General features: G+C 40.8%; 2 protein-coding genes, 1 long non-coding RNA gene and 1 pseudogene across 8 annotated transcripts; 2 read left to right on the forward strand and 2 right to left on the reverse strand.

The window, feature by feature from the left end:
• The first annotated feature begins 8,050 nt into the window (after positions 1 to 8,050).
• On the forward strand, positions 8,051 to 28,800 carry UNC93A (unc-93 homolog A). 2 transcript variants are annotated; one of them, XM_084512595.1, is made up of 10 exons: positions 8,051 to 8,326; positions 8,874 to 8,933; positions 11,521 to 11,670; positions 13,683 to 13,864; positions 14,653 to 14,882; positions 17,845 to 17,970; positions 20,531 to 20,748; positions 21,890 to 22,025; positions 23,526 to 23,657; positions 28,270 to 28,800. In XM_084512595.1, the coding sequence occupies exons 3-10, from the start codon at positions 11,584 to 11,586 to the stop codon at positions 28,533 to 28,535; spliced, it is 1,377 nt and encodes a 458-aa protein (XP_084368721.1). In that variant the 5' UTR covers positions 8,051 to 8,326; positions 8,874 to 8,933; positions 11,521 to 11,583; the 3' UTR covers positions 28,536 to 28,800. The 2 variants fall into 2 exon arrangements, with proteins under 2 accessions (XP_084368721.1, XP_084368722.1); XM_084512596.1 differs by lacking the exons at positions 8,051 to 8,326; positions 8,874 to 8,933 and having other exon boundaries at positions 11,386 to 11,782.
• Positions 28,801 to 29,781: 981 nt separating this feature from the next.
• TTLL2 (tubulin tyrosine ligase like 2) lies at positions 29,782 to 35,236 on the forward strand. Of its 4 annotated transcripts, none has more exons than XM_084512272.1 (4): positions 29,782 to 29,802; positions 30,607 to 30,679; positions 31,204 to 31,248; positions 33,333 to 35,236. In XM_084512272.1, exon 4 carries the CDS (start codon positions 33,341 to 33,343, stop codon positions 34,997 to 34,999), a length of 1,659 nt encoding a protein of 552 aa, XP_084368398.1. In that variant the 5' UTR covers positions 29,782 to 29,802; positions 30,607 to 30,679; positions 31,204 to 31,248; positions 33,333 to 33,340; the 3' UTR covers positions 35,000 to 35,236. The 4 variants fall into 4 exon arrangements, with proteins under 4 accessions (XP_084368398.1, XP_084368397.1, XP_084368399.1 ...); XM_084512271.1 differs by lacking the exon at positions 29,782 to 29,802 and adding an exon at positions 29,943 to 30,023; XM_084512273.1 differs by lacking the exons at positions 29,782 to 29,802; positions 31,204 to 31,248 and adding an exon at positions 29,943 to 30,023.
• Positions 35,237 to 35,375: 139 nt separating this feature from the next.
• Positions 35,376 to 52,945, reverse strand: LOC311433301 (centrosomal P4.1-associated protein-like; annotated as a pseudogene). Its single transcript, XR_014698890.1, has 5 exons — positions 52,812 to 52,945; positions 40,481 to 40,600; positions 39,672 to 39,756; positions 39,181 to 39,301; positions 35,376 to 38,381 (listed from the first exon to the last, which is right to left on the reverse strand). The product of XR_014698890.1 is annotated as a centrosomal P4.1-associated protein-like (transcript).
• Positions 52,946 to 54,321: 1,376 nt separating this feature from the next.
• Positions 54,322 to 60,454, reverse strand: LOC311433302. Its single transcript, XR_014690651.1, has 6 exons — positions 60,046 to 60,454; positions 59,605 to 59,779; positions 58,871 to 58,951; positions 57,963 to 58,064; positions 54,493 to 54,658; positions 54,322 to 54,392 (listed from the first exon to the last, which is right to left on the reverse strand). It is a non-coding gene; the product is annotated as an uncharacterized lncRNA (long non-coding RNA).
• Between the last annotated feature and the right edge of the window lie 494 nt (positions 60,455 to 60,948).

Below are 60,948 nucleotides of genomic sequence, written 5' to 3' on the forward strand. Positions count from 1 at the left end.
GGGGAAGATGATACGATAAGCAGGATAAAAGAAAGATTAGCCATGACATAGGAAAGAATCTCAACCTCCGAATAAATATGGAAGAATCACTGAGAAAAATTAGTATGCTGAGCAAGTCCAGGGAAGTAACTGAGGCAGGAGGTCAAGTAAGTTCAATACCTGAGAATTGATCAAATGGAAATTGTTCAACCATACAGAAAGAGAGCATCAAACCTGAGCAGCAAGTTAAGAGGTGTTTCTGAATTCTTAAAGGAAGTTCATAAAATCCCATAGCATTTGGAGCAAGAAAAAAAGACAGATGCACTCGACAGGAAATGTATATAAAACCCATGACAAACTGACAATAGGCTTTTATCATAACAAATATCCTAAACCTAGATCTAAATCTGAATTTCCAGTCCTCCAAATAATGAGCTACTTAAACCCAGTGATATGCACCAGCCCATTACCTGAAAACAGACTCAAAGTATAAACTTAAAATGAAGGCTAAGGCAAGATTTGTGACTATAAGCCTAATTTTGCCCTATAATCATTTCTAAAAAGTGTTTACATTACCACCTACTTGTCATAAATTTCAAAATGGATTCTGTAGACCATCCACTCCTTTCTCTATGAAGCCAGTCTACTACTTGCTGTTAAAGGCTACGTAAGGTACCCAAGAAGCATGAGAAACAGCAAGTTTTCTTTATATGCATCTAGCAGCTGAACATGTTGTTCATGTATGTGTGTTTCTGGGAATAGCCTCAGCAACAGGGCTGCCTGCCTTAGGAGTAGGATTCATCAACAGAACCATCCACAGGAAACTCCCACTACCCAGCATTATTTCACAGGAGCTAAATATTGTAGTGTCCCTGTTATGGGAACATTAACTTCAGCCCAGGTTACATTGTTCCAGGCATCCTATCATGCTTTTTAGCTCATTTCAAAAATACTCCAAGCTGTTGCACACAATGAGCAGAAAACATCCTGACTTGACTTTACCTTAAGTAAAGTTCCAGCTGACTTCATAGACAATTATACCACCTTTAGTGATGAAATAGCATTTTGGCCAGCTGTAAGCAGCATGGTTCCTCTGGATCTCCACCTAAAAGTGCCACTGTTTCTCCATTAGCAAGGCATTTAGGGTCCCTAGCTGATTAATTGAGTTGAGTAGCTGCGGTGCCTGATATGTGACATTGAAAAGGAGCTTTCCCCTATTACTCTGAAGTTTGTGCAAGTGGGACTTTTTTCCTCCTAAGAGGAAGAATATTAGCATAAAACTGAAAATTGACAAGTAGGAAATGTGAATAATTACTTTTGCATTACAGAAAGGAAAACATTTTCCTACTGGGAGGATAGCGTTGCAAGCATTCTTTTACTCTTTACAAGTCAAGGCCCTGATATGGGCTTTTAATTAATTATGCTTTAACCAGCACAGGAACAGGTTACCAGAAAGGTTGTGTTGTCTTTGGAAATCTTTGGAAGTTTTTCAGGACTTGATCCAAACAAATTCATAGCTGATCTGACTTAGTGCTGGTGACAGCACTTCTTAGGGTGGAAGGTTGGAGCAGCTGACACCCAGTGATCCCTTCCAACAAAATTTTATGTGACTCTGGGGCTTTTGTCCAAAAGGATCAACTTTTCTTTCAGTCCTGCAACAAACATACAATATAATGTAGCTTGATTTTTGCTTTCCTCACGTATACATACATTTTCAGCAGTCTCTCAATTATAAAAGTCAATTTCACAGCCAGTAAATGGTTCATTTATTGATTCTCATCTACTAAATCCAAGCAGTTCCACAAACAACAATATACTGGTGATGTACTGAGGGCTAAGAGAAATTACTCACATTTACAGGGAGAAAAAATACAAAGCTACAAATTGACATCCTCTCTTCAGTACAAGAGCTATAATTTCAAATGTCAAAAACCTTTGACATGCTTCATAGATTACATCTTTAGGAGAGATGTACTTCTGTTTAAATGCTGAAATGAAAGGACTTTTACCCATTTCAAATTGTAATTTCAGCAAACTACTTAGGCTGCAATATTTTATCTGTTTTTCTGAGGTTTAAGTTACTCCACATGCTGCCAAGGAACTCTGTCTTAGCAAAAGTTGAAGTTCATTGGAATTCTGCACCTGCACCCTTAGCTTAAATAGAATGGCAGAAAATTTAAAAGTACAATTAATTAAAATCCCATATCAGGACCTTGACACATAAAGTATAAAAGGATATTTGTAACCCAAAACACAGGCTTAATCTCCACTCATTGCAGAACCAAGCCCTGAATGCTTTCAGCCCCTGAAGTCAATGTTCTCTTGTGGTTCTCCATGAAAAATTAGAAGGACAAAAAATAGATAAGCCTTCCTGCCTGTGTTTTTGTCTCTACAAAGGGACTCTGCACAGCTGACAGCTAAGCTACAGCCTGCACCATTACATACCAAACAGTCTCATTACAGCCCTGATTTCCTCAAAAGCTACCATGAATAACTAGATTCATATCAAAGTCCCACTCGGGAAAAAGCCTGTGCAAATTAGGCCATAGTTTAAAACAGTCTCAAGGCCCAACACAGGCTCAGCTTAAGGGAGCTGTAAGTATCTCTTCTACAGATCTTTGCCCTCTGCCCCCACGCAGCCACTATTCTTAACACTTGCACAATCCTGAGGTTTTTGTGTAAACAAATATATTCTCAGCTTCTAGTCCCACTGATAGAGGATACTTTGTAATTTATATATCTTTAAGTTATGAAATTTCTCAATGGCTGTCTAAACTCATGTATATCTAAGCCATCATGGGGAAACGCAAATACTGCTACGTGACAAATCTGGTACTGCCAGTTCCCTGCTCTCCAAATGCACAAAACTCTGCTAGCCACACCAAGCACATTCACACAGAGATTCAGTAGCAAGATCCCAGCTCCACAGTTTTCCCTGTGGCAGCCTGCTCAGTGCAACCCCTTGGCATCAAGTGCAGGAGCTTCCTGGTCCTTCCAGCACCATTCTGCACAATCAGCATAAATTGCCTGCAAGAAGAGAGTTTTAGCACTTCATGCCTCCTTTGGGAATCTCCAGGTAAAAGCTGAGCCCTTTACAGGGCCTTAGGAGCCTTCTTGTAAGTCACTTATCTAAACTGACCTCACCTTCTCGTCCTAGAAGCTGGTTCTTAGTGCTGCAACACCCTTGATACCAGCAGGACAGACAGAGACAGTCCAGCTGGGATGTCTAACCCTCCTAGGTGAGCACCAGGAAGCCTGGTGCTGCTTTGGCTGCCGCTTTCTGCAGACCCATATATACAAAAAGGGCTTAACTTGTGTTATTAACAGCATTCAGTCAGTTTGTACAGTGCTGGGGAAGATAAAAGCCAGTGGTCTTCAGTTCAGTGTATAAGAAACAGCTGCGGTTTCCAGGAGGGCTGCAGCCCCACCTTGCATCTCACAGTAAGTACCTCAGGGGACAGCAGTCCTGAGTCACGGCCAGATTTGGCCAGTGAAAAAGACAGGCCAGAGGGAAGTGGGTGTATTTACACACAAAGCCAGAATCATTTGTGCTGAAAGTCAAAATTAATTACTGTTCATTACAGGTTTTTGTAGCATGGGTTTTATGTGGTCATTGAAAACCTCGTCACGTGTGTTATGCTCCTTTAACAGACAGAGAGCTGTGCATGTCTGCCTTCTGCCTCTGATCATTAAAGGAAGATGTGGAGAGTTGGATTGTATAAGGGTCTGGTAATCAGGAGAACAGGTCACCAGTTTGTCTTCTGGTCCCTAACTGCTCCATTGAACTCCCTGGCATTCCTTCTCCATGTGATGTGGCTTTACTCCTTAATTTTCTTCTCCTGCCTTGCAGAGCAGAAATCTCACAATGAAAAGACACCAACATTTTCTGTAGTATACTCTGGATTTCTTTCTATTGGTCTAAGAAAAACACTCTCAGTCACTTAAAAAGCTACCTCTGGAAGAGGATGTTTAAGAAAAAAAACTCAATTAATTCAGTATTTAATGATGAATAATTAAAACTACCATACCTCCAGAGGGCTGTTAGGGAGGAATCCATGTTTAGCATTATTTTTATAATTACTGAGATTTAAGTATATTGAGATATCTTTGTAAAGTACCTAGACTTATTTAGTCCACTGTGGTCTGCTTGTTGGTTTTAGGGAATCCAGCAAAAAGCAAAGAAATACCTTTTCTCACAGAGAGTCTATTGAAGCTAGTAGCCTGTTAGCAACTAGATTTTTCTTCTAGATTTCCTGCCTGCTGCTCTGACAGTTTTTCCAACACATTTCTCCTGACTTGTCCTACAATGCTCGGAAGTCTTTAGCCTGCTGCTTAGACTGACATCACCAAGCTTTAACTCTCTCATGTAGGAAATCCAAGGGTATCCATCCACAGGCACACGAAGGACTGAAAGTACTGACACCAAGGTCAGCATTGGTGTGGGTCCTGGAGCAGACTCTGCTAGTGACTCCTAATAGGAAAAAAACAACAAGCATGGTTTTCCAGAGATACAATCCAGGCTGAAACTATCTGTATGCAGTGACCATTCCTGTGGTACCACTATATGATTAAGGAACTGGTGGTAGTAGGCTGACACTTTTCACCTTCAGGTCCCCATTAAGCACTCTCCATATTGTGTGGGGAGCAACTGCTAATTCCCTCCATCCACAGTCATTGAACAGCTTCTTTGAAGCAGACAGAGTGATCATGATGAGCAATCTCTGCACTTCTCTGGAGGCAGGAGAACTTCAGTGGAATATTAACAGTTCTTAAGAAATGAATATGCAATCAAGAATGCAAGTGGAATAGTAACTACTCATTTCAGATGATAAGAAAGAGGTGGAGTTGTATGTGTCCTCTCTTCCTAAATATACTTTTTGCTTCTTAGTTGAAGTCTCACATCAGTGGCTGACAAAATGAAGAGAAATTTCCAGGAAAGCATGGGATAGGAGTTCTGTAACCCTTATGGGGCTGTTTCTGGGAAGGTCTATAGAAGGTTAGAGAGACACAGAAGGCTTCCTGATCTCCATAAAAGACACAGGAGATGTGAAGCTTGTTCAGAGGATCAACCATCAAGATATTCCCAGCTGGACTCCAGTACCTGTTTCCAGAGAAGTCTGAGAAGTCTATCATAGCTTCATAATTTGAATGTACGCAGGAAGCTCTTTGAAAAGGTAATTTGATTTGATTGAACACAAGGAGCTTCAGACTAATAAGCCTGTGGTTAGAGGAACATGTGTGGGAGAAAGCAAGACTGCAGAGGGGAAGAAAAGGGTCAGGGATGGCTGGTAGAGAACAAGCCGTGCTGGATGGCTGCATAATTTGCTAATAATGGTGCAAGGGAAGGACCCTGCTGCTGAGGGCTGGGAGAGACTCTGTCACCCCAGGGGAAGGTTATGGACCTTCTCTGTGTTTTGTGTCACAGAAAAGGACAGGTACACCCTATGGCAATATCTACTGAGAAAGGGAAGAAGTTGTATCATCAAAATTTACTGCAGGAAAAAAAAAAAAAAAAAAACACACAAAATCACCTTCTGATTCTGATTAATTCTATCAGATGCGATTATTTGCCTATAACAATCCCTTTCTCTAATGCCTAACTCTACATCAGACTGTACAGAACAGCCTTTTTTTTTTTTTTTTTTTTTTTTAATGTTTCACTCTCAGGAGCCCCTGCCTGCACTTCTGCAGCTTGGTAGCTCCTGCTCTCGTGTGTGGTCATACTACATCCAGTTACAGAAAGCACAGGTGAGTGGCAGCCAAACTGCTAGAGGAAGAGACCCATGCTACTTATGCTTTTATGTGACAAAAGTATTTACATTGATGGCAAGTGGGTTGTAAATAGGTGGTACTTTATTATTATTATTATTATTATTTTTGCCAGCCATTAATGGACTTCTAATAACATGGTAGTTAGTAACATTAACAGTATGAGCGGCCACGTGAACCAAAAGGAAAGCTGAAAGTACATGCTTGGCAAATGGTCTGGGCTGCTGACAGTGTCCTGTCCTCCCAGCCTGCTCCATGGGTGTGTGCAGGGAATTTCTTATGCATGCTCCTATGAACAGCTAATGTGCAGTCGAGCACTTTCCGGTAAATGGCTCTTAAGACTTTAGAGCCGCTGCCATACAAAGGTCTATTGTTCATACGTGGGATCTGCCTCCCTACCCTTTCATTATAAAAGCACAGATCACAACAGTGGCATGTTTATCTTAGCAGGGTGTTAAGTCCTACCAACTGAGTCACGGCCACTGGTTTAGGATTAGGAACAGGTTTACCCTGGCTATTCCAAAACATTCAAAATGCAGGACAAGGCACACGTATGTTGTCAGTGCTCGGGCAACACTTCTAAGAAGGTAAAATGTGGCAGTCTGAATCAGATGAGAGCACCTTTATATATATGAGAATGAGCACTAGACGGTTGTAGTGGAGAAACACTGGCAAATGCTAGCCTGGAGAGGCTGATTTCCCTCCCTGGCTGTCCTCTGCAGAGATATTGGCTGCTGCACAGGGCAGGAGCTCAACTTCAGAATGCTTGAATCTCTCCCTGGGCTAGGACTGGTATTTGTGAACACCCTCATAGACTTGTTCATGCAGTCAAAGCTCCAGCCAAGGGGGATGAAAATCTCAGGAGGCTGGTAACATCTATAAGTTTGAAAACTTAAAGAAACTGTTTCTCCAGCTTATAAAAATGGATCGGTGAGCCTGGGCTGTCATCACATCATCCTATCCCAAACTGACTCCTGCCTATACTACAGAGACAATACTGGTGATTTTGGCAGCTGGATTCAACAGTGCAGACAAGTGTCCCATGAGGAAAGGCTCCTGAAGAGTCCTACTGACAGAAATGTTTAACAGCATTGAAGCCTATGGCCTGCACCCTCTCTGCTCTTTTTCTGTTTCTCCTCCCTATTTTATCATGAGTTAGCTCCCAGTGCTGTAGACAAGACTTATCTCCTCCTCTTCCTTGATGAAGCGATATTCAAATTGCAAAGGGTCCTAGTGAGTTATTGAGAACAGTTTTGAGGGAGGAGGGAGAGTGACCTTAAAGTCTAAAATGAGTGTAACAACCAGTAATTTTCAGGTGACTCCCTTAAGAAGCAGAAAGTCTGATGGCACTCAGGAGGTGAGGTAAGGAGGGAAAAGCAGGAACATTAAGGTGGGGAGATGGCCAGGGAACACCAAAGCACTAAAGGAGGACAGGATACATCAAGGACAGAAGGGAAGATTGAGACAGACAGTTTGCTGTCTCCAGAGAAAGACAGAGGACATCACCAGGTAGGATTCAGACAGAACAGGTACGCTGATGCCTATGCAGCCATGCATGCAGCAGGGGCTTGGGAGAACAGGTAAAAGGACACTATCTGTGGATACATTGTATGGTGGAAAAGGATCTGAAGGGAAAGAAGGAAAATGCAGGAAATTTGGACATGATGGCTGAAATCCTGGAGGAGGCTGGGGGATGTTTGGGCCTTTGGGGGAGCACAGGAGCAACTCATACTGCTGGCACCTTTGGTGCCACAAAAATCATATTCCTCTGACGTGGCGGGCAAAATGAGTTCACTGACTGGCAGCCCCTTTCAGTCCTACCTCTGGGAGAAAACAGCTCTTATGCCTTGATTTGCTCAGCTCAGTATTACGAATCTCACCTCTGAGCTGTGAGTCTCTCCCAGCATTTAACAGCCTGTGTTTTCAAAGGCCTCCGACCACCTCACCCCTTCTAGCTCCCAGCCAGCACTCACCCTCATGGTAGAGCCACACAAACACAGAGAGTGATCTTAACCCTCGGGGACGTAAACACCTAAAACCAAGACTCCTGGGCCAGAAATGGCTGGGCTTCACAAGGCATGCACCTCATGTGCAGCTGGTCCTGTCTCAGCTCCAAAATCAGCAGGACACCAAAGGAGGTGAAGGAGGAGGGGAGAACAGAGCAACATGGCTAGCCTTTCACAGCAAAAAAGGAAACACTGTGCAGGCAGCCTGGGCCAAGCAGCCCTGAATTTTAATCAGCCCCTTTTCATCTGAATGGAGAACTTGGGACATTGGTCTGGTGGGTGGGAAGACCGCAGGCATTTCAGGACAGGCTCATTTCCTGGGAGAGCAGGGTTTTGGAAAAAGGACTGGTTGCTGCAATTAGACTTGCATGGGCATCTCCTAGGAATCAGCAATGTTCTCCTACACCAGCTGCAAACTGTGAAAGATTTCTCCTACCTGGATCACTTTACGTTGCCCCATGCGTCGGCCTTATGATTCACAGGTACCCCACTCTCTGGAGGAGTAATTTCTTTCATCAAGACACTCACACTGCTACAGTCCACGAAGACCGTCCTCTGCCTGACAGCCTCAGGTGAGTGTTTGGGATGGCGGTAGCTTAGTCAAAGGAAGGACCTGACTGCCCCACAGAAGTTTCTAGGTAGAGAAGCTCTTGTGTCTACCAGACTGGATTAAACAGCAGCAGCATGGGTTCAGCCTGCTGGGAATGTTATCCAGGTAGCTCTCTGCAACCTGCCAAGTAAGACCATGCATTCTGCTGGCTGTGCCACCCAGCACAAGCCAATATACTAAGGGCTTTGCTGTAATGCTACAGCTCGAGACAACAGGCTCTGTCCTAGTGTTCCCCTCCAACACATCTGCAATGCCTTCACCATGGAAAAAAGGCAGGAATCAGCTTCCTTTCTCCAGGAGGGGATATGCAGGCTGTCTCCCCTCACCCCTCTCCCCACCCTTGTGTTTGGAGACAGCCACGGGCAAGTACTTGTCCTCGGCACCAGCTCCTTGGAGACCAGTGCCAATTATGTCCAGCTGAGAGCAGCTCTTGCAACATTTGCAAGATGTTGCAGGGGTGGCCAAACCATTGTCCAGGCAGCATAAAAAAATATTCATCCTTTCCACAGGTAGACTCAAGGGACTAGGAACTAATCAATCAACAACCTCCAAAGACAGAGATTCCTACGGTGAGTATTCTGGGTTTGGGGTTGTTGTTGTAATTAAATTAATTGCTTCAACGATATATCTAACCAGGAAAGATGAAATAGGGAAATGAAAAAATAATTATGAAGGTAAAAATGAAAATATTTATAAATTACAAAAAAGACAAAACCAACATAAAGATTACCTTCTGCTGATATGATCTTTTAAGCAAAGCCTGCCCTCATCTACACTGAGAAAATAAACACAGGAAAATAAACACGATGGGCTGTGGGACAGAGCCATGAATTTAACTAGCCTCTTCTATCTCTGTGTTTGTGATCGTGCTCTGTGGGACGTTTCAGTTTGGTGACTGCAGTCTGCCATGCAAAAGCTAAACCCAAAGTGCAGCACACAGCTCCCGAGGCTCACTTAATCTTGGTTAGACTGACAGAAAGAATGAAAGAGGTGTCAAGGGTGATGCACAGCAGGCCTGCTGGAGACACTGCTGCCTGGTACCTAAGAAGAGCTCCTCAGCCTTATCTGATTTCTGTGGTAGAGACTGCATTCCTAGGGAGAGGCTCAGGAGCAGGCAGCTGGCTAACCCAAAGCTCTGGGCAAGGGAGATGGAACAGGAATAAACGTCTTTGATCAGTTGAAAGGGGAAAAAATAAAACCCAAACCCACCATCCCCCATAAGCTCAGGAGTTCAGAATTCCTCCAGAACAGAAATGCTGATCGAATAATCTATCCACATTGCATTTTAAAAATAGTGTCAAGTTATTTTTTTATTTTTTTTTAAAGCTGTGCTGTCATTATTGCTAATGTCAAGAAAGAGCAGTGAAAATAAAGGCTTTTAGAGCTGAGTGTACTTTGCACTATCCTTGGTTCTTGTATCTGCAGGAGCAGGTGATAACTATGCTTTAGCTTAGGACAACTGTTGTTTGTGCATTTGCTCATTCACTTTTTCAGGGAATGTGACCTCAGCTCCCTAGAATTTTGCATAGTATTTCTAAGGTATCCAAAAAAGAAACAAAAAAACATGTTATCATCGGGTGTAAATTTATTATGCAGGGATCTGGTCTGGGAGATTGCTGGGGTCCATAAACCTAAAAAGATGGAAACCAGGAGGCCAAAGTAGCACCAGTTTGGTTTATAAGCTTTGTAGAGGATTAAAACCACTGCAAAACTCACATTGGACTCACATTGTGATCGAATTGAAACTGTTTGCATGCTGAGCATGGCCGTCTGTAAAATAAAAAGCCAGTATTTCACTTTCTAGACTTGCAATGTAGAAGTACCATTAACAAAAGGGAATTAAAAGATTATGTTTTCTGCATTATTTCATTCCAGAAGATTATAAGACAAAAGAAGAAAATGAAAAGGCAAATACTGGAATTTTCTCCAAAGGAGAAACTAGCTGTGACCTCTTTAATGTATTAAATGAATTAATGCATTACAACTTCCTCCCCTCACCCTCGAGTGTCCCTCTGGGAAGCAAAATTGTGCCATCTAGTGGGATTTAGACCAAGCCAGTTAAACTGTGTATTCTCACTAGACACTGTGGACCCAGGTCCTACAACCTCCACTTGAACATGTTCATGGTATGGCATGGGTCTTGGATACCATTTTGCTTCTTGGTTCAAATCCCTCCCCTGCTAAGGCTGCAGGAAGCATTTGGAGGGGGTCTACTCACCCTGCCTGGCTTAGGAGCAGGGGAACCTGTTGTGTTCAGAAAGGGAGTATCCAAAAAATGGCCAGAATATCCAGTGTGTCACTAACAAATAGAAAACAGGGAGAATAGGGAAAAACAGGGGCAAACACAGCAGGACACAGCAGAAGATGGGGGGACTTCTTGCCCCTTGAGCCAGGCAGCACTGGGAAGGTAAAATGCGTTTCCAAACTGATACTTTTTTCCAGGTGCCAGAGATGGGCAAAGTAAATGGCTTTTTAATTTATTTGCTAGGTCCATGTTTCTTCTTATTGATGGGAAAGATGAGAAAAAAAGATTTTCATTACTACAACTCGGTAAACTTAAAACGTCAAAGCCATTTGATGTGGTTCCCCTGTAGATGAAGGAGCTGCCATTTGCCAGGCAGCTAGCAATGTGTTTTGATACACTGCACAGCTATGGAGCTGCTGTATGCAGATGAGACTTTAACACAAACAATCTCATTTCCTAGTACTCTTTTGTAACCTTAGTTAAGCAATAGGTCTAATATAGATTTCTGTATGATCTTTTAATCTTTGCCCTTTATGGATTGGTGTATCATTATGCCAGACAGGCATTTAACTGCTTGCAATTTTTTTTTCTCCCATGCTAGTGATAAGGGAGAGATATATATATCATGTATGGCTGCAATATTAAAATCAGTCTGAGTATTACAAATGACTTATATACCTGAGTATCAAACAGGAATCTAATAAAACCTGATAGATGTCCCTTGGGAACACTCCTTATTGCCTCACAAGCACAACAGGTGAATGAGTAACAGCTCCATGAAGAGTTTTCAGTATCGGAAAAAGTAAAGTTCATTGGCCGATCCTCAAATAATTAACAACTCTTTCCTTCACAAATGCAGTGAGAAGTGATCTTTTCCAACAAAACATAATCTGTTTTCCTCCATCTCAAAGCATCCCCTGGAATAATTGGATCAATTCTGTGATCTGGGAGACCCTTGTCTTGCTTGAATCAACATGGAAAGGAATCTTAAGAACGTTTTGGTCATTTCTTTTGGATTTTTACTTCTTTTCACTGCTTATGGAGGGCTCCAGAGTCTGCAGGTAAGTGGAGCATCTCCCACAAGCTGGCAGGACAGCTGGCCTGGAAGTGCATCAGCTCAGCTGGTGGTGTGAAATCCCTCAGTCCATGGCTTCCATGGCTTCTGCAAGGAAGGTATGCACTTATTTTTTTTCCTAAATTACATAGGGTAGGACATCATCTTGGCACAGGTTAGTATCCCTCACCCAGTTCCATAACATCTGCTAAATAGATGATTTTAATACTTCTCAAATAGATTGAATAGTTGCATCAGAGTACTTTGTTTGATCCATATAAGCTGTTTGAATGAAAACTAAATTTCTCTGAGGTATTTCACAGAAGATATTGAAAAATTAAAAACAAATTCCTTTTCTGGAAAGGGTTTCTTCTGAATACTTCTAAATTGCTATAATTTCAATATTATTATAATACAGCAATGTTAATAATAAAAATATATGCCCACCTTATAAAATAAAGTGAACATAAAATAATATAGTTTCATGATGTAACACTGTAATAAAAAAAATTATATCAAAGGCAGCCACAGCTTGTACTGACATTAACATCCTAAAACATAGTACAGGAGTTTGTAAATGTCTTGAACACTCAGCATAGCATACCTCAGAGCTGGCTTGTTTAGCATAGTAAAGAAAAATAAAACAGTGGAGGGGATACCATTGCTTTCTATGAATACTTCAGGTTAGATAAATGCAAGAAGTTTTCCAGACTGCTGGTCTAATGATAAACAAACAGATATAAGCCATCCATGACCAAGGTTAGGCAGGATCTTAAAAGATATCCCTGAGCAATTGGGTTCTTGAAGGATTTTCCAACCAGTGTAGGAATCTCTATGCTTTAAAGGTGGAGTTTGATATGTTTATTCAGGCTTCTTTTTTTTGTGTAATATAATACAGTTTTCAGTAACAAGGAGCACAGCTCATTTCAGGAGAGGTCCCCCCTAGCTCTGAACACCTGCCTCTTCTCTCCGAGATCAGTTTATATTTGCAAAGACTCAAATTCCGAGCTCGGGGAAGATCTGCAAAAACAGTCCCAAAACGGATGGAGATGTTACGAGCCAGGCAGACTAATGAGAGGGGCAATGGTAAATCCAAGACATCACAAGTCAGCCCCACCATCTGAAGCCATGTGTGTTCAGGTGAAGTGCTGCAACATGGATGTTCCCTCACCTGCAGCACGGAGTGGTGCTGACTTACAAAGTAGCTCTCTTCCCCCTACTTTTTATCTTGGAAGTTAAAGACAACTTGTTGAGACACAATCAAAAGAAGGTTACTTTATTTTATTGTAGCCTGTGGGAGAGGTACTGAAATCAAGCACCATTTATTTCAATATTTCTCCCTCCCAAAAATAAAAACAAACCCTCTTAACAACTAAGCTAACCATATGATTTTGAAAGCCTGGCTCCTAATTTTTGGAAGTCGTAGCTGACAAAAGCAGATACTTGATGTGTTCAAAATGAAAGCTCTGTGATCAGGGAGTCGCTTTGCCTGTTGACAAAGCAACTATTCCAGTCCCCAAACACACTGACACTGCTCAACAGAGGAAATCCCCTCCTCACCTCCCTGTCCTGATGGCTGAAGAATTTAGACAGTATCAGACCTGCAGTTCGAAGTAAAGAATCTTTCACTGTTGCCAAGTCAGCCCTTGCAATACAGAGCTAAGGATATTCTTGCTTGGGGCAAAGAGAGAAGGACAAAAACAAAAAGAGATTATCCTTCATTTAGGTTGCTTTCAACAAGAAACTCAAACAATTTACGTTAAATAATCCAAGATTGTACTGACCAACGCTTTGGATCTGAGCAATCCTCATGTGGTTCAGTACTGTATATTCATAAAAGGGCTATCACTGTGAGAAAATAAGCATCAATGCACAAGCAAAATGCTCTGGGGAAAGGAGTTGGAGACTGGGGAAGCTAGGGCTGGATATTACTATTTCTGCCTGAAGCCACCCTCTGTACACCATAGCAGCATACACCTGCTGTAAAATCTGTCTCACCCGCTGTTTTTGTCCTCACAGAGCAGTCTCAACTCAGAGGAAGGCCTGGGCGTTGCTTCCCTAAGTGTTCTCTATGCTGCTCTTATCATCTCATCCATGTTTCTGCCTCCAATCCTCATCAAGAAGCTGGGCTGCAAGTGGACCATCGCAGGCTCTATGTGCTGCTACATTGCCTTCTCCTTGGGGAACTTCTATGCTAGCTGGTATGAGTGCTTAATTTAAGTACTTGAACCCTCTCTATTGTCTCTGGACTAGATAACAATTAGGGCAAAACTCTCTTTCTTCTCAACCCCTACCCTAGCTCCAAGTTGTGGATTTAAAAATTAAATGCCAAAGGTATTGTCTACAAGGAGTAGGGATAAATAAATCCAGTAGCAGCTGGAGCAGAAGTGAGAAGCTGCAAAAAGCCAGAATGAATGCATCCATGTATCCACCTGATGCTGCTTCTCTAGCTCATATATGTAGCAGAGATTTCCCTTTGAAAGGAAAAAAAAAAAAAAAAAAAAAGTTAATTGAAAATCCAAATGACTGTTTGAACTATATTTGGAAGTATCGAAGGGAAAGCTGTTTTCTAGTCAGTGTCTCTGTGAGCAGAGGACCACATGAGGATGCATGTTCCTGCCTCGCCCTCTCGGAGGTGGATGAGCAATTTGTTTCTGCTCTCTGGTGACAGGGGATGGAAATCTGCAAAGAAAAGATGTTGCAATCCATCATCTGAGGGGCAAGTGCAATATAATTCCCAATTACAACGGGATAGGGCACACACATACCTAGCCAGCCTAGCCTAGACCTAGCCCCTGGACACAGCTGGGAGTGTTCAGATCCTAAGATTCAGAAAGCTGACCCTTTCTTGGTTTCACATCATTGATTTGTTGAATCACACACAGGATAAATCTATTTCTTTGGTGTCTATTTTTGCCTCTGGAACTTTGGGCAAATGATTTGGGTGCTAATGGATGATAACCACACTAAATAAAGTGTTCTTTGGCAGGTACACACTAATCCCTACCTCTGTGATCCTGGGCTTAGGAGGAGCACCACTCTGGTCTGCCAAATGCACTTACCTCACCATTGCTGGCAATTCATACGCTGAGAAAGCAGGAAAAAATGGGAAAGACATTATCAACCAATACTTTGGGGTCTTCTTTCTGATATTTCAGTCTTCTGGAATCTGGGGAAATCTTATCTCATCCCTGATATTTAGCCAGGCTTCCAACAAAGGTAAAATAATTTAAAATGTTGGCACTTCTTTCTACTATATCCATCAGCTACTTTTAGATAGCTAAAAGGTAGAGTTCTGCAGTTGAGCTACTGACCCTCAATTCTCATCCTAGGCAGTGAAAACAAACACTTCAGATACGAATTATCTCATCTGAAGGCAGATGTCTGAAGTAGATTGGCTAAATTGCTCTCTGAAATCGCCTATTTTCTATTAGCTCTTCATCAGCTATAAACAGAGTTCAGACAACTAGATCAAAAATAGATGTCTATTGAGTTCCTTTTGAATTCCACCCGTCTTGTAAAGCACAGATCGGCTGCTGGCAGTGACAGTCTTTCGGATCTAACTTCTATTTAAAGTGGATTAAAACAAAAGGCACTGGAGCTGCCTTTTCGCAAAGCTTGTAGTATTGAATTAATTTGCTGCTAAACATTCACGGTTAGTCAAGCTGATGTTGGTGCTTACTGAAAATTAGTGCTTTTCAGAAATGTCAAGAAGAAACAGAAGTAGCTATTGGCAGGAGTTTGCATGCCAGGGCTCCTCCAGCATGTTTCAGGTTCAGGCAGCAGATGTTGATGTAGCTTGAAGAAATCACTCAACAGCACTGCCCTCATTTCCCAGGCTTGTAATTGGCATAAGCTTTAAATGGGCAGTTGTGAAGATAAATTAATACTTGGACACCACCTTAGAGATTCAAAGTGCTATGGTATATTATAATTATTGCAGTCTCCCAGGCTTTCCCTATTCTGTCAAAGTCAGAACAGGATGGACATGGAAGAAGCTTTCCATATCCACTGCTACTACGAAAAGCAAGAAGTTACCTCTCTTCCCTGGCTCAGTTAAACTGTACGTCCTCTGGGGGGATTCACATAGGGATTAGGTTAAGTGTCAGGGAGTTGGCATCAGGATTTAATCTTTGTATCCTTGGCTATATGGCAAGGTAGTTGTGACACCTGTGGAGAATCAGGCTTCCTTTAAACCCAAACACCATCAAAGCAGAATGCTGAAGGACTTTATCACTTTGAACAGAGTCTTGCTGACCTGATTACTGAGCCACACGATATCTCAGGAGGGACCATATGCTCTGATTTCATTTGCAGGCCAGAGGATTTGGTGCAGCTGTGGGGTCTGCAAAACATTTTACTCTTTGTTGTCTCACAGTACACGTCACGTTAAATGATGTTAATAAGAGGATTAAAACGCTGTCTGTCTTGTAAATCCCCTCCTAGTTTTACATGCGGGGATGTTCCTTAAAGTCCAAAGAAACTCTTAACTTTTACTTACTTTTTGTCAGCTACATGGGATTTCAGGGAAGGCTGTGCTCCTGAGAGGTGTGCAATGACCAGCACATCTCAGTGACAAGCAGCCATGCTACAAGTTATACTTCCCAACCATGCCTTGTCAGCAGGACTAGGCTTTAACCTAGAGGAAACTGCTGGCTGGGGTAAGGGTCTCCAGGCACTCAGTTCTTTGCCTCTCCTCTAACAGTGTAGCAAAGGCACATACCTATACTGCCCACTTCACATGTGCTTAAAATTTCATGGAGCAGTAAGAAAGATACAGTAGGCACCTGCAGAATCAGAATGCATTGACATATTGCCTGCATCACTGCATCTAGACTCAGCAAGGCAAGCTGCTTTGTGATGCAATGCTACATCAATGTAAGTTGCAAGAGTCATTGTCTCTCATTCATCGATATTATAGCCTTATTTCCAAAAGAACAGAGCATATCCTGCCTGGCACCTTCTATACCCCTAATTACATGTGCATCTTCAGATGATAGATGAACAGATAAAAAACTTGGTTTATGCTCTTCTATGATTTACTACTGCGAGTCACTTTTTCCATATCATAACTTGTCTGAGGATCTGTTTGTCCAAAACCACGCAGAAGTAGCCATTGGAAATAATAAAGTAATTATTTTCTTCATGTTATTAAGCTTAATCTGGTATTGAATCTAAAGCTGTTTATGAAACTGGTGAACAGCTGCTTCGCATCGCAGCAGCACTGATTGGAAGCAATGGGGAAAGGCACACTAAAAGTAGTTACTCAGTAACTCAACTGAAAAATTACAGATCAGGCCCTGTTTAAGGAACCAGCCAAGGTACACCATATTGCCCTTTATTATGCTTGGGCCAGTGACAAATTCTGCAACAAAAGTACTGAAATTATGGGGTTTTGATCATCAATTCCCACTGCACAGCTTATTTGGGATGATGCTTGGTGTCAGTATTTTGCCTTTACAGACAGGGTCCTGGAGGAAGTGGGCACAGTGTGACGGGGACACATAGGGTGTGTGAGTGTGCACACGTGTGCCGCTTTGGCACGTGCCCAGCACAAGGCTGAAGTGATTAAACAAAGCAAAGGTCTTACTCCAAACTCTGCCAAGCTGGTCTGGTTTCAAGTATGTTCTCAAATAGTAATAAAGCCCGTCACAAAGCCAAGAAAATCCGGATTCTTGGAAGATTGCATGAACGGGTGATCATAATTTGAATTAATCAAGCAGGAAGATGTCTCAAGGTGGTTTCCATTGCTATAACGTATGCAGAAATTACCTGGAGAGGGACAGTGTGTTCTGGCTGTAAGAGCTGAGGTCCAGCCATTCGATGCTATTGTGAACTGAGGGACCTTTCCGGTGGTGCATTATGATTAAGAGGTACTGATACATACTGGAACTTTAAATGTTGCAATCTGAGATGGGATTCAGACTTAAGCCTCTGGCTTTAGTCCACATCTCCATGTAACTGCCAATTCAATGCTCTGTTTTGAGCAACTGTTTCCATTAAACCAAATTTTTGTGTGTTAAGCTTGGGTTCTGAAGTTAAATGCCTCTAATTGGGGAGGATTTGAAACCATGACTAATCACCAAGTGCTGGATTCCCTTCTTATTATGTCCTTATATCCAGTGTGCACTCATCTCATGTCTTCTCTGTCCTGCCTTTCTTTTGATTCTTACTGAAATAGTGGAAATCTCAGAAGAAAGCCTAGCGTGCTGCGGAGCACATGATTGCATGAGCGAGGCCACTAACACCACTGCATCAGCAGGACCCTCTGAGTCCTTAAAATACACCCTGCTAGGGATCTACACTGGTAAGTAATCCACACAATCTTTAATGAATATCACTGATGAGGAACCCACTATTTGTGAATCCAAGCATCATTTTGCAGATTAAGTTTCCAAATTCTTTCTTCAATCCAATTTGCTAAAAAGAAGTACGATATGTTAGAGCTGTAAACAACTCCTTCCTGAAGAGTTTCACATGCTGTGTGCCAGTGCCACATCATTTTTGCCTAAAGGAGCAAGGCACTTTTCACCTGGAGTAAAGCTGAAGCCCAGTATGCTGTTCCCCATAGGACTGTACTGTAATTAGAGGTGGATCTGTACCATGGCTCCCAGAACATGCAGTCATTTAGAGGGGAGGTTTTTGGATCCCTGCTGAGATTTTACAGCTTCAGTCAATTCTCAGCTGTGATGCTTGAATTTATAATACATTTGTGCGAAAGGCGAAGATAAAAAGCAGCGCTAGGCGAATTGGCATGTCTCTCGTTTAGTAATGACAGCTCCAATAGACCTTCCTTGCATAAGGCTAGAAAGAAATCAAAGACAGGGAAGGTTGATGCCATCAAAAACTGGAATGACAAAAATAGATATATAAGGATTCATTCAGTGACATCTTGTAGCAACAAAGAAAGTTCAAAATGCATCTGGCTCAGAACAGGTTCATCTCTAGATAACGGGGAAGTATCTAGCAAGGCAATATGTCAGCATACCTCTGTTAAAATATCTTCACAGTCTCTGCACACATATATGCTCACTATTCTGGGACAGATGGATAGAATTTGTCATATGCTCATACAGAGTGTATGCAACCCAGAGCCAGCACTCACCAGACGAGTCCATCACAACAAGCCCTCTCTCTTCCCAAACCTCCATTCCTTATCGGTGAGAAAATGCAAAGAGTATTCCCCAATTTCCCTTACAGAGTGTGCTGGAGCTGATGCCTTTCTGTTAAAGGCAGGTTTGGCTTGCAAGTTCAAATTTAAATTTGACGACTAACATATACAGCACTCCCTTAGGCTTTGCTCATGCAAAATGAATGCAACCCTGCTGTCTACTGACCCTGCGTCAGTGGGGTTTCATTTTTCTTTTAAGCTTTTAATAAAAGATATGTCTTTTCCTACCTCAGGGGAAGCCATATAGCTAGATATTTCATTTACAGACATTTTTAAAACATCTCCCCTATTTGGTTGCTGAATACATGTTTTGCCAGGTTGGGTGGAGCCAATAATGGATAAGTCTCCTGTTGTTTATTTTGTGCATGTTTCTATTTATGTTCATACCAATCATTATTAAGCCATGCAGTTACTTATCTCCTGTAATCACTCTTGGTTCATTTGACATATTTGTTAGAATATTTGTTCTGTAAATGTGCACATCCTGCTCTCATCCATTTAAGTCTTGCAATCAGCCTATAGACACTAATGAACACCCTGGCAGAATATACACCTCTTAATGGTTTGCAGTCCAGCCACAGTGAAGAAACAGTACGCTGGAGAATATATTTTCATTCTAGAAGACATTGGTGAGAAATAATAAACAATTAGAAATTGAGGCAATTTAATATAAATCTGCTAATGTATTTGGACAGTAAAAGTCATCAGAAAGTAGCACAAATATAGTCATATAGGAGGACATTAAACAAGCCACATGGGTGAGAAGAGAGGCTTGGTTCTCCTCTTATTCTCTAACTCCACTTGTTTGTATGGATGGATTTCTAGGCTACATCAGTAAGAGAGGAAACACAGTCATGCCTTGTATCTGTCATAAAGCAATCAGTTGTCAGTCTGTGGCTTCGTGTATATTATTAGCTACAATTATCTTCCTGATAACATGAACAAAATCATATTGATTCACTCCACAAGCAACAAATGTAGACTCATACACACACAATCATTTTTTAATTAACTATGCTATGAATTCTTTTATATGCTGCTTCTGCTAGGAAATGATAGGTTCAAAGCTGTAACTTGTGTCTTTTTCAAGTCACCCACAGTGGTTCACTGTCAACTTTAAAACACCACATATTTTTTACTCAAAGCTCTGCTCAGTGCTGACCGAATAGATGACCAAATAAAAGGGCTACATGTACTGGGATCCAAAGCAGCGGTTCTGCTCCTAGTGCTTTATTTTTCTTTCCATGTAGTTGAAGGAAGATCTGCCCCCAACCATGAGTTCCTTGGCACTGAAAGTGAATATTCCTCACTTGGGTTGATTTAAAGCTTTTTGATAGATCCAAAGGGAGCTCTTTCTGGCCAGCTCCCCAGCCCCATGACCCCTGGCCTGCCCTGGAAGGGTGAGCCATCACCCTCGGTGGCCGTGCAGCTGGCCTGGCGGCTGTCACAACAGGCGAGTCACAGCTAAGCAGAGGGGATTTGCGAAGTGCACAGCTGTATGCTGAAGATGCAAATGTAGATCAGGCCTCCTTGTTTACACAGAAATGGCCTTTACACTGAAGCGGAATCAGATTAATCTGCCAAAACATCCCATAGAGAGCTAAGCACTAAGTCAGAACAATAACAGCAACAAGCGATTTCCCATCCTTCCAGCGTTCCTCATTTTTTTCATGAACTTTTTGTTTTGTTTTTGCAGCTAGTGGTGTGCTAGCTGTGTTGCTGATTGTTATATTTCTGGACCAGATCAAATCTGACCAAGCAGAGACTGAGAAAGAAATACAAAAGACACCATCCTTTTGGTCTACGTTCCTAGCAACTTTCCAGCACCTTAAAGATAAAAGACAATGCCTTCTAATCCCTCTGACAATGTACAGTGGGTTTGAACAGGGATTTCTTGCTGGTGACTACACAAAGGTGTGGATGACAATGCAAATCTATTTCTGTCTGATTGTTTTTTTTGTGCCTTTGTGACTTACTGTTACATCTGATCTATATTTACTTGTTAAATGAAAATGTTCTCAATGGTGATTTGTGGCTAGCTAAATTACTCCTTACTTCTACTTGAATGAACTCTGAGTGACATCTTCAAACACAATAGGCCAGCGGTAAGCATGTCCCTTGGAACAGCCTTAAAAAGAGCACAGGGGAGAGCTTAATTCATCAGTGGAGGACACAGCAGAGAGCTACATGTTCAAACTCTTCAGCTTGTTGTAAATAACAAACTGGGAGAAAAGCCAGAAGTCTGCAAAGCTTTTGTATCTTCCTTCCTTCTGGTTTCCGTAGAGTTTCTGTAAATGCAAGTCAGCACACATACCACATATTTTATTTTAAGAACCTTTACAGTAAGAGGGCAAGCCCTCAACATTGCTGGCTGAAAGCCCTCACCAGTTGCTAGCGCAGCAGGTCCAAACCCTGACACTGAAGTGATCAAAACCTCCTCTGCTCCTCCAATTCCTCTCCAAACCTGGACATGTAGCAGGTGTGCTCTCCACATATTTGTTGACAAAGCCTCCAAAGAAAGGGGGCAAACTTCCTGAGCTTCTTATTTGAAATCTAAGCTTTCAAACCTTGCATATAAGTAGACGGAAGAGTGCACCTGCTGCTGTGTTTGAAAGAATTGAGAGGGGCACTCCATGGCCACATCCAGTGGCTGCATGCTCTTGCAGGTGAGGTCCTCTTCATTTCCTGGGAGGTGCTCAGTGATAACCATAGTACCAATTGTTGATCTTCAGATCTTGAGCTACAAAGGGAAGGGCAGAAAGCTAGTGCCACTGCCAGGAGTTTTATTTGCACAGTGAGCAGTGCCCCAATGTTTTCCCCAGCTTGTTACTGCTCTGTTTGCATAGCATAGGTCTGACTGGGAACTGGGTTAGGAATATCACTGCTGAAGGCCAGCTATGTCAGTACTCCAGAGACCTGTCAGCAAACTCCGTAGCTGTGCTCCTTTGACCTTGTCTGTGCTGGCTATTTACTAAATACACAGGCTAAGACCCTTGAACCTTAGCTGCATATTTTCCCTGAAGCCAATGTGTCACCACCATCTCTTCTCTTGCAGACATATGTGACCTGTGCCCTGGGGATACACTATGTTGGTTACGTGATGATCTGCTTTTCAGCTGTGAATTCCCTCTGCTCTCTGCTCTTTGGAAAGATCTCTCAGTTCACGGGTAGAAAACTCCTTTTTGCATTAGGTATGTAAAGGTCACTTGAAGGACTGATCACCTCATGTAATATATCAAATCCAGTGCTCCCCCTTTTGTGTGCACTACAAAAGGAGAGCTCCCTGTCAGCTCTCAATTAAAACCAAAGTCAATTGGGGGGCAAACTTAACTCATGAGAAGAGAGGCAGCACAGACAACCACTGTGTTCAAGTCACTGCCTTACACCACTTTGCTAGTGTAGTTAACCCTGCTTTTGTCTACTCAGAAAGCGTCCTACAGCTTTGATGCTTTATAGCTCTAATGCAAACAGTGATAAATAATCTTACAATGCAGATACTGAGGTCTACACTGTACCTGAGAAGGACTTCTCCATTCGGGTGAAACTTCCTCACCTTTACGGAGTGAAAGGCAGTGAGAATCTAGTAAGATACACTGCTGGTTTGAGTCTCAGGGGGTGGTGAGCCAAGAACTGTCAATAACCAATCTAGGAATTTTAGGAAAAATTTAAAAGGTTGGCCTAGTGTCCTTTTCACTGCTTGTTCTAAAGGGTGAAAAATAAAGTAAAGGGTCATATGCTAATGTGTCAGGCTAAAATAACTTGACCGCCTGTATATGGAACAGCAATGTTCAGATTGCCATGGGAAGAGATTTGTATATTTAATAACCTCTCCCTCTCCAGAGAATGCTCTTACAGGAAGTAATGGAGGCAGAAGAACACCAAGAAATGTTTAATTTCTCTCCTAGTATCCACGGACGTATCTATGCTGAGGTGTAGTGATACTTCCATTACACAGACCTCTATTATTAGAGACCTCCAGCAGAATTTTTAAACCTGGGCAAGGAAGAAGAAATTTAGTGTCCTTTATATTACTGTCACTATTCAGTGATTGTTCTACATGCATTGCATTCTGTAAAACTAATTTTAGATGTAAAAAAAGCCAGCAAATTAAAATCCCCCCCCAAAAAATAGCATTACTAATGCAAGACCTCTAACCTCTCAGTTCTGTTTAATAGTCTTTGTATTCAGACTCTAAAGGTGTGCCCGTGACAGAGAAGAGCCAGTTACTCATTTACATACTGCTTTTAAACAGAAAGACAGCAGTCACTCTAGACATCCTTAATTGCCTCCTTTAGCCCTGAAACAAAATCTGTGTTTAAGGGCTACCTAAGGAGAGGTGACCAGTGCTTCCTCTCCCTTGCCACATGCCTCGCATTCGGATTGTAGGGCTTTCAGCAGCCCCTTCTGCTGCCGAGTGGCAGTTCTCCTCCTCTGGGATATAAGCCACACCAGCTTCCAGGATCTCTCAGTTTAGGACACTGCTCAGAATGATTAACTGAAGACTGCAAAGGGATTACATTGTCTTGTATTTCATGTGATATCAACCCAGTCAGCACAAATCTCAATGAACCAGAAAGATTTTAAGATTACTTTGTGCTTTAGTTGGGGGAAGAATTTTAAAGTGCATCTACTACTATGTGTCCTGTTTATACTAACATTTTTATTTCTCTTCTTTCTTTCTAAATTGACAGCCACAGTTACAAACACTGCCTGCATAATAGCACTACTGCTGTGGAAACCTCATCCTAACCAGCTTGTTGTATTCTTCATATTCCCTGCTCTTTGGGGCATATCTGATGCCATTTGGCAGACACAAACTAATGGTAAGTCCTGGTGACAATGAAATGAATTCTCCTGAGATATAAAAATTCGCATTTGTATTTATAAACAATCTGGTTTAGAACGTGCATAATAACTATGATGAGTTTAAGACAGCATCTGAAAGAAATATGTTAGCTCTTTGGAGACCTGAAGAAATAAGAACAAGTTAGGAATAAGAAAGTAGAATACTCAATAAACCTTTTTTTTTTTTTTTTTTTTTTTTTTTACCAAAATGAAGAGCAGAACATTGCAGAAGATAATAGCAGATATTTAGAATAAATATTCTGGAGGAATATTTGTGCAAGTATTTCACAGAAAATTAGAAAATTCTGAAAAATGATATATTTTGTCTGTTGTAATAAAGGAGAGCACTGAAAAAAGGATCAACTCAAAGATCAGCAACAAAAGAAGCAGCAAATTGGCTGTTAGGAGTTATTAGACAAAAACCAAGGGAGAAAACCACAGAGAGCAATATTATGCAACCATGTAAACTCATCATTCATGCAGTTCTGATTTGTTCCATTTAAAAATCATAATCAAATGTGATAAGGTACAAGAAGGCAATAAAAAGGAGCAGAGCCTTGAGACACTTCCATGTGAAGGAAGACTAACAAATTAGAATGCTTCATCCCAGACAAGTGATAAGTATGGAAAACAACCAGTGAGATTATGAATAGTATCAAAAAGGTGGTTAGAAAAATGGTTTATTCAGTATTTCACTCAATAAGAGTAAGTGTTAACAAATTAAGTTATCCCATAGCAGCCCTCATAAAAAATTAATGAAACGCTTTTATTCACACATCACATACTTGAACTATGGTATTCACTGACAAAGGATTTACAAAAGTCCCAAAACATAAACAGTTTTAGGCTGGAATTACATCATTTCAGGGGAAAATGCTCTTGGGGGTTACTAAGCCTGGTGATCCAGAGGAAACCTCCAACACAGAAAGTCCCTTTGCCTTTGATTGCCAGAGTCAGAAGACCATCAGAGGGGAAAGATCACTCTGTACTTTCCTCATTTCTTACCCTAGGAGTCTGTTACTGGAAGGCTATGGTTGGACTTCCTGTCTGATGCATAGCAGTTGTCCTTATAATCTTTGTGTTCTTCCGCTTTGTGTCCTTGGCACAAATTGAGTGAAATTATTATACACCGACAGCTTAGATACTGAACTGATACAAACTGATTTCCATAAGGATCCTTGAAATTCATCCCTCACCAAAACTAGAGGAAGTGCTCTTCTAGAGACTGAAGAAAGACTACAAAATGCTGGAGGGGGCAAGAAAGAGCCATAGTCTCTGATGTCTTGAAGTACAGCCTGCTAATGTCTGTCAGTCGCAGTCTTTTTAAGCCAACACCATAGCCTGTGTCCGCAAGATACAGTTAAATCCTCTCCCACCTGCTCCCATATTTTGATTCTTTATTCATATTATTTTCCTCCACCTCAGATTCATACTTGGCAGATACTGTAGGAATACACATGTGACAGAACTAGCTCGCTTGGCCCACATCAGCACGTGTGTCTGGGCCTCCCTCCCTCTGGTTGCTTCAGTAGATGATGATTTGATTTTGCTCACTGGACAAATCAGTATGTTCCTCCTACAGAGCCAGAGGGAAATCACCACAGCCCTTTGCCTGGCACTTACAGCAATCGCCTTCCCAGTGTGTGTAGCAAACAAAGAACTGACCAGTCTGACTTCTTCCTTGTCCTTCCAGTTGCTCCAGGTCATATTCCATGGAGCAGAGCTGGTACATGAATCAAGTGACACCCTCTCAGCTTCTCTCATCTCAACCCACAGCCTTGTGCCTTTGACTTTGGCACAGTTTTAAATCAGTGCTCTCATTATTCAGGATCACAAAAGGAGAGCATCAGTGATAATCCACCCTCTCTGAAGAAAAGCTGTTCATTCATTTCCTGCTGCTTCTGCCCACAGTCTCCCTGGCTGTTCATCTATCTCCTTCCCAACACTCTTGAGAAACAGGATTTTAAATCTTCCACTGTGATACAGGACCTTCCCAGTAAGCCTTGCCCTCAGACATTTCACTCCCTTGAGGACACCTCAGTAAGGTCTTTATGCCTGAAGAAGGGGCACCTGGTGCCCTCACTAGGAAAAGCGATAGTGCAGAGGACCTCAGTGTCGGAGACCAAGGCTGGGAGGTGGCTGCAGTTCCCAACCCTCAGACAAGGCACAAATGGTGGATGACTCTTCATTGCTAGTGAGCCCTGCAGTGATGAGACAAGTCTGACCCCTATTACAGCACTGTGATAGGTCATCTACATTCCCAGATTCCTGCTGGATACTTACAATAATTTCACATTTGTTGCTAACTGGGAAAAAATAACACACAAATGTTCTAATGTTTGTACAGTATCTGTTTCTTTTGCTTATCTGCAGCTTCTAGTAATAAAAGTGCACAAGGTTTGCACTGTCACAGTGATGACAGCAGACTGTGCAGTGACATGACTGCATTATGCTGCAACCCGGAACAGGATCTGCAGTTTGACATGCCCATTTAGGACAAAATCTCTTCACCCCTCCATTAGTTTTATACAGGGCAAACAGCATTAACATCATATGAGAAATTTGTGACTCCAAAGGCTATGAGGTGAGACTAAGACCTCTAAAATAGCATTAGGGACTAAGATCTGTGGTGCTTCCTCAGGCAAGATCCCATGAATGCCCCTTCCGTCTCAGTAGATTAACCACTGAATACATAGAAAGGCGTTGTGCTGCATACCTCAGGCATTTTATGGTAATGAGAGATGGTTTACTTTGGCCTGCTGTGGATAGTTAATGCTGGAGTTCCCCCTAGAGGATATATAGGCAAACAATAGATGAGTCACTTCATCTTGTAAAGGTTTCCTAATATGTTTGTGTACGTGTGAGTACTCATTTATTTCCAGTGAAAGCTGCTTCGTTGCAGAGTGTGTAGTGCCCTCTCTTATCTAAACTGAACACAGCTGCTATTATCACCTTCCTGGCAATAACTGCACTGCGGGCACAAACAACTGTGCAGCGCAGAGCTATCAGGTAGACCACAGAAAAATAAAGCTCCAGCCTGATGTGTGCCTCTAGAAAGGATGTGAATCAGTCTGGAAAGTTTATAAACCTGGATTCAAATGATTTCCAGCAGTCCTCTTACATATCCATGCCTAACAGTACCAGAGAAAGGGGAAGAGATTGTAGGAGTGGGTAAGCAGGCAGTGGCAAGCAGAATGGATATTTCCATGAAAATGGGGGCTTGTGGCTGCCAGCAAGAATTCAGACCTAGTGGCCTCTGCACTCAGCCAGCGCAGCTTCAGCCAGGCAACTCATGCCATGCTGCCCTCAGCAGTGTTTGTGATACTGACAAATGTTTAAGTTCAAGAAAAAACTTGTGCTCCTTGATAACTGCTAGCTGATAGCTTATATGCATCCAGGAAACTAGAACCTCCCTGCCAAGTTGACACTTCCCACAGTTGAACTTCAGACTATAGCTTCCCACTCAATTCTCTCATTGCTTTGATCCAAAATGAAGGCTTCATAAGAAGGGAAAAGAGGTGCCAGCTGAAACCCAGAACCTTTACATGTAGAAATGTCATGGCACTAGAAACTGTCCTATATTAAACCCTTCCCACTAATGTGCCGTTTGCCATGCTGTTTGCCGTATGCCATATATATCTGCTGTTTGCCATGTATACATAAATCCCGCTTCAGAAGAAAACACAGGACATATTCGCAAAGTCTTTGTTACATGAACAACTTGTACTCGCTCATTTATTAGGTAAAACTATGAAGGATTATCAAATAAATTCAGACAGTTTAATGAACTAAGTACCTCTTACAATGCACTTATCCAACTTTTCCATCACATATAAATTGAAACAATCAGTTAATGTCATCTTGTAGCCATCAGGAAGCAGTGAGTTTTTACATGCAGATGATGTCTCCCCCAGGGTAACAAAGCTGAAAGGTTAGTTGAACCTATCCAGAATTCTAGAGAACTTTGTACTCTTTGTCTTTTGGCTGAATGTCCATATTCCAAACATATGTGTTCTTAGATACAGAAGTGGATGAGAAGAGTCAAGGTTCATCATATTCCTTCCTGCTCACCACAGCTGACTCAGTGGAAATGCTTGATTCTTTATCACCACTGATGCTAGCTCAGCACCCAGAGGAAAACAAGTCCTCTCCTCTTCCCTGGGTGCCTGACCAGTCAGAGCTGGAGGCAGAAATCCCTGCCTGAATCCCAGCTGTGGGTGTGCAGCCGACCAAGCTCAGTGGGAGCTTTCCAGGGAATATGAAAGCATTTAAGGACTTGGTCTACAAACTGTCCCTTTTCTGGCTATCATTTGAAAAACAAACTTCCTGCTACCTCACTTCAATAACACACATCCTTTCTTCCTTCCTCTCATTTTCTTTCCCCTTTTTCTCTGATTTTTGCTACGTTGTCATTTTTGCTCTTTCACTTCTTATTATATTTCATATGAGTAAAAAAATGTTCCAAGACAAAGCCTCAATTTTCCTTCTTCTGACATTTCTTTATTTTCCCTCTCATGGCCTATTTATCCCTGTTGCAGAAAATATTTGTTTCAAATTTAACCTTCACAAGCTTCATCTCCTTGATTTCAGGACTCTATGGTGTTTTATTTGAGAAACACACGGAGGCTGCCTTTGCAAATTACCGTCTGTGGGAATCGTGTGGATTTGTTATTGCCTTTGGTTACAGCACCACATTGCAAGTCTACATCAAACTATACATTTTACTGGCTGTGCTTGTGTTGTCTATGGTCACGTATGGAGTGGTAGAATACCTGGAAACTAAGAGCTCCCCTGGGACACCTACTGCTACAAAAAAGGAAAATGTAGGACCTCACACCCAGGAAACAAAGATGTAACCCAACAGCATCACAGTAATCGAGGTCATCTCCGCCATGTCTCCATGGGTGTTCCAACAGGTACTGTTGGAAAGAGGATAAAGGCATAGATGTCAAAGCCACTATACTACAAATGTCTTGGATTTATTTTTTTTTTTTTTATTTTTTTTTGACATTTCAGCCTTATAAAGGAAGATTATCTGACTTCACCCTTTCAGGTGACCAACTAATTTTCTTTTTTTTTTTTTTTTTTTAATTAATAAAGTCTTAATAAATGTAAACAAGACTCTTGAAGTTTTCATGTATTTGTATTTGTGGATTAGACCTGATACTACAGGTTTGTAAACAAACCTGCAAATCCTACATGCAGTGTCTGAAGATGACAGCACCTGGAGTTGCTCAGCTGATTGCAAAGAACATATATAATATAATAATATCTATGATCATGGAACCACTATTTATAAAGATGTGTATTGTTCTCACCCTGTGTTTTGTAAACACTTGCTGTAAATAGCATTATGGTATAAGCTGGATATATATATAGTTTTTATCTGAACACCACAAAATGCACCAAGTCCGTCAACTTGTCTTTGGTCAGCAGACAGCTGTGTCTGCAGTAAAAGTTTAGCAATGGTATCACAGAAAAAACGTGCCACAGGGATTTTGCTGGATAGTGTTCCAAACCAACCTTAGTTCATCTAGGAACACCTCGACACTGAAACGCCAGAAACAAAACGATGGTTGAGGCCTCTGCCTTCTTGGCTCAGGGGGACTGCCTGGGCCCCCAGTAGGGCACCGGTGGATTCACCCTTCTTTACCCCATGTTGCACTACCACACAGGCTCTGATCTCTCCCACAGCCACAACCATGTTCAGCCTGTAATGAAGCAATAGCTTTTAACTGTCTGCCTTTGACTATGTGAGGCTCGTGGCAGCAGGTGTAGCCAACTCAGTGGACACAGGCATTGGGGTTTGAACCTGCTCCAGGATGGGTCCCTCCCTAGCCATGTGGCTGAGACCTTCAGGAGCTCTACAGCTGGCAAGGGGTGACGAAGGCTGGTGATGGCAATCTCCTGAACGTGCTCCCCGGTGCCCTCAGTCTGAACTGTGGTTCCCTAGAGGTGTAGGAGGAGGGTCAATGGGACAATGAGGACATGGAGTGAGCCTGGCCATTCTTCCCAGAGAGCTCACAGCCTGAGGCTGCCACACCCAGACCTCTGCTGAGGAGGCAGGTGTTGGGCAGCCCATGCCTTACGGCACCACCTGACACCTAAGACAGTCAGATTCAAGTAATTAATATTGATACAGTAATTGTAATCCGGTCGCGGCGGGACAAAAGCCAGGGGCGGGAGGACACGGCTGCGCCAGGACCCCGACATGGCGGCGGGGAGGCCGCCCGCCCTTCCCCATTGCCAAGCAACGGCGGCGGCCGCCCGCCGGCCCTTCCTGCCCCGGCCCCGGCCCCGCCGCCATGGAGCGGCCGGGAGGCAGGGAGCGGCCCCGGGGTGAGGTGGGTGAGCAGCTCCGGGCGGGGAGCCCCGCGGGGAGAGGCGAGGCGAGGCTGGCAGGGAGCGCTGCCGCACCCCGGGCGGTCAGCAGAGCCCACGGGTTGAAATGCTGTAGCGATGTAGCCAGGCGTGGTGCGTGCCCCTCTGTCGTGTCCCCGTGCACCGATGGTGGGATCACCGCTGGCAGATTTTGTGCCAGCAGGGTGCCTGGGTGTAGGGAATGTGACCTTGTCAGTCCAGCACTTGCGGTCTGTAAAGGGATGAGATGTGTAGCCAGGGGCGGACGGGATGAAGCTGGAAGGGCTGGTATCCTTTCTGGCCTTGAAACATATCTATTTACCAAAAACTGTGACCAGTAAGAATAATTATAATGGTTGTTTCCAAATTGAAAGCCCAAGGCAGGCAGCTCTCAGGCCCATGTTATGGTCTGTGATCCTGAGGGTTCAAAGACTTCAATACAGCCTTTAATACTGTGCAGTCTGCTGAGCTTAGTTATGCAGAGACATTCCACATTAACTCCGCAAACAAACAGTTTTAATGCCTACCCATTAAGGATCATGTTTCCAAAAAATCTGCCTCCCATAGGTATAAAGATGAGCAATGGTGACATAAATCGTTGTAAGCAGCCAGGGCGAACATGAAGCCTCGGTTTACACAGGTATGTGTACTTGGGCTGCCCTGCAGCACCGGGGCCACCACACACCTCTGCTGGAACCGTGAGGTCACAGCGGTGAACCCTGGTTCCGAGGGGAGCATCACCATTCCTGGGTGCCCCTCTGCAGTAACACTGGGTAGGTGTTAGACTTCGGTGTGGCCACAGGCAGCTGCAGCAATGTCTGCTTTGTGGAATAATGTCTATAAATACACGGGTGGATTTCCAAGTTATTAAAGATTGGGCCAAAAACAGAGCCCTCTGGGAAAAGAGGCAGAACTCCACTGAATGAAGAGATGTGTGTTCATCCAGGCACAGGTCTGTATAGAGCACAGGAGTGAAATTTGCATTTGTTCATTTAGATTGATGCGTAAACTCAGAGTTAATTTTATAATATCGCTTCAAGTGCTTCTGTGTATAAGAGGTACAATTTTTTTAAAGGCAGATAAATGTTCTTTGTGGGTTAAAATATCTTGTTTTCTTTGTACTTAATTATATGGAAATCTGAGGCTTACTTTTGTTATATCCAGGCTTGGTGAGGCAATTTCCAGTAAACTATTCCCTGAACACCAGAGGTATGTAAGATGTGCCATTAATACAAACTGACATGAAAAATCAACAAAGAAGGTTTTATTGTTCAGACACTGCTAACAGCCTAATTTATAATTACCTAGCAGAGACTGTGATAGCAGTTTACCTTGCACTGGATTCATGTACAACAGTGCCTTTCAGTGAAACACTGCTAATAGCAACACTTAGCAATGCAGAGAAGACAAAGCTAACTGCAGTCCTAAGCTGACTCATTCAGATGCTTAGCACGGCTACTTTCAGTTACTTTTTTTTTTCTTTCTTAATTTAATAACCTTTTCCAAATGATTTGAACCAACTAGTAGAAAACTTACTTAGTTTTACATTTATATACACACACACACATTTAGCATGTAACATACTGCTGTTTAATAAGCAGGAAGCAAAGAAATCTCCCAGGAAAGAAAGTGGAAGCAAAAATAGCAAAGTTTTCCTGGGACCACCATGCCACCGCATAAGGTTTGTGTGCAACCTTAGCAGCAAACCCCCAACTTTGTGGGATCTGAAACAAAGCACTGACTGTAAGAGATGCAGCAAGACTACTTTTTCTTTTGTGATCTTTTATGTAAGTTCTATTGCATTGTGACTGCACTGCAGTACTTACCACGTTTTCTTTCCTGTTCTCTACAAACATCTCACCCAAGGAAAACTCTCACTAAAAAATTGACTATGGTCTGCCCAGAACTCTCAAATCTGGATCTTTTAAAAAATGGAAATGAGATATTCTGACAACTTGAAAGAAAATTCAGATTTTATATATACACACTTATACATATATATATACTTATATATATATATATACACATATATATACACACACATATATATATATATATCTGGCAAAGATTACTTTTCTTCTGAGGGAAAAAGCTCTCAGTTTTGACAAATTGAAAATTTTCCACAGGAAAGCATTGGTGGCCAACTCAGCTGTATATTGCATTGAATACTTCCAGGTGTGACATGTGCCCTTAGTTTCTGTAGTGGTTTGGAAGTAAGAGGATACTTTCTTTCTGGAGTCTAGATCTCCAGGGTGAAGATTCTTAACCTGAAAAGAAAGAGTAAGGATGTCACCCCTGATAATATGATGTGAAGGAGCTTTATTTAGGATATGTCCCACTGATTTGGTATTTCTGTTGCTTGCACTTTCTGAGTGAAGGGAAAGGTCAGTATGTTAATGCTGTGTCAGAATGGTTCTCAACACAAACACTCTGCTGTCATCCAAGACGTCCTCCCCTTCAAACACAGACACTAATCTTTAGGGAGCAACTTAGTAGTGTTTCAGGAAATTAAACCAGCAACACTCAAATCTACAGGTTCATAGGACCAGGTCTTCAGGAACTGGGGAGCACCTCTCTGTAGGAATAGCAGCAGATTATCAGTAAGTTAGATTCTGCATATTCCAAAAGAGGAAACAAAAAAACATTTGAAGTTTGAAGCATTTGAAGGAAATTTGAAGCATTTGAAGGGAGTTTTCCCTACTGCTTCCTGATAGCTTGCATTTGGCTTTGTAATTCTTACAAAGGGAAGCTTGTTCAGGGCAATGTGATGTGTTAGCTGGAAGGTTCAGCAATGCAGCAGTGCAAAACAAGTCTTGTTAGGCAAAGTTATGGCCGTTAGACTGGAGGCAATTGGAAAAAAAAAAAAAAAAAGAAAACATCCAAGAGTTACAAAAGTTTTAGGACAATTACTACTGTAGTAGGCTACCTCAAAGAAGGAGTAAATACTAGAGTGGAGACATCCAACTTTTCAGCAGTCAGTGCTTTGTGCTCTCTTACCAGCTGGAATTTTTACCCTTCTAATATATGTTTCAGCTTAAACACAGCTGACTTAGGGATATGGTTTAGTGGGGACTGTTAGTGTTAGGTCAGAGGTTGGACTCGATGATCTTGAGGTCTCTTCCAACCTAGAAATTCTGTGATTCTGTGACTTCTCATTAGTGGACCATGGAAACACAGGGGTGACATGCTTTAAGAACACACAGAGCGACATGCATTAAGAATACAGTGAGGCTGATGACTGCTAGCACAATCTGTGGCATTGTTTCCTTCCTGACAATTCTGTTTTCTTTCAGCTGGTAAGATGGAAGTGATGGCAGATGACTATGATACACGAGATATCTTGAAGCCTCTTGTGTTCCGTCTCCATGAGAATGCCCCTGCAATAGTCCGTGAAGTTTTACTGGAACGTGGTTGGACTGAATTTGATCAAAAGGAGCAAGATGACACAGACTGGAACTTATACTGGCGGAACTCACCTTTTCGTATGACAGACCACCACAGCATCAAACCGTGGCAGAGACTCAACCACTACCCAGAAGCTGTCAGAATCACCAGAAAAGACTATTTGGCAAGGCATCTGAAACGTATGAAAGGGGCATATGGATCAGCTCTGTATGAATTTAGTCCAGTGGCATTCATTATGCCCAATGACTATGTCAAATTTATAGCTGAATACAGCAAGGAGAGACAGTCAGTAGGCAGAAGACCCAGCTACTGGATTTGCAAGCCTGTGGATCTCTCCCGTGGAAGGGGCATACTCATTTTCCAAGACATTAAAGACTTGGTATATGACTGTACAGTCATTGTGCAGAAGTACATTAGCAATCCCTTACTCATTTCAGGGTATAAACTGGATCTTCGCCTCTATGTGTGTGTCACCAGTTTTTGTCCCCTTACCATTTACACTTACGAAGAAGGACTGGTAAGATTTGCGACCGAGAAGTTTGACCTTGGTTCTCTGGACAATGTCTATGCCCACCTAACGAACACCAGCATCAACAAATACGGGGCTTCGTATAAAAAATATAAAGAAGGGATTGGCTGTGGCTGCAAGTGGACATTCAGCAAATTTCGTTCTTACCTTCGAATTTTTGGGGTTGATGACCTGCTTCTGTGGCAGAAGATCAATAACATAGTGATTCTCACCTTGCTTGCTGTAACCCCCTTACCAGTGGCTTCCAATTGCTTTGAGCTCTTTGGCTTTGACATCCTGATTGATGACAAATTCAAGCCGTGGCTTTTAGAAGTCAACTACAATCCAGCCTTGTGCTTAGACTGTTCCATTGATGACACTGTGAAAAGAAGACTTCTTCATGATATTGTTGAACTGCTGAACTACAAGGAGATTGACACTCTCAGGCAGAATGAAATGGCTGGGTCAAAAGCTGTCAGAAGGCGGGTGCCCTGGAGAACAGCTGGTCCAAGCACTCCAGAGGAGACTCCTGGCTTACTCACTTGCCAGAAAGTGGCTACATCTAATTCTGCTTCTCCAGTACAACCTGCCCTGAAGGCTGCAAGAGGATCAATTCATAAGGTGGCTTCCCTGACCAAGAAAACTGTCAGAGCACATCCAAGGAAAACACTGACTTCCCAGCTGCGGGAAAAGATGAACAGGCCAAAAACATCCTCACAAGCAAAAAATGAAGATAAAAACAAACTCCCAGCTGTACATTCCCCATGTAGTTCTGCCCAGCTCAACCACTGGTTACCTACACCTGATTTCCACAACTGCAAGATAAGCACACATCCCTATTTCCTCTCAGATAAAGACCAGAGGCCTATCCGCCGGGTAGGAGACTTTGTCCTTATTTTTCCTTTCAATGAAGCTGCACTTCAAGCTTCCAGGGATGGGACAGATGTAAAGAGCATCATAAAGGAAATAAACAAATTAGTGAGCAAACAGTTGCTATCAAAACAGCAGAATACAAAGAAGGGGGTAGGCTATTTAACTTCTGTTTAATTTCATGACATTAGGTTATATAGACATACCATAAATAACATCTTTAACTTGAAGGAGGTAGATATATACTGAAATTGTTTTAGAAAGAGAGAGATCTCAAAACCATACACAATTTAAAAATTGTAATTTAGCAATTACCATCAGAGATTATTTTTGAAAATGAAAGCACTGAATAATTCTTTAAAGTAATCCACAAATAAAAACAGAGAATTACATTTCTCAAAACATCCTCAGAGACGCCAGTCTTTGTTTATTATTATATCACAGATCTTTGCTTCTTTCCTTTTCTTGACTAAGAGGGCCTTATGATTTGAAAAATCTGATCAGTTTACACCGGGGGGTCATTCAGCATGCCTTCAGTTTACAAAGGTGCACATGATATGAATGACACAAAACTATCTCATTTTTGAACAACCCAGTGAGCTTCCTGACATTCATTTTTACAGGTTAATTTTGCATTGTATGAAACAACAGTATGAACCAACTTTCATTTTATGACCTGTAGGACTCTGTAGAAATTCTTCTGGAAAGTAAGTTTAAATATATATATACTGGTCCAGTATTTTTTTCAGATAAACTCTTGATAAACAAGGCCTTGTAGACTGCATGAGTAAGAAAAAAATAGGCTTCCCAAGGTACGAGAGAAATTTGATAATGGAGGGCAGGATATAAACTGCAAGTATCCTGGTTAGAAGACTGGATCAAATCTCTGTCTCACAGACTCTGAATTAGCCACTTGAGGGGTACAGCAGTTAGTTTGCTTTGTTTTGCTTGCAATAAAACTGATCAACTGAGCATGGAAAAATACTAACACTGAACTGAAGCGTTTGAGATCGTCAAATTACTGTGCTTCCATTGTACACCTTTGCTGCCCCCAGCTGTCTGACAGGGAAGTAACTGTTCAGAAGTTATCTACAGTACATTATAAATTTGTCTCAAAATTGAGGCTAAATAGTGGCAATAGCATGCTTCATCTAATGACAGAAAGCCTATGGAGAAAAGTGTGGTTTCCCGACCATATTCTGTCTTCCTGAAGGTTCACAGAAGTGTGCTCACTATACACCTTCCAGAACAAAAATCATAGTAAGCTGGCTTTTGTGAAGTACACAAGTGTAAAACAAACAACAGTAGGCAAATATCAAGGCAAGTTTGTGTACTACTGTAGAAACAAAGAGGATGTCAGCAATATTAACTGAAGAACAGGGACCTTTTGTCAAAAGGAATTCCTGGGAATAAAAGCACTTGACCTTTAGAAACATCTGTTTTCCCAACCAATCTGAAAACCTGAATACATTAATCGCATTGACTGTTTTTATGATGATTGAGAAAAAAAAAAAAAAAAAGCAAAACACAAAAACATAGATTTATTTTAGTTAGAATAAAGCAGCACTTAACTAAAATTCTTAATGAAACACAGAGAAGAATGATCTCTTGGATTTTTTTTTTTTTTTAATTTTTCCTTTTACAAAACACAAAATGAACGTTGCAGTAGTAAAAAGCACAAGTTTATAAATTGTTCCTTTGTTATAAAGGAACAAAGGAAAAACTGAAATTTTATTATAACACCAGCTGACATCAAACTACATGGATGTTTAGAACATAATAATTCCTAAACTTCATCATGTTTATAACCAATATTAACAATACTGCCTTCTCTATTCAATCTATTTCTTCCAAAGATGATCTGTAGTTTGAATGGTGATTTGTTGGTAGTCTGGTCCACTGAAAACCGAAGAAAAGAAAGAGCAATTCCATAATCTTGCAATTATTTTGCACTATAGGTATGAGAAGAAGCTAAACCAGCATGCTTTGAAAGTGTGTTTGTTGCTGCAGGAATCTGAAGGGCATGAGGAGATAATTGGTCTTCTCAGTCACTGGGCAGGTAATGAGCTGAGCTCTACAGGGGAAATGCTTCAGTGCTTTGGAAGAATTCAAGACAGATGATGGACAGGCAGTCTACTGGGAAGGCAGTTGAAAGTAGCATCTGATAAATGATTAATCCCCCTAGGAATTAAATGCAATCCAAAGAGCCTTGAAGCTGTAGAGATTCACTGACCAGAAATATTTTTACTCTACTGGAAGAATAGAGGCAGTAGTGGGAGAGGTTAATTAAAAAACAAAGCAACACAAAGGAGGTCTGAGGAAAGACTTCTGGAGAAAGAAGCAGCATCTGTTTCATCTGGAATAATGACCAGGATGGAATAAACATTACAGTTTGTTTTCAAGTGTACTAGGCAGAATTCTTAGATTAGAATCGTATCATTACTCAATAATTTGGGTTGGGAGGGAGATCTAGAGGGGTTACTGTTCACTCAACTGCTCAGGTTTTGGCCTAACACACAGCTCCTGCTAAGGTTTGATGCATGCTGGAATGTTTTACTCCAAAGAAGCTTTGTAGCAGAGGTTCTTATGCTGTGATCCCTGTTTGATGTCACTTCTGTAACTAAGAGGAAATCAAGGGAAAATGTGATCAGTATTATGAAATAAACACTTTGATGAGAGGTACTATGGGCATTTATTTTAATGTTGTAGAAAGACAGCATAACTGCATTTCTTTCAAATCTCGCTCAGGAGACATTTCATCCAAGTAAGATTATTTCCAAAATAAGCACCAGTCACTGAACTGAAGTAAATTTCAGCTGTACAGATTCCACACATTTTCACAAGCCTTATATCTAGGCACAATAACCTGATATTCAGCCTTTTAATCACAGAATTGCTGAGGATCTCCATCTTTATTCCGTCCCATCAGGTATGTATACATATTGATAAGACCCACTGAGCCTTCTCTAGGTCTGAGAGCCCCAGCTCTCTTGTCTCTCCTGATATTGCAGGTACTTTAGTCCCTGATCATTGTCATGGCCCTTTTAATCCTCCCTCTTCCTCCATAACCCCAGGACACAGAGATAAGTTAGTCTCCATCTGTTAAACTATTTATATATTTTTATTGGTGGCATATGATAATAATTTGTATAGAACACAATTAGGAGTACTATCCTTAGTTTATTTCAATAGAAATAGTGGTTTTCACTATTGCACGTGTTCTAATCTTAATTATCAGGAACAGAAAAGCGACAGAGGTGTAAGGAAAGAGTCTTATAAACTGACATAAGCGTTTAGAGGAGAAAGATTAAATACCCCAGAGAAAATGGGTTGAATCACTTACGTACAATGCAGCCCTTAAAGGGGAGGAATCACTTCTTATCTAGGATGATATTACCCTCCTCATCTTTGATTTGAACCCGTCCAGAGGAGTACTTGGTTTACTGTCTGCCATTGCAGTACACGGTCTTTACAGTTCCACCTGGGTACTCCCTCCTCTTGAACTGCAGTGTGAATCTCCTTCTGGCCATTACTGAATACAACTCTTTTATCTCCATTCCTGAAAGCAATAGTAAATTGATCAGAAGGCATTGTCTGTTATTAACCTATGTTACTAAGCTGCTGTCTAATATGACACAATAAAAGTGGAAACTTCCACAGGTTATAATTCACTTCAGAGTTTACATGGGGTATCATTACAGATCAAGTATCACAATATGATTTCAATACAAAGGTGCTTTTGTACATAGGATAATACCTAATGGTATTATCCACCCTATGGATGATGGGATCTGCATTTTATATGAATTTTTCATGCAGGGATCTCAAGCCATTTTGCAAACAGGAAACCCCTTTTACAACAGTATGTTCACTAAACATGGAAGAGGCATGTGTTAGCCTGTCCTACTGTTATTTGTCTTTATTTTACAACAAGGAATAGAGAGACAACATTTGAAATATCTTGCCCATGAACATAAAGTGAGCCAAAAATCTAGGAATAGAGCCCAGGAGTCCTCATCCCGAGTCCTTCAATACCTACACTGTTCACACAGACAACTGGCTCTCATTTTTCTTGCAAGTTACTCTGCAGCCCTGGCCAGATATACAGACTAAATGTAAAGTTACATGGAACTAAATGAGGAATATTTCAGTCATTTTGCCAACGATAAAGGTCACCTGTGATTCAAGGTGGAAGTGAACAATTTTCAGTTCTTCATTGTAACAAAACCCTTGTTATCTTCCAAATCCCTTCTCCTTTCACCTGTGAATTTACCAGTCATGCAGAATTAACCAGTTTTACGTCGGTATCATTGAACCCATGCCCAGTGCATAGTTCTTGTTTTTAACAGGAGACTTACTTTTCTACTTTTAGTACTGTCCTATGTGGGAAATAAGTTTCCTCAGATCCATCACTATAGAGGCATTTCACTGTGTGATCTGGGAAAATGATTTCTTGTGTGCCATCGGGATAATGTTTTTCTGTTGAAAACAAGATGTAAAAAATCTGTTTAGAATTCTTTCAAAATGCTTTACACAGAACTAGATCCAATTTTCTTTAGACATTGGAATGTATTTAGATATTTAGAAATGATACTGCTAAAGAAATTTAAAAATCAAATAATCAGATAGTAAAAAATAGAAGAGATGCATTTACACTTTATTATTATCTTTCTTTGTCGGAGGAAAGACAGAGTAAAGTGATGGACCATATTGAAAGCCAAATGCAAAGGCAAAGCAAATTAAGAAAACAAACAAACAAACAACAATCTTCTGGAGTTGGACTCATACACCACTTTCATAATAAAAATCTTCCTGTACATATAGTTCACATTTATGAGCTTTTGCATACCTATCTGATTATTAGGGAACTGCAGCACCTCCAGGCCACCTGGATAAGCAGTGTGAGTTGCCTGTGCATCTGCATAATAATAAATCTGGAAGAATTGCAAACTGTTTGCAGCGCGCTCACAATATTTGCATAAGCAGATTCAACCATAACAATGTGCTTATAAATAAGCCAACTTGAAAAAGTCATTTCAAGGTTATTTTCCATATCTACCATACATATAAATAGCTCTTTGCTTTTCAATTCTTTCCTCTTATTCTCCCCCCTCCTTTTGTGTCTGTCTAGATATTGCTACTTTCTTCTGTAGCACAGAGCAAGACAGTGCATACATGAGAGTGATCCTCCCACCTCCCCATGGATGGGAGCTCTAACTCCTTTCCACACACTATTAATTTAAAATATTCACATTCCTGCCAAGGCCTTACTCATATCCACTCTATCTCACACTTATTAGCTATTTATATTTACATAATGCCAAGAGTGAAGAACCCCCTGTGCCCCTGTGTATGAAAAACAGTCCTTTCTTCAGAAGGCTGCCCCTGCACTTTGCCTTCTTTCAGTTTCCTTTGATCTGCTTGGCCAACTCCCCTATTGTCCCTTTATGACTGTTACCTCCACCTTTTTCCATTCTTTACCTCTTTCCATTCTTGGCCTTGTAGGTGGAGCAGCCTTTTTGCTCAGGGCTATGAACCCAAATACCCTCCTCACCAATTTCTCCCAGAAATGATATATCAAGATAAATGATACAAACTTGTTTGAAAAAAGGCACTTAATCACTTATTTTTCCTTAAAGAAAAACAAATGCTACTCACCACTCTCTGATCTGGCATGATCTTATTTACATCTCAGTTGAAAAAACTAATAATGGTCATCCTTTTATCAGCACTGATCTCTTTTTTAGTACCATTGCGGAAAGTGAGCCCCTCTTCTACCTTCAAAAACAGAGAGCATCTAATGTAAACGAAGCCAAAGGGAATGGGTAACACCGCCCTGCCTTCCAATGAAATTGGAGCTTGAAGTAACTCAGTGAACCCACTCTATGCCTTTATATTTCAGAAGCTCTCTCTACAGCACAGGTACATTTTTTGCCTCATTTATGCGTAAAAGAAATCCAAAGTCAGACATTATATTTTTACAAAAGGATCTAATTTCAATCACTTGGATCAAATCCCCAACTCATCACCTTCATTTCTGTTAAGCAATACAAGGCATACAGCCACGTGGCAATAGTGGAGCCATGTAAGTTGCTCCTCACCTCACCTCACCTCAGTTACTTACTGTCTCTACCAATTTCACATACGCTAGTACACATCCCACATGAGTCACCCAGGAGACACAGGTTCTGAATTGTGTGAACCAAAATGATTGAACTTGCTGTATGAATACAGACAGCTGACATACATTAACAACCATTTTATTCCAAGTAACACAAGCCTGTACAGACAACCAGTACTGACAACCAGTACTAGAGTTAAATGTGACTGCATGCAGAGATCCCCTACAAAATTGATCAAGACTTGTCAATGGGTGGCAGCAATGTCATCAGTATGGTGTTCTACAAACAAATATGTTGGTCAAAGAGGCCTACCTAGCATGGCCTCTAGTTAATCAGATTTCTTAGAATGACTACAGTAGCTATTTCTATTCAGCATATGTCAAATTTCACAGTTTAGTTCATTTGCTGAATTTCAAAAAGAAGACAACCAGAAGGTGCATTATAGCTTTGCTGTATGGTTCCAATGTTATCATCGACTTTTCACATAAAGAAAATACCTCCCCGTAAAACAAAAAGGAATAAATATCCTTGGGTCAAGAGAAATGCAGTATTACCCCAAGCAGGCATTGTAATGACTACTGAGGGCAAGATTTTAGGTTTTTAGAAATAATTTTATTTAAACTTTATTTAAATTATTTATTGTTAGTGAGCAGTAGAAAGATGTTCTTATAGATACTTGCAACAAAAGGCAATGCTACAAGAAATTCCACTTAGTTTAAATTAGAGTGAATGCTTTAGTTCCCATTTTGACTTCTCTCTAGTTGCACAAATCTAGTCCACCCATCAGTTTTAAGAATAAAATCCAGTGGTAAAAAAGTCAGAATGAACTTTTCATAATTATTTTTCTTTCAAGGATCTAAACAACTGATACTGTGTTTTCTTCTTCTCTGAGAAGAAACTGTGATTGGTAGAAGCTTTCACAGAGCCCATCTCAGCACTAGAGCTACTCCAGGTGTGGCCAGCTGTGTGTAACAAAAGACTTCTCCTACAAGTAGTGTCCAGCTGGCACAGCTCACTGACATAAGATTCACTTTCAAGGAAAGAAAGGAATGGCCTTAAATCTTGAATTACTAAACACCATCACTACCCCACTAGCACATTTTCAAGGAGGCAGCTGAAACAAAAAGGCTAAAAGCTAGAAATGTCAGTTGCTCAAACCTTTGCTTCATCATCCAGAAAAGCAGAATTGCTTGTAGGTACCTTGTTGTCATAAGCAGTTATACCACTTTCTCTCTGTGTGGTCACAAAAGCCAATTTATTCTGAGATTTTAACATTTCTTCTGTCTTTTTAAGATTGTCTCTTCTTCCTGAGCCAAATTAAAATGTTAACTAGCAACATAAATCTATTAGTGTCAAGTGTTCTTGCAGGAATATCTTGATAAAGAAATCTACTATGTTATTTGTAAGTCATTGCAATATTTTAAAGACTCTGCTCATCATGGGTAGAGGCAAGAAAATAAAGCCAGGAGAGTACTGTAGCCAGCTAAATCAGAGTTAGCATGCAGAATATGAAAACTGAGATCACAGACAATAAATTGTATACAGTTTCTTAGGGTTATACCTTTGTTTCTTCACTGTTACTGCAGAGTGCAAAGCTGCAAGTGTTATTGCTGTGCTTAGTTGAGAGGGGCATGTCTTATGAGCTACCTGAAATGGACAAAGGTTTTCCTATAGAAAAAGCAAAGTAAAAGGGATTATTGAAAGGATAAGAAAATTGCCAATCATGTTTCCACACCTACCACAGAAGGCTTCTTGTTTGTTTGTTTTTGAAATATGCTAGCTCTCAGATTCTTGCAACATATTGCTTGTTATACTGATAACGTTTGCTTGCCCCATCCTCTCTGAAGGTGCTTTGTCCTGGACCAAAGAGAAGGGCAGACCACCTCCATTCTCCACGTTCTGGGCTTCCAGGACAAGAAATTCAGCATGTAATCACAGACAGTGCAATCTGTTCTCTCTCTCTTGTCAAGTTTTTTTTTTTGTTTTGTTTTGTTTTGTTTTGTTTTGGTTTGGTTTGGTTTGGTTTGGTTTGGTTTTTTTTTTTTTTTACTTCTATGTGTCACAGGACAATTTTAGTGACAACATATTGCCTACTAGCCAAGGGTTGGGGATCAAGTCATTTGCAGATGACTGTAAGCAGATAGGAAGTTCCCACAGATCTTACCTTTGACATAAGAAGATGAGCTAGGCCCCTTAAAGATACTCAGACATGAACCAGCTCCAGGTGATTGCCTATTATCCATTCTCCTCCCTGTAGGAGAGGGAGGATATACAACCTGAAGTAACATGGTTGTGTTTGGGAGCTATCAGTGACACAGACGGAGAGCGCTCCTCCTTTTTAGCAGTTTAGCTGTTTGTGTATAAACCAGATCACCAATACAATACCCATGTTTGGTCTTGGTTCAGGCTTCTGTGAACCTATGGCCTAGGTGAAAGAGCTGGAAGAGGCCCCATACAGGGCTCCCTCCCTCCTCCTCTTAGGAGCCGCATTTTAGCTGTGTCTCTTGTTCTTAGTGCTCGTTGAGTTGCCATGTCACAACACAGCACACCATATCACAGGCATGCCTGTGTCTGGCCATGCACATCATCATTGCAAACCCCTACCCTGACCAGCAGACTGACTTCCTAGCATGACCTGCCTCATCACTATGGACTTCTGCACTTGGGATTCTGGCCTGACCCTGACTCCTATCCCCAGCCAGCCCTGCTCCCTGGCTCAGGTGGTGGGATGGGCCCAGGCAGCTGGGGCCCTGCCCTGCCAGGCTCCATGGGGAGCCCCTGCTGCTCCCAGCCCCTAGGCCCCAGGAGCCACCCTGTCCTACAGTGCCCTGAGGCCTGGTGCCATGAACATGTTCTGAGGGCAAGGGGGACAGGTTTCAAATTGTTCACCCACACTCTGGCCCGAAGGTGTGCAAATAATTCAATGTATGAGCAATCCATAAGATTATTTCTGGCAAAACCGGTGCAATACCAGGGCAAGAAGACTAGGCAGCAGCTTTGCGAGAAATATGATCCCAATCCACCTTCTGAACAATACTGTGAACAGAAAATAGAGGCTGCCTAAATAGACCTTGCCACTGACTTTTTTTTTCTGATGCAAAAGGTGTCGTTTAGTGGGTTTAGTGGGGACTGTTAGCGTTAGGTCAGAGGTTGGACTTGATGATCTTGAGGTCTCTTCCAACCTAGAAATTCTGTGATTCTGTGTCATTCTTCCCTGGTGAGGTGTTTTCCTGCCAGTTGGTGTTATGCTTATGCCAAGGGAGGAGTTAGATAGTTTCTTTTCTTGATGTTCCTTTATTACAAATCTCAAAGGATCAGCCTTTTGCACAGAGCTTTTTATTGCCTAAAAGATTTAAATACATTTGCATTAAGTTCATACAAACATAGCATTAAAATCCTTCTACAGCAGGTGGCTCATTAAATTTTTAAACTTTTAGGAAAATGTGTATTTGTGTATATGGGTATACACATGCATGTTTTATACCTAATTCTTTACTTGGGCTCTTAGCGTGCTTCCCACAGTTCTTTCTACTTGGACAGTGATGCAAGTTAATGATAGTCCATTTGGCACATCGCAAAGCCAACAGCTGCTTTCAGGCTCCTGTCCCTCAGTCAAACACCCTGCCAATCACAAACAAGGGTATCCTTCCCTGATATACTACGACTGAGCTGATCCGGTAAATTGCATGAGAGTTCATTTTTACTTGCCAGATGGCCACCCTTTTTAATCTTGCTCTCATATTTCCCCATCAATCAAGGCTGATGCAAGCCCCATGGGACCCTAAGACAGATGTAAGCCACTGAAGGGAAAAGAGAAGTCAAGAGTTTCAAACATGTGATAGCAGACAGTTGGCCAGGAAGATCACAAATACACAACATCACTTCCCCAATTTTTCTCAGAGACATTAAATCAGATCACAGAGGAAACAAAATATTCCTGGCATGACCAGGATAAGAGATATTGGATTGACAGAACAACTGCCAGGAGCCAAGACCTGCAAAGTAAGCATTATGTTGGCATAACAGGAAAACTGAGGTTGCACTCTCAAGTCAGACCTTTGAAAGTCCTGCACCTAACACAGAGATTCCTGCCAGTAGAGACAGTATGATCACAATGTTCACATTGTGAAAGCAGTCCCAGGAATGGCAAGGGAAGTTGTGTATGCCTATCAGAACAGATAGTAGAAGAATCTCTGAAATACTGAGCCACTGAATAACTAAAGCAGTGGGCAAGTGACGGTCAGAAACACAAAAAACATTCAGAGAAATGTGGAGCAGCATGAGGTTTAGAATGTATATGAGGGAAGAAGCAAACACTGATCAAATACATGTAGTTATCTAAATCAATGACTTAGCCTGTCACAGAATCACGGAATCACAGAATCACAGAATTTCTAGGTTGGAAGAGACCTCAAGATAAGATCTGGCCTCTCAATTTGAAATGTCTCACACATTGGACAGTGTCTGCTTGGGAAGGTCAGTGTTAAGTAGTCCATGGAAAAAATACATTTGCCATCAGCTTAATTTGCCCAACTCCATGAATGATTGTTCAAGGGATGTGGCACTAGCAAAGCTGCAGAGAGACAATTCCCTCTTCAGAAACAGTCACTATGTCCATTTTTCCATGAAGGCTGCAAAATTTTCTCTATTGGATCAATAAAATCCAGGAAATTTGTTGTTGTGGATGGTGATCTCACCATATTTATATTAATAAATGACATTACAATTTAATGGATATACTTACAAGGAAAGAACAAATAAAGAGGACCTGTCTGTACAACAGAAAGCTGGAGAATTGTAAATGGCCAAAGCTTTTCCTCCAAGCACAAAATGGCACTGAGCAGGAGATAGGCCACTGATCAGCTCTTTCAGACAACAATGCTAAAAGATACAGGAATGAATAGAACTCATTGCTAAAGGAATATGATTTCCATTCTGAATTTGGAGATGTTTTTGCAGACAGATTCTGTGAATATGCGTGAATTCTCCAGATATAATCACAATTGTAATTACAAGTGAATAGGCAGTGTCAAAATATGATTGGGCCTTCAGCTCAAGACAAATGACTTCAGTACTAAAGACCTTCAAAGCTATTTTTGATGAAGAGATATAATTCAAAAATTGCAGACTGCAAGAAGGAAAGATCTTGTAAGCCATCATTTTATTGCTAAAAATATTAAGACTGAAACGTGTACAGATTGAACAGAACTTGAAAACCCAAGGGTGCAGTTTCACAGCAGCTCAAGCCAGCCTCAGCCCAATTGCTTGAGTCCCACTCCTCTCCCTCTATCCCCAGCTGCACATTTCCAGCCCCTCCCTTGTACTGCACCAGGAACCAAAGAGTAGGACTGAGCTGGTTCAGTAAGTAGAGTCAGGCAAAAAAAAAAAAGAGCTGCTTTCTTCTGACTGATCAGTTTTGAGCCATCTCACCATCATCAGAAAGTGTCAACAGGGTCACAGCAGTTTAAATTTTCATCAGCTTCAGCCAGACAGTTTTTCCCTCTGCTTTGCTGTGGTGTATTATAGAAAGACTATAGTAATTAGAGCTTTGAAAAAAAACGCTATCTTTATAAGAGCGGTAAATAGAAAATACTTTATGGCAAGATTTTAACATAGAGTTGCCTAGGAAGTCTATTTTAGAATACAAAGCCTCATGAGCTACTTAAAGGTGTTCTTTGTTCAGAACTCAACATTTACTGGTGCAATGCAATGGATGATGTCCCTTAGCCAAGGGATGAAGACTCTGGCTTAAAAATATTATACAAACGGCATTTGCTCATTGTTTTTAAGCTTACAGAACTAATGAGCTCATGAAGTAGGATGAACTATTGGACTGCAGAAGTGAAGCAGTGAGATGAAGCTAGAGAGAAGGAATAGGTATTTCCATGAACATGGTGAGTTTTGTTCACTAGGTGTCTAAACAACAACCAGTTGTGTAGAGGGAGTTTCCATTCAGAACAGTGTTAGTAAGAGTACTCCACATCGCTATGTATACCATTGTAAAAACTGTTGATTTCATTATTTTTTTTATGCAAAGCATAGACTGTAGATTTTTAAGGTGTACACTAGCATACCGATTTTTAAAGCAATAACATCAGAGGAATCAGGACAGGCTTAGTGAGTTACCTGTGGTCTTTTTCATAAAGCTGGATATCGATCTCAGAGAACATTTCATAAATCATAACAATTACCACAACTCAAGCAACCACTGCAATTCAGCTTTACACTTTAAGAGACACAAGTAGTTGTGATCAGTTTCTTGGTAAAGAGTATCTCAACTCCACCACTTTTTATAAACAAAATCATCAAATTATCTAAATAAGTAATGCCATTTTTCTTTTTAAATACATGGATCACCAGTAAATGATACAAACAGATTGCAGAGACTGAGGAAGGAAACAGCCCTCCAGCATGCACAAAATACATCAGTTGTTTCATATTCCTATTGAAAACAGAATAAAAATTAATCAGCTGTGACAGCAATGGAAATGGGAGTTTAGTTATGAATTTTCTAACTTGAAGAACAGCTAAACAGCAGAAGATGCCAGCTCATTTTGGATTATTCTCTTGGGAGCTGGTGAAACACAGATTAAATAACTGTCAGTGACACTGATCCTTCTGTCAGCAAAAGGAAGGACCAGGTGATCTCCTGAGGTTTGTTCTAGTCCTATACATTTATGCTGTCAGGAAGGCAGCAGAGAGCAGGAGATGCTGTTACTCGTGGTCATTGTACACAAGACAAACTTTAAAAGTATGTTTTCTTGGATCCCCATGCACAACAGTAATCCTTTAAATTTTCTAATGAGTTTTTCCCTCAAGATGTTGTTAATACATTGAATTCTTAATCATTGTGATACAAACCAAATTGTCTCAGAACTCTCTCACTGTCAAATCTCATAAAGAATTATCTTGTATAACCTCCAAATATCGTGATTTGTGTCATGTGGAATTTTCACTCCTAGACCTTGACTAACAGATCAAAAAACTGTGAGAAAACAACAAATCCTCATGAATAAAGCAATGAAAACTCAAAAGCCACAAAAGACTGTCTACATGTTCTCAGAAGTCATACTTCCCTGCTTCATAATTAGTCAGTTCTCAGGAAGAATATTCATAGAGAAGGAAATAACATGTTCAAAGGTAATCTAAATCCATGGCAAAATTAGACAGCAAGTTCATCTAGTAGGATTGGAAGTAAGCACATTAGGCCTTAATTGAAAATTTTCCAACAGGACCTCTAAAAAGCGATATTGGTATGCCTTTCAGTACAACTCTCCCCTCAGCAGTTAATGAATAACTGCTTTCTCCTAGAAGTCACTAGGATTCACCTATAGTTCACCTGCATATAATTCACCTGCATGTCTGGCAGGAAACTGGCAACTTGTTTCTGCCAAGTTTTTAATGTGATGCATTTAGAAATTCAGAGAAAATTCCAAGTGTTAACCACTTTAGCCAACCTGTACATCACTCAAGCCTCATTCTGAAAGAATCATTAATGACATACAGTTAAAATGGATATTTTTCTTGTCTCACTGAAGTTTGGCTTGAAGTGGCCATTTCTTCACCAATTAGATCACATAACAGTACAAATGGGAGTCACTATTAGTAAAAGAATTATAGGCAAACAGAATATACCTTTTCTGAGATGTAGAGCAAGTGGCATACTTCTCTCTCAGATACGTGTTTTTTTTTTTTTTTTTTTTTTTTCCCCATAATATCATGCCAAAATCTGGTTCTTTAACCTGTACCAATCATTATTCAGACTTGCTCCCCAAACGATTTTTTACATATCCTTAAATTCTATTAGCTTTGACAGAAATACATCAGATGTTAAGTGTTGTTTAGCCTTTTCGGTTACAGCTGAGGAAACTCACCATCCCTAGCTAGCCTCTCCTTAAATGTCTTACGAAGCTTGCCACACATCTGTGGCATATATCTCTACTTCGGTTAGTCAGGGTGATTCCATCTATTTTGATTTTCTCCTAAGCACAGTATCTCAATTCTACACAGGAAAAACAGCGTGTTTGTTTCAACTATATCCAAAATTTAGAGCTGTCCAAATTCACAGGATCTCTCACTGAAAACATCCATCTGCTAAAAAGACAGCAGTCACCATATTCAGATCTATCACTATGCCACAGATTTGGGGCTTCCGTTTAATACTCCATCCATTTCCCTGAGCCTTCAATTCTTCATTCACATAGTTCACTGCAAGGTCTTCTGCCATCAGATCAGAAAAAGAACATGTGTCTGTCAGAAATTTCAGAGCTCACTCAGGAAGTCTGGGCAGTATGCCCACCAGTCTAGCTCATGCTCGTGCTGGATTCCAGTTGGATAGGATCCAATGTTAGCTGGATGGTGAAAGCTCAGATAATGACAAGCCTAGGAGTCTGCTGTCGTCAGCTTCCCCATTCTCCCCATTTGAAGCCCCATTTTCTTCTTGCACATGGCTGAGTGTGCAAAAAGGAAAGAAACAAACAGGAGAGAAACAAACTCAATAGACCACAGTGAATCCCTGTATAAAATAAACATTTCAGAATTTAACTCATTTTGCAAGAGCACTTGAGATGTTCAGTTAAAATATGCTTTCATACTTTGAAAGCTTCTAGGGAAAGCTACCAAAGCTTTTTGACTTTACTGCCCACCATAACTGCAGATAGTCTATCCTACAGCACTTGGCTGGTTTATAAGTGCCCACTGCAGTACTAGGCAATGGAGAGATCCTGGCTGTAGAAGAGACTGGGGAAGATCCAACATCAGTACAGAAAAAAAAAAAAAAAAACATTTTCCTACAGTTAAACTCTCCAACTTGTGACTTATAAGTAGCATATATTATTTAGAAATAGGGCCAGCCTTAAATGCAGACACAATGTCTGTGTCATATTTGAAGTTACTATGTCACACAACTGATTCTGCCCACTTAAGCATACTCAGTTCAGAAGTCTTCTCATGATTCATGAATCTTTTCATGTCTGGCACCACACAGGATTCACTAAAGTCACTATCTGGTGACTTTCAAGCCACACACTGTCATTATCACTAGAGTGGAATATTTGCCTCCTTTCTCACCTGACATTTTAAATTTCATTTCTGTCCATAAATAGGTAGAGAGAGCAGTGCATCAGCTAATCTGAGCTAATTTTTGCTCTATCCAATGGAAGCAGAAGATTAGTTTCCAATAAATACGAGGGAAGTCAGAGAAAGTGTTCACTTGAACAAAGCACAGATTTCAGCTGAATTTTGACAAAAGAAAGACTTGTAATAATCAAGATGTCCATAATGAAATGCATGAAATATGAAACCAAGAAAAAGAAAAACATGATATGTAGGTATCTGTATACTCTAAACATTGTGATGTGTTAAGCAATGTTGCAAGCTGTCTATGGAAGAGTACTCATAAATATCAGCCACAAAACAAACATTTCACTTCACATACTGAGTTAACTTGTCACAGCTTGAAAAATCTAAGTGATTTTCCCACTGATTTTATCAGGCAGAATGCCACTGGTCCTCATTGTCAAGGACTTAACTGGCAAAATACTGGAGTTATGCTTTGTCGAGGCAAGGTATGGCAGTTCTCTGTAAAAGCAATCTCTGAAGTAGCAGGTACAATGAATTCAAAGCATATCCATGAACAACAGGCAATTCAAGTAGATCTGGAAAAGGAAAAACAAGATTTGCGTCTTGCTGCTTTGCTACTGCAAAACCATAAGCAAAATCATGCTGAATCACAGCACAAGACCATTGCAAGAAAACCCAAACATGCATATACAGACAATTTCAAATTTCAATTCCAAAGAACATTGCCTTAAATAAATACTTGAAGCTCTGGAAATATGCCTACTGGCAGTAGAAATACTTCGCTATTCACATCTCTGAACAAGTGTTTCTGCAAAGCTACCTTTGTCCCCACACGTGAGGTGATGGGGCTCTTGTGTTTATCTCTCCATGATTTTTGTTCTTGTTTGGACAAAGGTGCTGTCTCCCACAGAATAGCTTCTGCAACCTAACAGAGAATTTGTTATACATATATAGTTATAAGTTCAAGTCACAGCTAGTACAATCAAATAACTCTCAAACCAACAGGTTTTCTGTTTTAATTAATAAAAATGATGTAATCTACGTTCAATAGTAGCCATTACTCAGCTATCCTTGAGCAGTAGGTAACTTACTAATGCAGAGTGTTAGTCTCTCAGTATGAAAATGCCAGGACCAGCATGGCTCAGGATTGATAGCTAAGCCCTACATATTTAAGCACAATCAATGAAATTCCACATCTCATTCTGCTAAGGACTGAAAATCCCCCACATTGGATACAACAATCTTTATATATAGCATCCTAGCATCTTTATGTACAGCATCCTAATATTGTTCTCATAAAATAAAAATCTTCAGAGGTTTGAGCAGTAGTTCTACAATATCAAATACTCCAAAGCAGAAATGATATAGAAATATGGCTTGCAACAGAAGTGAATTATCTTTTTCTTACCCTTACTTTTATTTCAATTTTTAAATCTTTTCATTCTGCACAACTGATTTTTTTTTCTGACTCTCAAAAACTATAAAAAAGATGAGTCATACTAACATGCATGATTGAGAAAATTAAAAATAAAGTGAAACATGACTTGAAATGGCATTTTGAAAGGAACTTAATAGTGTTAGGTGAAAAATCTCATTAATGAGTATATTAAAATCAAATAAAAATAGAGACCAAAATGTCTTCACTCCATAAAGCAAGGGACAGATTAATTGCTGTGTCTAACATCTTTTAAAGATACATTACTAGAAATAAGATTTGCAAATTAGGGAAACACCTAGGATTAAAAGGGCTAAATTTGATTTTCTCCTAGATGCAGGCTTTCTGTGGAAAAGTAGGTTTCATCTTACCACTGCACTATTTAGAAGATAAGTATCTGTTCCAGTCACCTCAACTCACGTAGGATGAACTTAATCCCTCTTTAAAGGCACATATTTTGTCTCCCTTGAATACAACAGGGAAATGAAATGGTCCACTCAAACCTGGATTCTAGTTTGAACCTTTTAATTTCCCCAGGACTTGCTGTCTCCTGTGTAGGAAGGGGGGTAATGGTATTGTTCTCTCTTCTTTTAAATCCCTGAAATGAAGTTATGTAGGTACATAGTAAGGTAACAAGTAACCCTACAAGTATATCAAACAAATGAGATATTAACAAGAAAGGACAACAGAATCTGTTAAACTATGATTAAATATTTTTGATTTCAGGAGATGAGCACAGACATTTACACTAACCAGTCACATTTTCTACCTTGATTGTCTTTCCTGCTCCAGCCCAGTGTAACTTCCAATCAAGAGTCCAATCAAAAGCACAGAGTTTGTGCTTTTGTGAGGCAGGCCACTGACAGTGTTCACTTCCCGGAAAGTTTACTGCACTAAGTAAGAACTGAAATGAGGTTTACTAGAAGTTCCCACCATATTTATTGCTAGAAACCAGCCTGCATCTGGTTAAAAAAAAATGTTTTTATAAAAAGATAAGTGACATACGTGAAAACTAGAATTAATTTTAGGAGACGTTAGTTGTCTGAGTTAGGTGCTGAATGTACGTGTTCCCTCTAACTAGGGAGGGAATCTAGGTAACTAATGCCCTTATGTAAGTGTCAGACAGGCTGCTGGAATTGCCTTGTAGAGGTACCCTCCTCATGGCTAAGGCTAAATGGAAGAGGACCATGCAAATAATGTGTTTAAACATGGCTTAATGCAGACGTGATTTTTCTCCCCCTTCAGGCTAAGCACGGCAGGAATGAAGTCACAGTATTCATGCATACCTGGCCAAAAGAAAAGTTATACCTAAATTATTCAGACAGTTTAAACACATAGTGTCTTCCAGTACCAGAGACTTTCCGATTTTCTGTCCATGAGATTCACAGCTCCTCATTTTGTTTCTGCTTTCAGCCTCTGATGTTCTGAAACTCTGTGCTTATCTCAAAGCCATGTTCTGTCTAGTCTGCCTCTCAACCTGGTCTCTTAGCTTGCCATAGGCAGCGCGCCAGCAGGTCTCATTTCTCCTGAACTCCTCCTGCAGTCCCAAAATCTGCTGCTTTAATATCTACCAGAAGAAAAAAAGTGTATCATGTCATTGCCTGCTCGGGACTAAGCATTCCCACATTACACATGCAGAAGGAACCATGAAGTCTGCTGTTCTGTTTAAAGGTTTACAATACAAAAACAACACATTTGAAAAAAAAAAAAAAATCTTAAAAAATTGTGAACTCCTATATTTAGGAAAAAAACACAAACTTTTACAAAAGTAACAGTGAGAGGTCCTTGTTGTGTGAAGGAAAATCAGGAGATGCAAATTAATGATGCAAAGAAACACCATTTAATGTCTATATTCCCCCCCAAAATGCAAAGACATAAAGTGTGTTTTAATGGTAAGAATAACAGTTCATCAGAACTTCATGTTATGGCAAGGGCACACGATTAGTTAAATGGTCCTTATAAACAGCAGGGGATATTCAGCTGAGTTCAGACACATGGAAGTGATGAAATTTGATGCATTTTGGGGTGGATTTCTTGATGTTTAGAAACTTTCCTGGTCAAGAAAATCACTTTTTTTTTTTTTCCTGTCAAGTGCATCAGATTGTTTAGATATCCTTCATTTTGGTTTAGATATCTTTTTGCAGCAGAATATTGTTCCAGACATTTCTGAGCATGATCATTGCCTACTGCTTTATTCTATAAGGAGTCTTCTATTGCTTTTAGAGGCCTCCCCCCCTTAATCACTGTCTCACAGGGCTCACCATCTTTTTCTTCTCTTTATCAGTGATTCTTCTAGAAAATGACTTAAAGTCGTACTACATATAGCTGTTTTTGCTAGGGCCAATAGCCACAGATATTCAGAGGTTACTTTTCACTTAGGAAGATGAAATAAAGGATTGAAGCAGATGGAATTCTCCTAAGGGAATTTAGAAGGAACTACGATAAATGAATCAGGTACGTGATTACATAGATTAGATTGTTAGATACCCTATGAGGTATCAACAAAGAACCTCAAAACCAAAGGTCGGGATTTATATATATATATATCTAAAATACAGATATAAAAATATATATATAAAATATATTTTTTAATGAAAAAATCCAGCTTGGGGTGAGAATGGAGAGTAATTGCCACCACCACTATGGCATTTGATATCAAAAAGATGTAAAGCACGCTATGGCAGAAAACAGAAAAATTTTAAGAGTCAACTCAGAGCTGGAAAAGCCAGTGTAAAGAAGTGTAAGTAATAGAGGGACCTCGTTCTTCTCCTCTTCACAAAATAGATTGTGCACTTCAACACATTTTTTTCTCTTATATAAAGACAACAGGATGTACATTTAAAACACAAACCAAAGCAATGTCCTATTATCACAAAAATATCTTTACTGTACACACAGCCATCTCCCAGAAGTAGCATGAATAATCATCCACCTGTGATAAATGGAAGGATTCAGGTATTACCATAAGATGCCTGCACATAAAGACATTCATTGAACAGAACAGCATCTTTATTCCATAGAAGGCAGCTTACTTGTATTTCTTCTGATTTCATGCTTTCTCCAGTGACTCTAGCTGTTCCTTTGAATTTGCTATGCATAACTTTTTCCTTCTGCAGTGTGTGAACTTGCTTCTTATTGTATTCCAAAGGGTGAGTCAGGTCCTGGCTCCCAACAGTCTTCAGCTGGTCCATTCGTGTTCTGTCAGAGGGTAAACAGAGTATGAAGCTGTCATAAAGACGGTAATAAAGGACTGTCTCTAGATGCTCTTTCTTTGGGCATGAACTTTGGAGGGCTTAGGCATGACACAAATAAACCCATATTGCTGAGAGTGGCAATATTATATTATGAATGAGCACTTCACAAAACTCAGGTCCTTCATCACTTGGAGCACTCATGTACACATCCAGCTGCAAGTTTCTATTGCACAGACAGAAGAAATTATAATGGAAATTTTCTTACAACTCAATTACTGTGAACTTAAAGGCTTTCAAACACATTTTCTGTGTACAGGAAAAGCTAAATTAAGCCTGACCTACAGAAGGCACAGACTGTTCCCTGGCACTGTACCTATGAAGTGCTCCATCATGCAAGGCTGGGCACTGCGCTGTACTTCCAGCAGCCCAGGCATTCCCACAAATGAGAACAGCCATGGGGGGGGGAATAAGTACTATATTTACAGGTAAGTGAACTACAAGAGTTAAATGTGAGAGGTCAGCACCCAGGCGTTTTTCTTCACACCTAATGTATGAAGTGCACTTAAGAAGTCAGTAAAAGTTAAAGAGCTACATAAATCTTTATGTAGCCCCAAACAGAGCATACTTATATGACCATGATCCAGCTGTTTAGTTCATTTTTGAACTAATGACATATTATTTGATAGTTTCTTGCTTCAGTTCATTTCATGACCTACAGTCACCATCTGGCCATCACTTGAAAGGCAACAGGAGCTATAGGAGGCAGCCATGACCTCAAGTTTTTCCCTCTGTAATGGAGTTCAGCACTTCAACAGCAAAATATGAAAGCTCACAACAGCAGTAAGATAAAAATAACCTCCCCATATCCTGCTGCTCTTTACAATTCATTACTTAATTTCTATTTTTTGGTTGTGTTCTATAAGCCTATTTAATATTCTATTAATATTCTATTAATATTAAATGCATCCTAAAAATATTTCAGCAATATTCAATGGAAGTATTAGTTCTTCTCACATGAATCTGATTAAATTAACAAATATATATATTTGTGTATACACAAATAGTGAATACACATATATATGTGTAGCCACTGCTCTAAATCCAGACCAGTTGCCCTGAAATACAATGTGCTAGAACAAAAGCAAGATGCACAACCTGTATATAATACATTCCACTGAAGACTGAACAATACTCTCTTAAGTTTCTGAAAAATAAAAGCCAGCAAGCTAGTATCCCCAAAATCTCGGCTGATGTCAACCTCTTGCCATGAGAGTTGCACCTGTACAAATAAACTAATCAGAGCTAGAACTTGAACCCAGGAGTACAGTCATTCACAGTGCCATACTGCTAGCATGACATTGAGTCTTGGGATACACCAACCTGCACTGCATGGGCAAGATTTGGAGGTCAGTGCAGGCCAGGGGTCATGTCTGGCCGGTGGCTTGGACACACACAGCTCCCTGGTCTGCAGGGTAAGACAGGTTAGCCATATGGAGGTGTTATAGCATGCTTCTGTGCCTACAGACTAGAAAGCAGCCCCTGGCTTTAAGGAATCTAATAACTGAAAACACCTGGGGCACACACAAAATACTTCTTTGGAGCCTCAGGCAACCTGTGCATACCTCAGCTATAAGTTACAAATAGAAGCTAGCTGCAGAGATATAAAACAAAAAAAGGCTAAGCACTTAGCATCAACTCAAATTCTTGCGTGAGACCCAAGCATACCTCTGCCTGAGGCACATTGCAGCGGATTGGCTGCGAGGCAAGAAACATACATGGAGCAAAAGTCTTTTTCCAAGAAAAAATAAACACACCAAACCAAACCCAAACAACCAACAATAAAAAACTGTTGGCTATCAAAAACAGTGCAGATTCAATACAAGGGAATTAGATATTAAAAACAACAAACAAGCTGTCCTTGTTGAAGGAAAAGACCATTACATCTGGCTGACACCAAGAGCCAACCACACCTCAGCAGTGTGGTGGTAGAGCCTCAACCTTCTTGCTCAACCTTCTTTTGAAAGTGACTTTCAGAGGGCACTCTTAGTAACAGCAGCCTGACATGGCATAGATTGTGCTTAGCAAGCTGTGACAGAGTAATTGAGAGCCATCAGCAGTGAATATTTCTGCATCACTGATTGTCAGGACAACTGATTTTGGCTGACCCTAAACAAAGCAAAAACCAGTGTGTTTGAGATGAGGAGTCAATCTGAAGTGGGGAATAGACCTTCAGCAGAAACTTAGAAAAATAAAAAGTGTAAGAGACAATTTAATAAAAAGGACTAAATCCTACCTAAGCAGGATACAGTTTCATTACCAGAGTAAGATAAACAGGCCAAAAAAAGGTTAAAAAGATGTTGGCAAAAAAACCTACAAAACCATCCAGGACAAACTGAGGGAAGGTGTTTGTAGGAAATCATGGTTTCCCACTGATACTAGACAGTGTCTTACTAAGAAAACAGGCAAACAAGAGAAATTGTTTTGCCCTGCCTGTGGGTTACATTGTCTTTGAGGAAGGTAAATCGAAAATGCGAACCTCTCATTGCCAAGGGTCCAGGGGGAAGAATACACCTAAGCAACCACAAACTCTAGCATAGACTCCAGGGGCTTACTGAAACTCCCGCCAGTTTCATGTGATGAAGTCTACACCTGAAAGTGCACCTCTAGCAACACAATTAGAAATAAAAGGCCAGTAATGACTGAGGCCCAAGCATAACTAGGAGCTTGCAGAGGGGTAAGGTACACTTCTCCCCTCCTTTCTGTTTTTAAGATTCTAGAACTCAGAAGTACCAAGAGAGGTAGGCATATACCTAGGGAACACAGACAGAATTCCTTACAAAAAAGGAATTGAATCCAAAACTCCGGTAGATCTTACCTAACATGTCTGTAAACTGCTTATTCCGTAGATGCTACACTGCAACAATTCTTTAATCTCAGAAGTAGGAATTTAGTCAGCCACTGATGAGGATAGCAGATCAAGGGTTCTAATATCCTTGGCCCTATTCTCATTCTTTGATTCTGATTCATACTCTCTCCTTTTGGATCTTGTGAGATTAACTAGAGACCACTGAAGGGGGACAAGATCCAAGGTATGAGCACCACCCACTACAAGTTGGAGCACCAAGTATCGCAGAAAACGCCTTTTTCCTATTCTCTCTCAACTCAGGTCCCTGTGCATCTAGTGTCCTGGCAGATTTTTCTTCCCTTTTTCTCCTGTCCTCTCTCTCCATGGTCACATAGGTAAAACCATATGGTGGCACGGTGTGTATACCCACTCTATTACCTTCCTTGCACAGAAGGATGCTTACCCCTGATAGCTGAGACACCGGTTTGTACAGGTGGGGAGGAAAATCAATTCTCTTTAAGTTGGTGGGGCTGTTCAGAAAGTTCTCCACAGCTGAGACCCAGGCCTGTAGGGAAGATGGCAGACCTTCTTCATACTGCTTTTGACCCTGCCCCACACCCCACAAAAAAAAAAAAAAAAAAAAAAATGTTGAGGCATAGAGGTATAATTTCAGTTCATACCAAAAGACATTCTTCTCACTGAAGTACAGTTAAGCCCCATAAAAGTGCCAAAAAGTAATGTATTTACAAGTTAGTTTTACACGTTGGCATTATTTACTTGCCTGGTCTTGCATTCAGGGCTGGATCTATCTGGTGGGGAACATGTAACGCCGTGCAAGGTTGTTTGGTTGTATGACTGACAACATGACTTTAAAATTTTGAACTGTTTGTATAGAAGCAAAATACAGAAGAGTACACTACCCCCAAGGGAAACAAAGAACCTTCCCATTGCTTCTCAGGTTTAAAGTTAAAACCTGTAAGCATTTGTTAAAGTGTAAGAAGAAGTGTAAGCAGCTGTTTGAGTACAATGCTTACATATACATGAACGTTTTCCTCTTCCATTTTCCACTTGGAGTGCAACATTTTTCATCACGAAATGAGGAAAAAGTGTTATGGTTCTGATTCTAACAATGGTTCCTAGTGCAAATTTCTAGAGAAAAGGGAAGCAAACCAGTGCTGTCTGCTTTGAATGAGATGGAGACAGCAAACAAGATAAAATGAAGAAAATAAAACCATAGGAATGTTTTCAAGTAATTGCCATTGTCCAAAATCTTTAATTTGGTTGAATCCTTGAAAGTTAATTAACGTAAATTCAGGTTGCATCACTGAATTTGAAGCAGTAAGATAGACTTGCACCAGTGCAGAGCCTCACAGTTTAAATTGGCACTGCCTCTAACTTCACAAGGACAAAAGAGAAAAGCACATCTTTCTAGCTTGTCAGCTACTGGCAGACCTAGAGAAAGAAAAAACAAAAGTTGTTAAAACTAAAAAGTGATGTTTTCTTAGGACATTTCACCGAATATGTAATATTGAGTATTAAGTAAACAACAAACAAGAGGGAACATGAAAGAGTAGAAGGTACTTGCATGGCCTTGATTTACATAGCAATTGACAACCACAATCTGCAATGATTTATAAGTGCCTTACACCATTCCCCCTTGAGTCAGAAAAACGGGATTCCCACATAGTGTAAAGGGAGTGCAATCCCTCTCAAAATATGGGAGTCTAGGGTACGCGACTGAGTGCTGAAAATCTTAAGACTAGGCAGCACCAAAGTCAACTGAGAAGGGAGGCTGAGTCTCTCTGGAGGTTCACGTAACAGAAAGGAAACTCAGATCTTAGCCCTAAGCAACTGATTCTAGAGACAGGCTGGGAAGAGGTCCTTCACAAGCCAGGGACCATTTCAGCAGCCTCCAATCTAAAGAAAGTGCTGACTGCTCTGTCAAAAGGTGTTCCTGGCAAAAAAAAAGTCTGAGGACCAGCCCACGCTGAGGACTGCCCTTTGCAATTTGGAGTAGCAAGTTTCTCACAGATTCCTTTTTCCCCCTATTGTTTTTTTATTTATAACTCATGTACTCATGCCTCAAGCATCGATTTCGATTTTACCTGTTTCTGATGTCCTCTGAGTTGTCCCCTTAGTAAAACCACAGCCTGTGTACCCGCTCTGCCATCTGCCTTGCACAAGAGGATGCTTTCCCCTGAAACCTCAGACACTGGTTTGTACAGGTGGGAAGGAAGATAAATTCTCTCAGTTGGTGAACCTCTTCCAAAAGTTTCTCTACTGACGAGATGCAAGACCATAAGGAAGATGAGACTTTCTTTGTACTGCTTTTGACTTACATGTTGTGAATACAGCATTTCTTTTGCAAACAGCAGTCTCACAATATCCACTCAGTGAGAGTAACAATCTTGCCACCAGTATCTATCCAAATCTGTTTCTATTTAGCACAAGACATAATCTGAGTTCACATTAAGTCACCTTTTGAATAACAGACTCTTGTTCAATCTTAACAAATACTTTAGGTCATTTTTCAAAGTCAAGCTTACCTGTAAGCACTTGAACTTCTGAGTTGTTGCTGGTGGTTTTTTCTTTTTATTATTATTATTTTCTTTTTAAGGGCTGGAAAGGGAGCTTAGAATCCACGTAAGTAATTTCACTGAAAACAGACAAGGTGAGGGAAGTACTCAGACTCCTCAGCGTTAAGCAACCGTAGAACCCAGGAACACTTATCTGCCAGCTTCCAAACTGCTTCGCAGTGATGTCATACCACCAGGGTTTTACTGTACTGAGAAGGCACCACCAACGTAATTAGCTCATAGTGTCCCTAAAACAACAGTCACAGGGATGGTAGAAAACATGAAGAAAAAGCAGCCTACTGCGGAACACTAAGTCCATTTCACCACAATAGAAAAACACCCTTGATAACCTGAGCCTCAAACTCCCCTGGGGAGGCAATTCCTCCCACAAGTCCTCAGGCTTCCTATATAGCAAAGGTCAAACGATCCCCCACCTGGCAGATTTCACTTCACAAGGCTGGAGTCAAGAGACCTTGTGGAATAGGCTCATCTACCTGGCTTCAGTATTTTAAGGTCAATTGTTCCTTATCACTAGTAAAAATGACCTGACGAGGGGCTTAGTGGTTAGAGTTGACCTAATGAATTAACTACAAAATGTGCCCAAGGGTCGTATGTCTGTTAGTCATTCTGTGAGAAAAATGAGTACAGAGCCTATTAAAATAAATAAATAAATAGATAAATAAATAAAAGAAATAAAAGAAAAAAGAAAATGGCCTTAAAGGCAAACTTGCCACCATAGATTTTCATCTGTCTAGTTATGACAGATAAAAAATATAGCAATCAAAATTCCTTTTCTTGACATTAATGCTATTTAAATCTGCTTTTCTGAGATCTCTTCTTTATATAGGACTTTTCAAGATCTAGCCCCATGAC

This window comes from Aythya ferina, assembly GCF_964211825.1.
Source record: "Aythya ferina genome assembly, chromosome: 3".
Lineage (NCBI taxonomy): Eukaryota > Metazoa > Chordata > Aves > Anseriformes > Anatidae > Aythya > Aythya ferina.

Excerpts from the sequence above, each read along its gene's own strand:
- TTLL2 (XM_084512270.1), top strand. The coding sequence starts at position 30,970 with ATGTGTGTTCATCCAGGCACAG. Across the intron at positions 30,992-33,332 it reads GTGTGTTCATCCAGGCACAG|CTGGTAAGATGGAAGTGATG; the intron begins GTCTGTATAGAG and ends GTTTTCTTTCAG.
- UNC93A (XM_084512595.1), top strand. The coding sequence starts at position 11,584 with ATGGAAAGGAATCTTAAGAACGTTTTGGTCATTTCTTTTGGATTTTTA. Across the intron at positions 13,865-14,652 it reads GGGAACTTCTATGCTAGCTG|GTACACACTAATCCCTACCT; the intron begins GTATGAGTGCTT and ends GTTCTTTGGCAG. Across the intron at positions 20,749-21,889 it reads TTGCTGGTGACTACACAAAG|ACATATGTGACCTGTGCCCT; the intron begins GTGTGGATGACA and ends CTTCTCTTGCAG.